The sequence below is a fragment of the Sturnus vulgaris genome, chromosome 10 (assembly GCF_052056855.1).
Source record: "Sturnus vulgaris isolate bStuVul1 chromosome 10, bStuVul1.hap1, whole genome shotgun sequence".
Taxonomy (NCBI): domain Eukaryota; kingdom Metazoa; phylum Chordata; class Aves; order Passeriformes; family Sturnidae; genus Sturnus; species Sturnus vulgaris.
In genome coordinates, this window is record NC_142252.1 from 18,356,996 (window position 1) to 18,429,084 (window position 72,089).

The 72,089-nt window shown below is 39.8% G+C and overlaps 2 protein-coding genes across 5 annotated transcripts; one reads left to right on the forward strand and one right to left on the reverse strand.

The window, feature by feature from the left end:
• The first annotated feature begins 2,202 nt into the window (after nt 1–2,202).
• Nucleotides 2,203–6,394, forward strand: DNAJC19 (DnaJ heat shock protein family (Hsp40) member C19). Its single transcript, XM_014871546.2, has 6 exons — nt 2,203–2,281; nt 2,598–2,649; nt 2,942–3,015; nt 3,361–3,437; nt 4,333–4,403; nt 5,687–6,394. Exons 1-6 carry the CDS (start codon nt 2,279–2,281, stop codon nt 5,755–5,757), a joined length of 348 nt encoding a protein of 115 aa, XP_014727032.1. The 5' UTR covers nt 2,203–2,278; the 3' UTR covers nt 5,758–6,394.
• Nucleotides 6,395–7,575: 1,181 nt separating this feature from the next.
• FXR1 (FMR1 autosomal homolog 1) lies at nt 7,576–41,054 on the reverse strand. 4 transcript variants are annotated; one of them, XM_014871544.2, is made up of 17 exons: nt 40,914–41,054; nt 31,358–31,410; nt 27,211–27,304; nt 25,951–26,022; nt 24,261–24,409; nt 23,728–23,821; nt 22,768–22,884; nt 22,497–22,667; nt 19,303–19,381; nt 17,043–17,152; nt 16,322–16,408; nt 15,399–15,606; nt 13,625–13,828; nt 12,747–12,947; nt 11,920–12,000; nt 9,496–9,587; nt 7,576–8,594 (listed from the first exon to the last, which is right to left on the reverse strand). In XM_014871544.2, exons 1-17 carry the CDS (start codon nt 40,962–40,964, stop codon nt 8,424–8,426), a joined length of 2,034 nt encoding a protein of 677 aa, XP_014727030.1. In that variant the 5' UTR covers nt 40,965–41,054; the 3' UTR covers nt 7,576–8,423. The 4 variants fall into 4 exon arrangements, with proteins under 4 accessions (XP_014727030.1, XP_088027094.1, XP_014727031.1 ...); XM_088170968.1 differs by having other exon boundaries at nt 13,625–13,792; nt 40,914–41,051; XM_014871545.2 differs by lacking the exon at nt 11,920–12,000.
• Nucleotides 41,055–72,089: the final 31,035 nt, after the last annotated feature.

The following is a 72,089-nucleotide window of genomic DNA, read 5'->3' on the forward strand; positions in this document are numbered from 1 at the left end:
TGTGTTTGTCCTTTCTCTCTAAAAATGAGAATTTTCACTATGGAAAGAACATGTAAGTATAAATTTGCAAAATCCCCTTTGCCAGTAGAGCTACCAGATCCTTTAAACAGGGACTGGGGAGAGAGAGGAAGGAAATAAAATAAAATTCCCTTTTAGATAGTTTTCTCCTGAAGGTCACCAAGATCTGGATCCAGCAAAGGGTTCTTTTAAGATGGAAGAATGAAAACTCATGCAAAAAACCTTATTTGTTCAGATGATATGAAAAATTAAATCCTAGTCATACCGTAATAAAGTCATTACCCTCTTTTTTTCGTTCTGGTGGTTTTCAGGTTTTTGAGCGGCCTTTTATGACAGAAAAGGACAAAGAAGAAACCTTCTTAAAACCAAACCCTCTTCTATATACTAGACCTGTACACCTTTACTTTTACTGAAGGGACTTTTTAATTTTTTCCTAGTAAATCATCTAGTTGTTTTCTACTTGCTGGCTCCCCTTTCCATATTTGAACATGTCTTACAGGCTATCAGGGGCCTTGTGCTCTGCCATGAATGGATTCAATTCATTCATCAAATATAAAAGTTTCTTTTTAATACAGGAATCACCTGTACAACAGTACAAGTACCTTAACCAAAACCTTTTTTCCATCCCTTTTAAGCAGGTTATTTCCTTGTAGTGTTACTAGAATGATAGGGAAGGAAAGAGGCAGGAGATGCCTGAAAACATTACCTTACCTTAGAAGATATAAAATCAGGCACGTGAAGTTTTAGTGAGGAAAAACAATTCAAGCTCAAAGTGAAATTAGGACACATGCAAAGTGAACTCATTACTCACAGAAAAATATACACCAAGGAAGGAAAATTCTGTCTTCCAGTGCAAGAGCCAGCAAAATTACAAGTTTTTTAGCCAATGGTCAGATCTGACACTAAATTGCTTGTGTGAAGGTTTGTGAATCCTGGACCTTAAGCAGCCAAAAGGCAGCTGGCTTTGGCCACTGGGTCCTCGGGGAGTCCCCGAGGTCAGCGACAAACGCTACAAGCCCTGGGGACGGCAGAAAAGCTTTCACAAAGTGTCAGTCAGGCAGCAGGACTCTGAGCCTTGAGCTCTGACATTTGCAGCAGGGCTAAAGGCTGGCCTGGTCTCCCTGCTGAGTTACTCAGCTTCCAAAACTGCACCTTCAAACCAGAGCCACGGACAGACAGACGGACACTCGACTGCTGCGCTGCGTGCTACACCGTGCTATTAACAGATGACACCATGGCATTAATAATATTCAAACCCGAGTGCGATGGCGGTAATTGTCCCTCGTTCCGCAGCAATCTGCAGCAATCAAGCGGCCGTGCCGGGCCGTGCGGAGCCGAGCCGGTGCGGGCCAGCGCTGACAGCGCAGCGGGGAGGCTCCATTAGCGCCGGGGGAGGCGGACAGGGCTCAGCCGCGGGCAGCGGGGAAAGGCGGGGAAAGTGCGAGAATCACAGAACTGTCAAGGTTGGAAGGGACCAGTCCAACCCCCCTAACAAGGCAGCGTCACCTGGAGCAGGTGATGCAGGAACGCGTCCAGGTGAGAGGGAGACCCATGAGCTCCCAGGGTTGCCTGTCCCAGTGCTCTGCCACCCTCAGTGTGTCTGAGCTTTTCCTCCCGTTGAGGTGAAACTCCTCGTGTTTTAGTTTATGGCCACTGCTCCTCCTGTTGCTGGGAAACACCGAGAAGAGTCTGGCACCATCCTCTTGGCCGCCACCTTGGAGATATTTACATGAATTAATGAGAACCCCTGTCAGTCTTTTCCAGGCCCAGCTCCCGCAGTTTGCCCTCACCAGAGGTGCTCCAGACCCCAAACCACATTTGTGCCTCCGCTGTACCCTCTCCAGCAGCTCCTTTGTCTTTCTTGTACCGAGGAACACAGAACTGGACACATTCACCTCAGGAGGGAACGAAAAACTACTTTTATTTTTAAAAAAGCGAATCTGGCGTGCGAGAAGCCTCTAGATCAGGGTCGAAATCGTTTGATTACATTAAGGTCTGTACTAGTATAGACTATCGCTTTTACAGCGCCGTTAACTCCGAGCGCGCCGTGGCCCCTGTCCCCATCCCGCCTCCACCCTCTGTCCCCGCCCCGGCCCCTCGGGCCCTGGCCCCGCCCCTCGGGCCCTGGCCCCGCCCCTCGGGCCCCGCCCATTCCCGGGGCGGTTCCCGGCACCGTCCCCGTCCCGCGCTTTACGGCAGCGGCCGCGCTTTGCGGCGAGCAGGGTCGGGTCGGGCCGGGCAGTGCCGCGCTCGGGCAGACATGGTGAGTGGAGGGGCTGCTGTGCCCGGCCCGGCGCTCCCAGGGCCCGCAGGCTCGGCTCGGCCTCTGTCGCGGAGCGAGGGCTCCGCTCTCGGCCCCGCGGTGAGCGCGGCGCCGCCGGGCCGGCCCGGGTTCCCCTCGTCCCCCACAGCGCACCCACAGGGGGTGGCCGCCCCGCTTTCCTCGCCGTGCCCCCGGTGAGCGTGGCGCTCCCGCTGTGCCGTGTCAGGCTGTCGGCGGCGTGTCCGAGCCGCTGTGCTCGCTGCCGGCGGGGCTCGTTCGGTAAACAAACGCTGTGTGTGTGTTCGTTCCCCTGCAGGCCAGCACGATGGTGGCGGTCGGCCTGGCCATAGCGGCAGCCGGATTCGCAGGTGTGTGGGGGACGGGCGGACACAACACCCAGCTGTACCTGCACACCCCGTTGTACTTACCCGTGCTTCAGGGCTGATCTCAAGGTAGTTTAATAGCTGATACAGGACACTCTTTTGGGAGAGCCTGTATTAATTTAATTAATGTATTAATTAAACAAAAGGTCAAAGTTCTTACTGTTTTATGTCCCAAAGTAGTTTATTCCACACTCTACTTCACAAGTTACCAGTTGCACTGAATTGCTAAATGTTCATGGAACTATATTTAACCTCAGTCGACGCTGGTCTCTTTAAGGTCGCTATGCTGTAAAAACTTTGAAGCATATGGAGCCACAGGTAAAACAAGCCCTTCAAAACCTGCCAAAACCTGTAAGTTTTTATTTATCAGTAGCATCTTTTTATTTAAGACTTTACTTGGTGAAATAACTATGGACTGTTGTCTCTGTATAGCGTTGCTGTGTTTTTTCTGTATTTTGTCAGTAACAACAATTAATTGCAGTAATTCTGGTGGTGATTGGCTAACAGAGAACGTGCTTGGGCAAATTTAAGTAATTATTTAAATAATGATGCTCTAACTGAATTTCCTATTACAAGTGAGAGGAAGTTTTGCTATTTTTACAGACTAAAAGCTCAGCAGCTACTAAAGCAATAATGAGTCATTTTAACTGATACTTTAAATTACTGTGTTTTGAACTAATAATTTTTCTCTTTCAGGCCTTCAGTGGTTATTACAGAGGTGGATTTGAACCCAAAATGACTAAACGAGAAGCAGCTTTAATACTAGGAGTGAGGTAAAGGATATTTATCAGAAATGCAAGGTGAACAGCAGGCAGTGGTGTCTCCTCGCAGCTGGCCTTGTTTGGAAAGGTTATCATCCAATGCCCAGCATCCCCTGGGAGTGTCACTGCCAAGTCAGGAAATGAGAAATGGCTGTTCAGGACTTTCTGTGCTTTTTGGGGTTCTTTGCTGCACTTTTAGCTCGGTTGAAGCTAATTCTGTGTGGGCATCCAGACATCTGCAATTCCCTGGCACATTCCAAAGCCACGTGTGGTCCAAATAAGGCATTTCAGGAAGCCTTGGGGTTCACTTGGTGTGAGGAACACAATTCTGCTGTTATCTTGTGGTTCCTGTCAGTGTTGAGGACTTTCAGTTGGATGCAGTGTGAAGGTGCTGCAAACCCAGCTCTTGTATTTAGAATAAATTCATCACTTCTGGGATACTGTAGATCTGACTATGGCAGCAATCCCTGCCAAAGGACTTAAGGCCAAATACACTAATCTATCAAATAAGAACTTTCAACTGTAAAGTTTTTTGGGGTTCTGTGTTGTTTTTTTTTTCTACTTTACATTTTTTTTAATAAGCAATTTTTTTTGTCTTACAGCCTTTAGGAAGTATTCCCAATAAAAGTGTTACAATATAGTTCTGTTTCTTTTTAACTGTGTGGATGACCCCCACCCCATTAGACTGCTGTAGCATGTGTTTTTCAGCTCACAGTGTTTTGGAAAAGCCCTAGAAAGCCTTTCCAGGATTTAGACACTTTCTATCAGTTGTAGGAAAAGATAAACATACATGTTAGCTAGAGAATCTGTGGGTAAGACAGGGTGCTTACTTGTTCTCAGATAGCTTTTGATGATCTGGGGAATTTCATGAGGATCCCTTAAGTCAGTTTTTCTGTTTCTTTCAAAGCCCTACAGCCAACAGAAATAAAATTAGAGAAGCTCATAGACGGATCATGCTTCTGAATCATCCAGATAAAGGTAAGGAAATGAAGTCGTGTTGATTAGTTAATACATGTTTTTAACACAGATTAATAGAATTGTGTAGGGAGGGAGTGAGTGATATATAAGCACCTCAACTACTAAAAAACCCACAGAAAACTGAAAACAAATCTTAGAGTGCCTTAATCCACGTGGGTCTGGAGCATATTTTTGTGTATGTTTTAAAAGCAAGCAGACAGATTCAGCTGGTCAGTTTGTTAGCTGTTCTGTCTTCTGTGAATACCAGGTTAGATATTTGTTAAAATCAGACTTAAAATTACCTTAATTTTAGATGAAAGCACAGAGTACCCTTATGTGTTTTATATACCACTTGTAAGTCTGCGTTCGTGTGAATGCCTCGGGAGTTCACCATAAATGGCAAATAGTGAGCCTTCTACAGTGCTGGAGACATTAAATTATGAAATATTCCTGTTAGTGGTACCCTGAAGGCTCAGAATCTAGTTATTCCCAAAATTAGTAACTCAAGGAATCTATACCTATTCTAAATTCTGTTCAGTGAGTCAGAATCATGTGTTGGTGTTTGACATTTAACTTCTTAATCATTGCTTAAAAGGTAAAATGGCTTCCTTTCAAGTGACTGTTGATTTCCTTACTTCTATGCACCAAAATCCAAAATGATCCACAGGGATATGCCTTTAATAGATAATATTGAGTGGAGTTTACCTTCAAAATTAACTTTACTGAATATATGCAGGAGCTAAAAATAGCATTTTGTGTTGTACATGACCTAAACATATTAAGTTAATCTTCAGATAAAACATTATAGTGCAATTAATGGTGTATGTGGTACCAACACAGTCGTTGTACCTCATGGCTTTACAGCGTTGGTGCATTTCACTGTGGATTCTGCCTCAGTCTCCCGAAATAATTTTTTTGCCATGTTTAAAAACTGAACTGTTCCCTTGGTACAGCTGCACTTTATGGTGCTGGGCAGACTTATCTGCAAACCTGTTAGTTCTGTTCCTCTGTATTCACCAAAGACTGTGCTAAGTCAGTGGTGACCAATTAATTTATGGCTGATAAAACTGGAGGAAAAAACCACCAATGAAATAAAAGCAGTCTAACACGAATGAGTGCTCTGACACCAAGCTCCTGCAGTGACTGTGAGTGAGCTCAGGTGCCTTCAGTCACAGCCACTGTTCTTCAGCTGGCAGAACCTCAGACCACACTTTTTTTTTTTCCCCCGTGTCCTGTGGCATTATTATCAACACAGACAAATGTTGGATTTTTTTCCATCTGATTGGAGGTTCTCTTCCTTCTAGGTGGATCTCCCTATGTAGCGGCCAAAATCAATGAAGCTAAGGATCTACTAGAAGACCAAGCTAAAAAATGAATGAGAAAGAAAATCACTCATTCAGAGGGTTTGTCCCTGCAAATGATTATTTTTGATAAATGCTTAAGAAAAGTTCTAATGTCAGTCTTTGACTTAATATAAACGAAGTTGAAAATACAAATCCCGGGAGGTATTTCCCTCCCCACTTGGTCACTTTGTTTTGGAAATATGTGAGGGAGTGAAGCTTAAAGACTTTTTTCCGTAGCTGTTCTTTATTAAACAGCAAAATCTGCCACTCAAATATTTTGTGCTTGAGAGCAGTAACTTGGTGTGGCCGGTGTGTGTTACCAGGCACAGGTAGACTCCTGTGCTGTTACCTAATTTCTGTTGAGCTGGCCCTGTTTAAAGTTCACGCTGCTACTCTTCCATCTGCTAAAATTAGCACACTGAACCTGTTTGGAAGGGGGGTGGAAAAAACAAGTGGATTTATTGGACAGGAGGAACTGGGAGAAATGTGTGGTTGTCTCTGCCTGGAGAAATAAAGTACAGGAAACAATGTACTCCCTTGTCCTTGCCATGCAAAAAACAAGGTTGGTTAAGTGTTACTGATGGATCTGGAACATCCCAGATTTTTTTAGTAACATTTAGTTTTGACAGATTTTAATAGCATTTAATAAATTCCATATTTGTAATAGAAGTCCTGTAGTTCTATACATTATTGTACACCACAAAGCCAGAGCTCACACAGTGCTCTTCAGTCACTGATACCCGAGCTGGATTTGTGCTCTGTGGTGCCTCACACCCAGCAGCTCGTGAGGATCTCAGCTGGGGCCAGGGAGCTCTGTCATACTCCCAAGAATCTTCCCAGTGTTTCTGCCAGCTGGTCGTAAACACTGGGGTTGAAAGCTTCCACTCCCAGAACCTGGACAGGGGAGTGCTGCCTGCTGTGCCACAGCATTGCTGTGGATGAGTTCTGGGCTGCTTAGGAAGGATTACAACAGTGAGGTTGAGTTAGGAAGAAAAGATAAGTAGGTAACATTACAACCTCCTCAGATCGGCGGTAATTTTGCTCTGCTGCAGAAGTTAAAGCAGGGTGAAGGACAGCTGGAACACCACCACACACATTTCTGGAGTCAGCACATGTTGAGCCATATGCAGAATGTTTCTGTACTTAAGTATTTCCCAGCCAAACACTACTGAATTATTAAATATAGTTCTGTTGTTTTAATTTTCTCCACTCCTGTGCGTGCCCCATCAGCTGAGATACTTGTACCCAGTTCAGTTACAAGGTTTAACTGGGTGTGTTCTCCCACAAGGGCACTATTGTTGCTGAGTGTCCAACACTGAAGTCCTATGACAAACTGCACACACAGGTCCCTGCTTGGACAGCTTGGCTGTAGCTGTCAGGCAGAGCAGCTGGTTTAGAACTCTTGGTTTTGTCTTTCTGACAAAATCAGGCGAGACAATTTTCTTCATTCAAGGCAGTACAACATCAACACTGCTCTTTGCTCTAACTTCTTACACCTTCTTGCTACCCAGATGTTTCTCTGCACCTGTTTTGTGCTTCCTTGCTCTGGCTCATGTACCTGGAAAGGTGGGGGGGGTGCCATGCTTAACTTACCAAAACTACATCTGCATTAATTCCTGTATATGTCAGTCAGGTTGTGCAGTTCTCCAAGGTAAGGAGTCTGGCTTTAGACTCGTTAACTGGTGTCTACATCATCACCTTAATGCAAGGAAAATCAGCATGTTAGAAACTCCTATGAAAAAGAGTTTGAGGTTCAAGCTGCCTCACAAGTAGGTTTCCATTGTCAGTTAACAGCTTGAAAACCTTAAAGTCAATAGTAATTTAAATTTCTGATAGAAACAGTCAACAGATGGAAGATCAAAGTTTATTTTCTTTTACTACCAGCATACAAAAAAAACATATTGCACATCAAACAACCAAAACAAAAATAAAAATACTCTACTAAGGACTAACATATGTAGTTTATACAGAATAAACTTTCTGGAAATTGATCTTTTCAGTAGTTCAGGTTATGTCTTAATGGACATGACTAATTCAGCTTAGTGTTAACTAAAGCTATGTTTGATTTTTAAATACTGTACAGTTTAATAAATAAACCAAACAAAGCCTCAATGTAGAACAGTCACTGCCAATGTCACCCAGTATCCCTGCAGATTATGAGAATTTAACAAATGCATTCCAGTGGTCTGCAGATTTTTCCTCTACATACAGCATTTAAAAAACATGTATTAAAACAGACCAGTTTCCAGACTAAACTAATGGAGAAATTACATTTCAGTGCAAAATATTTTAGACTGCATTTCTTTCTAGTATTCCTCAGGTGAAGAAGTGGTTGCATATTATTAAAAATGTAACAAAAGCAGCTAATGCTTTCATAAAGAGTATTATGTTAGGGATCCCCCTCACATCTTTGCCGTATTTTGAAAACAAAATAACATTTCCTATAGCCAGCAATTTTGTTTATTTAAATGTTACATATACTATCTCAAGGCACATCTGATGATATATTTATAACACAGTAGGTGTCAAAGTATGTTTAACATATGATTTCTCCAGGATCCCTCCCCTTTCTGTATTCCAAAATGGAGGAACTGAAAGTGCGGTGTCAAGACTGGCGATCCATATTCTATCTTTGGCAAGCTTATACAAGCACTATTTTAAATGTAATGTAAAAGAACTGTAAACTAGGAACTTCAGTTTATGAAACACCATTCAGCACTGCTTCTTCCTGATTATTTCCATCCTCCTGAACAGTGACTTTCTTTTCATCAGGGCTGTGCTGTAGTTTAGAAGGCTCATCCCCAGAGGTGGTGGCAGGACCATTCACTGCCTTTTCAGAAGGGCTGTTTTCATCAATAGCATCTTTTGCCTTGCAAAAACAAGAACAGGGGAGTATTAAAAATTCCGTAACAATACACAGTGTAATCTCAGTTTCCCTTTGACTCACACAGCAGCTTTGCAAGAGGGAACACCTCTTGTCTGTGCCTGTATCCTGTCACTTAGAGCATCTGATCACTTACGCTCTTGTTTATGGGATATTTCTGCATAAACCACTTTTGAGGAAATCATGCCAACTTAACCCCAGGACTGCACACACCCAGCCCACCCAAAATGCTTATTTATTTCTATTTGTCTAAGCCCATGAAGGAGTTTACTGAAAAACTGAGCTTTAGACCCCCTTTGAAGTCTATAGCAAGATGACATTTTGTTTATGGATCTTTGTTACATAACCTGTGGCAACACATTGGCACTTTAGAAGTAAAGAAATTCTGCTTTATTCAGTCCTGATTATTTTTCAGGCTAATGTAATGCCACTCTGATCCTTTAAGGAAAAAGGATCAAAACCATATAATCTTAGTAAAATAATTTCTTCTAAAATAGTTTATACAAGCCACTAAAAATGCCACGTAGTATCCTCTATCCCTAGTGTTTTAAGGATTAGTTCTCAAGACTTACCATGGACAATTTTCACATTTTATTACATAATGCAACATTACCAAGTGTAATATTTTAAAGCGTGTACAGGCTTAATTTGTTTCCTAAAATCTGCAACAACAGTCTACAAATCATAATCTGATTTGTCATAAATCATAGACAAATCATCATAGAACTTATCAGTTCTATTTATTCTGGGACCTTTTTGCTTTTAATGATTTATTCTTGAACTCAAATGCAGTTGTAGTCAAATGAGGACGAGCTAACTGAAGCCTTTACTGCTGTTCTGCTGCAAGGGAGGAGAAAAAAGGAAATGCACATTAAAAAAATCTTACCGTTTCCTTCTTGGTTTTGGCTACTGTCTCCTTTGGAGGGTTTCTCTGTCTACTTTGAGATTCAGCTCGTGATATATAATCAGCTACTGTTACTGTTCAAGGAAAAAAATCACAGTGATGCTCACATCAGCAGTCAATTCAGCATGAACCTTCATGTCTTTTCTGCACAAGTTATGCTCTAACTGGGAGACATCTCACAAAAGGCCTTCACACTTACAGGTTATCAACCATACAGCAAGGATCAATTTGTTTCTGTTGTTAAAAACAATTTTCACTAAAATCGGTGGTAATAATGATCTGAAGGTGGATTCTTAATAAAACCAATTTTGGTCCAATTGCAGAATTTATTGGAGAAGGGCTTTCTGGACTAAATTTGAAGAGATTTGGCTGCAGGCTCTTAGAACTAGAGACTGTGTGTGTCACTGGGGTTTTATTAGCTGACTGGTGAAGAATTTCACACTAATGAAATGAAATAAAGACAGTTAATTGGTGCCCAGAACTGGGATCACTTTGATGCCAACTTGGGAGTTGTGGCATCAAATCTTTGGTCAGAAGCGACTGAGGAGGGAACGTGCCCTCCTCGAGGTACCGAGATGCCACCAGCACTGTGCCATCAGCAGTGTCCCCTGGCTCGGGTGTGGTTCCTGTGGGGTGTGTGGACACAGGTGGTGCTGCAGGTGCCAGCCCAGTGTCCGTGCTGATACAGCTGCACTCACTGGTGACAGCCAGGGCTTCTCTGACCTCTCCTTACCACCTCAGCCCGTGGTCTGTAGCCTGGCTTTGTCTGATCCTGCCCTCTTGTAACCAGACCGAGTTCTATCCTGAGAGTTGAGTACTGCAACTGTAAATATACCCTTGTATCTCTGAGCAGGTTAGGTTTGACAAGCATTACTGTACAGAACCGTACAGTCATTTAGATTTAGTGTATCAGGTATTTAGGTGAGTTGTTTTTCTGGATTTAGCAATGACTGTGCATGAAATCCAAATCAGACTGGGAACTACAACAGATGAATTTTCTGTTACAGTAACTGGACTTCTTACAACTGGATCCTTCCAGAAATGTGAAAGCCAAAGTAGTTTGTGCACAAGTACATTTTCTTTAAAATGAGGGTTTGTACCCAACTCCTCTAATATTAGTAAATAGGAAGCATGTTTCATGCACACAGTGCATTCTTAATATTCCTCTATGAATAAGGACCATAACATACAGCAATGTAAATCAAAGGATACAGCTAAATTACTGAAATACAGTGGTTGGCATTGGAGAAGAAGGGAAGAGTTCCTTCTGTCTTAATTTCATTCACACTTACTAGGTATTTATGAAGACTTTAAATTATTACAGCATTTTAACAAAGATATCAGAGAAATTTTGTTTGGGAAATTTTGTTATGTTCTTAGAATACTTAAGATTTAAAAATTCCCATAGTTTTCTAGAAATTACTAACATTCCTTTACACTGCTGGCTGATTAGTACCTAAGAAGTTAAGGCTGAAATCCTTTTCACTTTTTCTGCCCCTTTACAAATACGTATCACTGCTACAAAACTGGAATGTTGAAAAGAAATGTGTGGGTTTGAGGTTTTTTTAGGAGGGTGGGGTGTTCGATTTTTTCTTCCCCCAAGTTTTAGTGCAATAGAACAACTTTTTTCTTCTTAATTAAATGTTGTATGAGCACCACAGATACAAGGAAGACAAATATGGGTGAAATTTTGAACCTGTCAATCTAGAAGACCTTCTGTTACTACCCTCACTGTGTATGTACAAGCAATTTCTACACAGGGCATTGTATTGATAATTAGCCAGTTCACCTTTAACATTTCAAGTGTTAGTACACACAAAAGAAATGCAACAAGCCACAACAACAAAAAATTGGAAACATGCAATTTCACTTAAATTCCTCCTCCTTCCCACCCTCAATTTGCAGATGACTTAAACTATTCCCAACAGCCAAGGACTGAGAGCAGCAGTGTGATGCAGGTGTGGGGCTGGCAAACCCCTCGTGAGTTCCCTCACTGAGCTCTGCCAGGACCCACATCCTGCCCCTCCAACACTGCTGCTCAGCCAGTGCTGAAAAGGTTGTGTCCCAGTCAGTGCAAGCGCACAGATGCAGTGAGTGCAGACCATGAACCTCAATGTTTGTTGTGATCCTGGACCACAGAACTCAACAGCACTTTGGCCATTGACTTCAGTGAGAACTGGATCAGAAGCATAACTCATATGTCCAAGCAAAAAGTTAGACATCAATTAGTTTCATTAGACAGATTTTAGAAGTTTTCCTAGTAGAAGAAATGTCTTTCATCTTTATCTAGTAGTCTTATTAGTTATTGAGTAACCTTTTGGTATTATGCAGCTCTATGTAAAACAGCAGACACAACATTCTCTCATGCTTTTGACCTGAGATTACCCACAGCTCCACTCGAATTACCTGGCTGTCTATCTTCTGCCTGACCCCTGAAGCGACGCCTGCGGCTACGATTGCGTCGCTGGGGTTTTTTGTCACTATCATCTGCAATTGCAAAGTTTATAATGAACTATTTCTGATCATAAAATAAATAAATTCTTCAGCAGTTTCAGCATGGGGCATTTAAAATGGCTTCTGTTAAAGACAGAGACTAAGTAAGACAGAAAAGCTAAAAGAAAATTTCATACTGAAAGCATACACAGTAACACAAAAGCTAGATTTTACTTTTTGTTCTTGGTTCATTAAAACATTTAGGCACGTGCTTAATGACCTCAGATTTCATTTATTAAGTAACCATATGTCAAATTTTAGCAACATAACCCAGATTTTTTTTTCTACATTAAGCAACAGATTGTATTCTCGTCCCAGTGAGTATCAGAGAATTTACTGAAGGAAAGTTCTTAAGTAGAAGCTGGGTAGAGACAAATTAACAGCTACTTAAGGAGCTTCCCCACACCAAGACTGAGGTTACCAAGGACAAAAGAGAACGTTGATCTGACAGTACTGTTTCTATCAAAGCAGCAGTACCAATGGGAAACAACAAGTCAAGTCTTTGGTGTCTCCATCAGACAGTTTTTACAAAAAAGGCACATGAAAAGGCTAGTGGAGCTCAGTAAACAGAAGATTCCATGGCTCTGCCACCGAGGGAGTCTTTCTTTAATCAGACAGCAATCTTGAACAGAACAACGATTTGTCACTTACAAAAACAAACAAGGGCTTCACTACACTTACAGGGACAACACATTTATTTCTTAGCTTGCTCTGGGACTACCATCCAACCATTTACATACCTAAACCATTCTCATTAACAGAAGCTGTATCAGACTCTGTCATCCCATCCATAAGAACAGCATCTTCATCAGTCCTTCGCCGGCGTGACCTCCTGCGGCGGTTGCTGCTGTGGTGGGACTCACTGGCGTCCGTGTCCACGGTCTGGTCTGACTCCGTGTTATCCAGCAAGCTGTAAGGGTTGCTGTCCGGGTCTTTCAGCACTAAACAAACAGAAAGTGTCCATCTAAGGTACTGCAGAGATGTGTAACCATTTCCAGGCTGACTTACATCTGAGTCTGAAAGTTTCGAACTACAAAGCAACCTTAAGCCAAGGTGTAACACACAGCTGCAGTATTTGATCTCAAACTGGATCCTCGGACTCTAACCCAACAGGAACAATTGTGGGGCACCACAACAGCCCAATCTGCACTTGCACGATTTCACCACAAAGATTTCCAAGATGACATTTAGAGACCTTTTACTCAAAACTGCTAAGTATATAAAACACACCTTACACCCTGTGGTTGTGTGGTACTTCCAACACAGTGTTATAATAGCACGGATTCTGATAAAAACCTAACTTCCAGTTAATGATTTCTTCTTTTATTCTGTATCTAAGCATAAGCTGACCTCAGAAGGCAGCCATAGGCAGCATGCCAAAGATTTACCAACTTCTAAAATTATTATGTGTTAGCAGTAGAGCAAGGAAATTAGGAGCACTGTGCACAGAAAATAAACAAAAAACTAAAACATGCTGTATGACACAGCTACCACACAACTGCACTGAAATTCCAAAGTATTAAGATCATAATGTAAGAATAGAGTATTTAAACAAGAGATGACACAGAAAATTGCCAGGAAAGAAATCTCAATTCAAAGCCCATTTGGAACACAGTACCAGAGCTAATGGATGACTTTCCACCACGAGGTCCCCCACGCCCACGACCTCCAGACACACTGCGGCCTCGTCCCCCCGGACGGCGTCTGTTGTCACGTTGGTGCCTGCTCTCCCTGTCATCTTCTCCTGCCAAGGACCAGTCACTAAGTTCATCTTTTCTCTCAGATTCTGTTTCAGAGGGATTAGAGAGCTCAGAGTTTGTACCTTGTATGAGAAGGAAAAGAAAATTGCAAATTAATATGAATTTGGGGATTATGTTCTGGTTTCATATGCTCCCAGAAGTATTCCAGCCAGCATGGCTGGTTATATATGTATGTTATTTTCAGAAACAATCTAATGCATAAATATATATATACACTAATACACACACAAGTATACAATCATAGATATATTTTAATATTTATATATACTCATATATAAAAATATATGCACACATAAAATATAGATCAGAAGTTACTTAAGTAAGATTCTCAATTTAAGTTTTTAAGTATTAATATTTGAAATAAGGGCTGAAAGATCACCAAATCTGTCATTTCTGTACACAGACAAACCAAGGATTTAGCAGTATTTCCTCTCTTTGTCTACACACTGCAGGCATTTGGTGCAGTTTCTAGGCAACTTCTCTGAAATTCCCAAGGACAACTTTGCCACCTTATAGCCGATGGCTGTTGCTAAGCAACCCCTTCTGGATGCTCTAATGCTGCTTGAACATTTCACTGTTTATATCAAACAGCATCCCTAACACCCGGCCATCTCCGAGTAGCCAAACCCACACGGCTTCTTACTGCCTGAACACCCAACACCTATTATTCATTTCAGGTATCCAGGAACTTGCCCTACCAGCCAGGCTGGAATATAAAGTTTTAGACCCATATGGCTTAAATGTGATTCTTGCCATTTTGGGAGGAAAAAAAATACTTTTAAGTTTTCCAAATCACAGTGTGTATACATAAGCAAAGTGAACAAGTTTTCTTTCAGTTCACTCAGTTCATTGGGAAATAATAAAAAAATGAAGTTACAATCATCATCATCATCAGAATCAACATTACTAACACTTGGCATGATCCAGAAAGAACAGCCAGGCACATACTGTAAAACACAAAAGATGTCTGATTTTTTAACAGAAATGAGCTATATGTAGATATCCAGAGTAATTTACTGTATTGAGTAAGTAACATTGTCCTTCTTTGTGAAACATGTCTATATAGAAATGCAGTGTCTCCACTTGGACAAGCTGGGGATGTGCACACCTGTCAGGAACTGAACAGTGATTTTTAATTGAGAAATGCATCAGAACACCTCACTGTACATTAGAACAAATCCAGTTAGTTCCTGACCAAATGAAAAAACACACAGGATTTTGTTGTGTCTCCATTTTAAATAATTTTGGTTCACTTGTCAGAAATATGCTGCTAAGATGGCCATGATCACAGACAACCAGTTTTTCTCCTTCTCAATCAAAACAGATAATGCTCATTTCAGATTTTTTTTTAAATCTGTGTCTCCTGAAAATCTCTAGCTCTCTTCCCAGCTTTTGTGATATCACTTACTAAGTAACTAGCACAGAAGGACAAGATGTTTCCAGAGCTCAGTTTGTTAACTTTTCAGTTTTAAACTTCAGGACTGCAAATCTAATGAAGTGTTCTGAGCCATGAACAAAATGCAACGGCAATTCTGAATTTCCAACCCTATCTTCACTCCAGTGTGCTGAACACAAATCCAGAGACAGTTCTGGGCTCAAAGGCACCCTGAGGCGTGGCTGAAGGGCACTCACCGTAACCAGAGGTGTAATTGGGGCCCCTGCGGCCTCTGCCCCGGCCGCTGTAGGACCTGGAGCCCTGCACTGAGGAGAGGGTGCTCTCGTCAGTGGTGTAACCCTTCTCCTTCTCAGGAACTCGAGCCGAGGAAGGCCTGAAGCCCATCCCAATCTGGCGCAGCTGTTCATCGATTTGGAGCCTTTCCAGTCTTAGTTGTTCTACCTCCTACAAACAATGAAACAAAAACCATGGAGAAGATTGCTGACAAGTGTCCCTCACAAAACACCATCCCCCACCCATTCACTGAAAATAATCATTCCTGTAGGAGAACTAACACCACCTGGAAGGTGACTACAAATAATGAAGTTCAAGATGAGCTATGTATGAGTTTTGGAAGAGATCTAAAAACTTTCACCACTATACAGAAAATTTGGCTTTAAGACTACTACTACCTTTCTTAATTACATTCCAGCAAATTTTTCCAGTAAAATTTAGGGAAAAAAACCAGACTGACAAGGGAACACAATTCAAACTCATCATCTAACATCACAAAGCAACCCAATCTAAACAGATAATTGTTCTAATGCCACACTGTATTACTATGTTCTATTAGAAATTCCATCCTATCCCAACAGAGCATTAACCTGAGAACAGCAGAAAACGCAGACAAAAAATTTTGTGTTAGCTCCCAAATGTCCCTTAAAGCCCTGTTCTTTAAAGTCTGATTCTTTCTAGCCCAACAGAACCAAGTAACCACGACAAGGTATTTACAGGCACATCATACCCATGGGCAAGGGGGGGCTCAAGGCACCAAGCTTTAAATCCTGATATACAGAGGAACAATTTAACAACTGCAAATCCCACCAAGGCTGTTGCTCAAAAATTCTGATACTTCAACCCAGGTTTCCTCTACAGATTCTCCCTCCTGAAACACACTCACCTTTAGATATGCGATGTGATATTCCAACAGAACTTGGACATTGCCAATGCTTTCTTTAGTACCAACAAACACAAACGGTACCATTCCCTACAGGAACAAAACATCAAAGCTTTTCATCAGGGAGAACATTACCATTGAAATAATGCTTTCTGTTTAAATTATATAAAGAGATCTGCTTTAAATTACCAAAGTGAGCTAAACAAAGGTAGCAACTGAGCCTTCAGTTGCAAACACCTGGAAATAGTTCAGGCTGGGGTGACAGCAGCAGCTTCAGACTGTCCAGCTTTCCCAACAACCTATTCTGGAGCTGAGGTAAGCTGACATCTCGTGTTCATATTCCCTCATGCAACATGTGCTGGGTCTATTTAGCACAACAGGTGTATAGAAGCACCCACAGCTTATCAAGAAGGTGGTTCATCAAACCAACTTTACAAGACCAAGCACCTTTACAAGCTTTTACCTTTTGTTTTTATCTATTTACAATTCGTGGACACTTAACGCTACCAATCCCAAATTACTTATAAAGGTCAAGTACATATAAGAGAAAGAGGGTTTTTTTCACTCTTACTTCAGCAGCAAAAACCTTCCTTGAATTACTTCATATAAAATCTACTGCAAGACACCAGTTTAGAACTAATGCTCTCTATATCCACAGGTTTTGAAATAAAACTGGGTTTGAAAATAAAAACCTAGTCACAGCAGGAAAGAATAAAGTACTTACATCTTCTCGGGGCAGCTTATTTTCATTGTCTCCTTCAATTCTCACCCTGACGACTCCAGACTTGTCTACAATCTCTTGAATAACTTTTCCATTTTTTCCAATAACTTTTCCTTCAAAAGGCAAGAATGGTTAATTTTGCACCCATGTGCAAGTATTTTCAAGTGTTCATTGATATTTTATACATAAAACCCCCAAAGAATACCCCACACTGTGTCAGAGAAAATGGGTAAAAACATTTAAAATTGAACTCTCTCTATATGCAGAATAATAAGCAGTGATAAAAATCACCACTGCACACAGGCTTCTAACAGAACCAAAGAACAAAACAGTAAAAGAGTTTTGCAAATTCTTATTTTAAATTTATATATCAAAATTATTTGGACCCCTCAACTCTACATGTGCCCTCACTGAACCTTTCCTGAGATTTTAATAGGCTAATACATTTGTTGAAGCCTCTTAAATTCTGCCTTTACAACAGTCTTGTGTAGTGCTTTCCATATTACCTTTAAAATACCTATTTTGAGATTATGCATGGGACCCAAACTAAAAGGTTCTTCAGAACATACATGTTTAAATCTCAAAAAAAAAGTGACTCCTAGGCTCTCTCACTAAAATACTTTAGCTCTTAGACTAAAGTTATATGGGAAGACTACTTCATCACAGCTAGATATACAGCACTTAAGAATATTTATGTTTAAATTGGGAGCAAAGGAGGCAGAACAACATAAAAAAAGAGCAAAAGCCAGAATTGTGTGACAGAGCACTCCATAAGGAATGTTCTTTACAGAAAGTATCAACATGATACAAAGTAACATGCAAAAAATACTAAAAGTTTGTTTTTCTTCCTCAACAGCACAAACAGCTCAGCAGGTCTGGGTTTTTATCTTTCTATACTGGAGTCACTGATGAGCATTACACTGAGCTGTGTCTTCATTAAGTGTAGCTAAATATCTGCCTGCCTACCTGTGTGCCCACAGGTGATGTGGGCAGGACATTTGCCTCCATCAGAAACTGGCACTGTAATTGTTTAACAGCAGCATTTTCAGTTAAACACACTGCTGTGATGTCTGCCCCGATTCTTGTATGGGATTCACATTAATTAATGCTCTCTAAATGCTCCCCAAAACTCAACTTCTAGAACATCAGTTTTAGCAAAATTCCCTGGATTAATTAGATTTGTTCATACACAAACTAGTGAATAATTTGTTGAATGTTAAAATGAGTTTTAACATTAGGTAGATGAGAAAACCACCAAGTTGCATCAGATACACAATTTGCAGAAGTCATATTAAAAAAACCACCCAAATGAACAAATATAACTCCATTACACCTTAATCTGGTCAAGTTCTAAAACTCTGAAAGTCTAAATTATAGGAGTTTGCACAAAAATTATTTAATTAAATAATTACGTTATTTGTAATATGCAGGCTCCAAGCCTCAAACCACAGCAGGTTAAAGCCTGGGTTTTAACTTCTCCTCTGAATAATCCAAACTGTTCAACCAGGTACAACACCTGCAACTTTAACACTGCCTGCATGCCCACACTGCCCACAGGCTGGGTGTGGGCAACAGGGAGTTGCCAGACTTGAGTAAAAGGCAGGATAAAGGAAGGAGAATGAGGGAAGAGAAAAAAGTTCCCTGTGGAGACTGGACTAGGGGAAGACCTTTGTGTCTTCAAGTGGAGCATAATTAACCTCACACCTTTAGGTGGTTTTCAATACAGAACCTGCCAGACTGTGCTACAGCTTCATAAAGCTGCAACAGGAAAGGCGTCCATTTCGAGACTGAGGCCAAGACTTACGAGCACTGCTGACTCTACAGGAGCCCAGCAGCATCCAACCACCACCCGTGACAAACCTCAGCCCAGGAGGGAGCAGTACAGGACAACTGCCTCGTGTCATTCTTGCAACTCAGCTGGAGTATTCCCAGATTAAACTCGGGAACTCAGTTTCAGCACTTTTAAAAAGTCAATTTAGTAAAGCATATTTTTTCACTAGAACCTGAACTTCAAATATTACCATTAAATTAGGTGGTACAAGTCTGTAATCAAGTCAGTTTAAGTGCTAAAATCCTCACAAAGTATTATGCAGCAACAATCTATCCAATTTCATAATAATTCTGATACATATAGTTTTAAAAGATTAATCACTTTCTACTTAAATTAAGGAATCAAATATTGTACTGGCACCTAAATCCTCTTCACAAAGTTATGATTAGACTCCCTTTTCCCAGCTTTTCAAGTTTTAGCAGTTTTACATACCAACAAGATTTCTGGGAACTTGAATAAAATCCTCCACAAATTCCAAGTAACTTCTGGCCTTTTTTACTGCATCAGCAGTCTGGAAATAAATTTAAAAACAAATTAAAAATTTAAAATTTAAATTTGTGAATACAGCATGTTAAAAACAAAACCTTGTATCAACAGCTGCCAGTCTTCCAAGTAAACTTATTTTAAAAAAGAGAAGAATAAAGACAAGACTAATCTAGTTTTGAACTAAATCATAAAGGAATAATTGAGTGAAATGCCCAGAGACAAAATTCATTAGAAAAACAAAGCATCAGTAACAAATAAAACATTTTTTTCATGTTATTTCAAGATCTTCTGAGATATCAAAATGGATGCCCCATCCCTGGAATTGTTCAAAGGCCAGGTTGGATGGGGCTCTGTGCAAACACTGCAAGTGATTTTACAACCAGGGCACTCTCTTTCCAGAATGCTGGTTTCTGGCCACAGTTCACCTACAATGCTTTCCAAGACAGGACAGTGGCTCTGGTTACTGGGGAGAACTCCTATAAATGCTCTCTTGCAGCTTATTTTTAAATGACAGAAATTAACTGAGTTAATCGAGATGCTGAAACAAGAAACAAGGCTTCAAATTAGCAACAGAAATGTAGAACTAAGGAAAGAATATCAGCATCAGGTCAGTAACAACAGCTTAAGAGCACAATTTCCATTTTAGGCTAACACCTCAGCCCTTTCATGTGTAATTTTTAGGCAATATATGAAATCAAAGTACCACCAGCTCCTGCACCTTCTAATCAAATCAGACAAATCCCAGAAGAAAATTTATAAACCTCTACTTCTGGCAGAGGTCAAAATGATGGCAAAAGAAACATGGACAAATTGGATTTCAAGATAATGAAAGCAGTGATCAAGCACAAGAAACAGATGAACGGAAACCACTGTGAGGAGCAGAGGTTATGCTGCATTCATAGGGAAAGGGCTCAAATGATAGAAACAACACACACTAGCAATTCTTCATCCTCAATCAATTCTACAGAGACACAATTAAGCAAAGAGTTCCCACCTCAGGTATGTTTATCAATTCTTTCCCAAATAAGGAAGAAGGAACAGTGAATGCACTTACAGAAGCAGAGTCAGGATAAGAAAATACACAACTACCAGAGCTGCAGCTCTCCAGTGCACCCATAAACCTCTCTTCAATTTGTCAGGAGCACTCAGGAGTTTCACGTGAGCACAACCCGTGTAACTCACACCCCAACATGAATGAGCACATAAAGCCAACTCAGACAAGGCATTTTCAGTTCCTCGTAGTAGAACATGGATTAAAGACCTCAAAGGACTCCAGTCCCTAGAAACTATCTTTGTTAACTCTGAATTATAGCCTACATGTCCACTGATGCTCTCATTACTTCACACAGTAGCCCAAACAATCAAGACACGCCCATACTACCAAAGAGTATCATAGAAAAATTAAATGGAGGGTATTTTTTTAAACTCAGCATTATATCTACAAGTGTTATGAACTGCACAAGAATTGATTGCAATTCCATTTTGACAGTAATGAAGGTTTAAGGGGAACTTTTCTGACACAGCTTTCCCTCTCTGGAAAGCACAAGTTTCTCTAAGTAGTCCAAGCCACACTGTCCAAGCTCTGAAGCTCACAAGCCTGTGATCTGTACAGACATCACAATCAGAAGTTCAGACAACAGGAAAGGATCTTGAAACCAAAATGGCCTTGAGATACAGGGATAAATGCATAAACATACATACAGTTTAGATTCCTTCTACCAGCAGAGCTTTCCAATATTCTTTAAAACTTATCTTCATGTTTCTCCCCTCAAAGAATCTGGCCCTGAGCAGTGAACTTTTATTTGTATGCAAAACACCAGTTGGGAAACCTTCAGACCGCGACTGCTATGTCAACAACACTGGTTCACTACTCCCACACATCTCAGCCTGAAATTGTCTGCCTGTGCATTCAGCCATTAGGGCCTGGCCGGTTGCCCACTGCAGCTGAAGAGAGGCAAAAAGAATAGGCAAGTGTAGCCAGATGCTGAAACCCTTATCATGTGGAATAGTTAAGCTGCCTGGCATTTTTAGAAGCACTTATCACTTCTATGAAGGACACGGCTGGATGTGCCTGAAGGCATTTTTATTTAGGGGGCATCTGGTATTTATAATCATTGCTGTGCACCTCTGTAAGAGGCTGGTGACAGTCATAACCTTTCCACAAGTTCCAGCATCACATCATTCACATGAAGGAGATCAAAACTGCAATATACTGGACATTCCACTGCATTTAAACTCGTCTGAGTCTTCCTCAGGAACTGAGACGCAATTTACTGGCAGTAGGAGATCAAAGAAGGATCTGTTGCCAATTTGATACTCTGGAAATATTTAAGGGTTCCAAAAAAAGGAGACAATTTCAGAGATACTGCAAAGTACGAAAGTTTGACCTCCTCTCCACAGGATCAACTTCATCTGAACCTTTGATCACAACTGGGTTCTACTCCTGACACAGATGGAGCAGAATTCAAGACCTCAGATTTTCAAAAGTATTAGCATCAGAGACTCAGTGGCACCTGTAGAGTTAGGTACAGGGGATAAACACCCTCAAAATTTTCTGGCAGGGCCCTGGTGACAGTTGCATTTTTGTGACTAGCCTTCTGCTTCTTGAATGGATCTTTGTTTCGGCCAAAGGACCAACTACATTTCAAGGCAGTTGTGAGATTCAGAAATCAACTTGGAACAAATCGTTATTTTGCCAAAGCCAGCATTAAATTGCCAAAATATAAGAGTTAGAAGCAGTAGATACATGCTTTAAGACACTGGCTAGGTCAGAGGAGCAGACACCACACAGCAAAACACACACAAAAAGGGGGAGGAAGAGGAGGTTCTAAGGGAGAAAAGAAGGCCAAACAAACCCATGATCAAGTAAAATAGCAGGAAATGATACTTCTCTCAGGTTGACCCAGGATATGCAGCAAAAAGGAGTGATTAGGACAGAACACATCTTATGGAGGACTCCACTGCAACAAAGGCTTGTATTTCAAATACATGCAGTAGAAGCTGCCACAGTGTCAACACACACGAAGACACACAAAAACTCAGGAGGTGTTTTCTGTTCTTAATTCTGGGTACAGCTCTCACCACTCTAAAAGCAGATACAGTGAAATGCTCCAAGGATTCATATAAAAGTTCCCCCTTACCTCTCCATAGATTCTGAAAGTACCAGTGTCCTCCTCAAGTTCAATGGTTGTAACTCCTGGAACCTTTCTGGCTTGTTGTATGTTACTGCCATGCGTTCCTATAGCAAGTCCCATTAAATCTTCTCTGACTACAAACTCCTCATGAAATGCTGCAGCAAGCTGCTTTGTACACTGAAGGAAAAACAAAAACAGACTCATCCACATGCACTCACTGTAATGCACTGCTCCGAGATCAGTTTCAAGCAACAAGAGCAACAAGCTGTGGCTTTACCTCCAAGTGTTTTGTAGCTTCCTCATTTCTGGACATCAGCATGAGTTTGGTGCGAATGCTGCGCAGGTGCATGTCACTGAGGATGTTCACTCTCTTCACTGTTGCTTCACTGGCAGACTACAGGAGAAGAGAGAGGGAACCTAAGTTCTGGCTTTGTAAGCAAATCCACATTTAAAGGATCAATCAGGAGCCTATTGAAACTAAGTCATAAACATGATCTCAGTTTCCAGAAGTTACACGAACATTGTACTTCCTCAAAACAAAGCATGAGAAATTCAGCACCAACACCAACTATTTGTTCTCACTCACAGCATGTTTTTACATTAAAGATTTTGCTGCTGAATTACATAGTAACCCTCTCCCCTTGATGTTGCCCAAACAGATCTTTCTACCAGATACATACTTGTTACTGTGTGTGTGAATAAGATAGTTAAGGAAATAATCAAGGACAACACAATCTTGAAGAGTGAGGTTCAAGTGGATAATATTGAGTAAACGGAGTCCTGAAGAAAAACTAAAGCTGGGACAACCCTATGTAGTAAGAAAACCACCACAGACATCTGTGAACATCTTCCTTCACAGAAGGAAGTGAACAATTCCTTAATGGCTTCACTGAACTGCTGCAGTGGAAACCCAGCTGTGGGTCAAACTGCACAGTGCAATACAGACTCGAGTGGAGTGAGATGATTTACCTCTGAACCACCTGCTAAAAATCAGTGAAATGCAACTCACCTGAGAATGACAGAAGTCAGAGACTCAAAGCTGCTTCTAAATTTAGGCTGTATGCATTGGAGCCCTTACCCCCAAAGATTAAACATATGTACTTACATTAAATTTCTCACAATTTACATAGCTTGACAAGTTAAACCGTTTTCCATACACACACACAGCTGGCCATGTATTTCCTATAAATAATATAGTGGGAATCCATGCAACATTTACAGAGAAGCAATTGCTTACCAGTATTATTAGTTGAGCAGTTTCAGCATGATAAAAAATTCTACATGCTCCCACTGCTTTCTTGAAATCTTTATGGGCATTTTCATTAGCACACCTAAGGAGACAAAATTATTGTTACTGTAACAAGTTGCATCAAAACTGAACATGTAATAACATGATCAGGCCCAAGAACATTCAGTAGTTTATGGCAAGGACTGCTCAGAAACAAGGAAGTTCTCATTCTCAGCAAGGCTCCTGTTTCTCTGTGGCTTCATGATACCACAGTTATCTGGAAAGCCTCAGTAACAGGCTCACTGTGAAGTGAATTACCTGTACAGGCACAAAGTTCCCACCTAAGAACTTGCCTTCTGTCCCCACCCTGAAAGCTCAGCAGGACTCCCAGTCATCCCAGTTTCTAAATGAACTACTGCATCTGCAACCACCCTTAAGGTTCTTCACAGACCTGTAAATCAGCCTCTAAAACGGGAGCCAAGTGGGTTTTTCTCCCCCTTCCATAAAGTAAAAGCCTTCCTGAAGTGTGCAGAGCTACTCACGCATCTCTCAGGTCTTCAGGAACATCCACAGTGCACTTGAAGAACGTGTTCTTTTTGACAGTTTTGTTCTGATTCACAGGTCGGAGTCGTTCGTAAGTGACAATTTCATTGTAAGTGGCATCACAAGCAGCGTATTCAATGACGTAAAACTGGGAAAGAGTTTTTTTTAAAAAATAAGAACTTCAGTAAGGAACAACAAAGACATAGTAACATTACCAGCATCAGCAAGGAAGCACAAAATCTGAATATATAAACAAAACCCTAAAACAATGACACATTTCTAAACAAATGAGCCTGGACATATTTCAGCACCCCTGTGCTCCCTCACTGAAATCAGGGCACTGTTATCAGCATAGTCTCAGTTCCCCACAACAGCATCTTGGATTGATTTTTCTCATGCCCATCTCTCTTTCAAATATTTTCATTAGTTCAGTTTAAGTTCCAAAACCCAAAATGTTTACTGGAGCCCCAATTCTAAAAAATACCAAAGAGAATAATTCTTCACAGAAATATCTACTCTGCAACACTAAAACAAACAAGGCAAATCCACTGATTCAATAACTACCTGATTTGACCAAAATCAATGCAAAAATTCAATCTTTTTGATACACACTGCCAGATTTAGGAAGGCAAGAGAACTAAGAAGATTTAAGTTAGCAATAATCTACTCCTACACTTCCACCCAACACATGTAAGTTTAAAGAAGCTGGTGTGCACAGTGTCCCTGCAGCCTGGCTCTGTGTAAGGGATGCAGCCTTCTCCTCCCCTGATACCAAAATTTCAAACTTCTGTGACATTTAAGAAAACGCTATTAGTTACAAATGACAAATTATCATTTAAATCAGTTTGTCTCCTTTTATCTTGATTTCTTAATGAGCTATTCATTCACAAGGGTCAACAAACACAATCTTCCTCTGGTAGGTGTTTACTACCACCTTGCCCTTACAGAGCTCAACAAAAGTTGATATTTGTTGGCAGTTTTTAAACAATATTAGAGATTGGATAATTATTTTTTCTCAACACCATTTCAATTGGTTTTAGGAATCTGATACAGTAGAAGCATCAAAACACAGGACTCTTCCCACTATGAATTTCAATTTTCTTGCTGTCATTTCACAAAATAAAGCTTTAATGAGATTGGGTCAAACACTGTCACAGCTCTATACACACAAGTGTCTGAATCTGCAAGTTACTTGGCAGCTGCAAACAACCATTTATTTATGGTAAAATAAAAACTTGACATATGTAAAAGCAAAACAAGCAGTGTCCTTCCTCTACACTCAGTAAACACATACACAGAAACCAACCCACAGCCACCCACAGCAACAGCTACAACAGCAGGCTTAATTTACAAACCATGAACAGGTTTTAACCACAGGTGCTTCACTTCATTTTCAGCACCAAGTTCAATCCACAAAACAGGTTTGTCAGAAATCCTGTCCTGCATGCCTTCAGTCCTTCAAGCAATTAAACTGCAGATAATGGAAGTCACTTGCTCAGCTCTGAGGGCATGACCCTCTGCTGTGCAATGCAGCAAAGGTCATTTCCAAAGTGGTTACAATTTGTAATTTTCTTTTGTCATGTTTTTGAATTTGTAGTACTTTATTCAGAGTTTTTTTCATGACAAAGAACTTCTATTTACTGTATTTAACATGAAAGCATGAAATCAGTAAGTTTTAAAATCAATTACCTCTCCTTTCATCATTCGAACTTTTGCCAGCCACCAGCCACAAGGTTCTTGGTCATTTGCCCTAGAATAAACCTGGAAATGAAAGCAGTAAGAACCAACAAAAGTACATACAAACGTAATTCACTTATCTGCATGTATAATGAAGAAAGAACCACACAACTTTTCTAATTTTCATTACAATGGAACAGTATTCTACTCCCATCCTTCTTGCACTACAAGGACTGTAAACAGACTTCCTCTGCATAAATTACTAACAATTCAATGGACATTTGAAAAAAAAGATAAAACTTTGGCTAAACACTTCTTTGGGGGCAATTCCTCAGTAAATTCAAACATTGTCTTCAAACTGGAAGGCCACACATAGAACTAACTCCATGATTCAGATTTCTGTTTTGTCCTCGGCTTGATAAACTAAGGACTACTGAAATGAACCAAGTCATCAGATGACTACCTATTCCACATTAAAAAACACCACCAAGTTAATGCATGATCTGATATAGAACAGAGGACTACTGAAACCCAGTTTTCTCATCCTTAAGTCTCATTTGCTCCTCATACACTTCCGACAGGCCAAAATAATTTGCAGGCAGACTGAATGAGTTTTACAGCAGCAGGAAGTAGAAAATAACCCTTTACATATAACCTCTAACAAAGGTAACCTATTTCAAATAAAGGAATAGAAAAACCCAGTACCCATGCTACATTTTTCTCTTAGATCAGTCACCCAAAAGTATCCTCAGGAAAGGAAATTCACTATTTCAGTTTTAAAGACAAGTACAGAAAAACCCCCAGAAGTTAAACTGAATGACTTATGACCTATTTTGGCTTCTAGATTTAAGACACCACTCCTAGTAACACTCTCTCTCTCTCTCTGTAGAACATCATAATTCATACAATTTCCTACCAGACTGTACCAGACTTTTCATCTGGGTTAAAACTCTTATTGGAGGAGCTTTATTACGTCTTCATATCAAAAATTTCCAACACTTTACATTCCAGGTCAAAAAAGAAGACTGCCTACATTTTGTGTCAGAATTAAAACCTTCCCAGCTATTTTAAGTTTTAGATTTCGAAAAAACTTCCACTGGCAGTTTTGTGGGAAAACTGAAATGCCACAGCTTCACTGAAATTCTAATAAACCTATGTCCAGAGACATGCTCCATTTTAAACCTTCACCTTGGTAATGCCCTTACACCCCTCACCACTGCCTGGAATAGACCATCAGTTCCAGACCAGCACAGCTCACGAGCATTCACTCACCTCCACCTCATCTCCTTCACCGATTTCTTTCTTGATATCAGGGGGTGGTGGTAACCTGACTTCATTGAAGGGCACCTGGCGCTCTGGTTGCCAACTGGAATTTGAAGAAGCATTACACATTAATTCTCAAATCTTCCTACTGTTTTTGTAGTTCTAATTTTGGAATTCTGAGTTTCATTAAAATTCATTCTCTGCATATAATGAGGTGTGTTTCCTCACTGCTAGAAAGCAAACCTTGTAAGCAGAGGAACAACAATCACGGCAAAACAAAAGTAGTATCTGGGAAGATATTTAACTATAACATTTTTAAATTAACTGAAAAAATTAATTAATGGCTTTCATAAAACCCAGTGAAAGATACTATATGATGCAGTTAATATTCCTACTGCTCAAGTCATAAAGCCCTTATACAGATTTAAGCTCAGCTTTGCAGTCCACTATGGAATTCATCCATTTCTCCACCCCATATTTAACATTTCAGCTGCTTACCACCAAAGTTTTATGTATTTCTGGAAAATATGACTCCAGTCTTTAACAAAACTTTCCTGCAAACTTGCTGATGTTCCCCAGTAACAGATTCAGACCAAAACATATCTTTTTATCTGCTTATCAATACCAATTATTTCTAGGCATACAAAACAAAGGTTTACTTTCTTGTACAACAAGCCTACTTGTTTTACTATAGTTGGCTGTACAAAAGTGTTTTATTTGCAGAAGTATACGTTTCCAGTGCATTTTATGAATACTACTGGAGCAATTAAACCCACTGTGTTCTCCTGAAATTCCTTCTCCTTCTATCCTATGAGTGTCATAGAATGCCATCAGCTGTTCCTCACTCTTAGTCAGAAATCCGACTAAAGACTCTACAAAGATTGAAATAAAACCAAGAGAAAGACCATCCAAAAAATGTATTAATTTAGAATATCTGAGGGACTTTTAATGGCATCTGTCAAAGCACTGCAATGTCCATAATTTCTGCCCATCTGATTTACATCAGATACCAACAGAATCAGAACCAACCAACTTGGAACAGTAAGCATTACTGCAAGTCATTTACTTTGCTGACTTTTAATCACCTGCAGACCTGTCCTACGTTAGTAGAACAAGCCTGAGCAAAAGGAGCAAAGGGCATTTCTGTAACTTATTATATGAGAAGATGGATACATTTACATGTTTGCTCTGAAACAACAGCTTACACTCAAGTACTTGACTTAAGAAAGATGTTATGTATCATATAGTTTTAATCTAGACATTATAATAAACTTTTTCTTTTAATTATAGTTTGAAAAGCAATTAAAAATGCATGAAGATTATTACTGAGGTTCTGGAACACATCCAGAGAAGGACAAGGAAGCTGGTGAAGAGTCTGGGCCATAGATCTGATGAGGAACAGCTGACAGATATGGGAGGTGGGGTTGGCCTTGGGAAAAGGAAGCTCAGAGGGACCTGAGAAGAAACGGTGCCAAGCTGTGCCAGGGAGGTTTAGACTGCTGGTAGGAAAAACTTCTTCACTAAAAGGATGGTCAGACATTGGAATGGCCTGCCCAGAGAGGTGGTGGAATCTCTATTCCCAGAGGTGTTCCAAGGGCACGAGGATGTGGCACTTCCATAGTGGTGAACACCGTGGTGCAGGGCTAACAGCTGGACTTGATCTCAGAGGACCCAGTGTCAGCCTTTCCAGCCTTGAGGAGTCTATGACATGGACAGCTTTTGTTTAGGTTGGAAGGTATTTCAGCCACAAAACGTTAATTAAATCACATTCTATTTCTGAGAAATGGTGAAGGGGGCTGGGAAAAAAATTCAGTTGCAATTAAATTGTCCTTGTTGCAAATACAGCAGTTACTAATCTCATGGTTTGGGTTTTTCCTTCCCCTCCCTGCCACTGGAGGAAGTGCACAGTGGAAAAGTGACCTTTTACAGAAGGCTCAACTCTCAGAATATGAGTCCAAGTTTTGATGGCAAAACATTTTAAGTCCAGAACTGGAGCATCTCACTGGTGAAATGCAAACCAAGATGTTTCAAGAAATTACTTGTGATGGGATACAAACTACCTACTAAGACAATCTGACAGAACTGATGCCTAAGCTACAGGGCACAAATGACAAAAAAGGGAGGTTCTTGCTTCTTACAACACAGAAGCCTCTCCTTCAACACAGCTGCTTCAAACTCCAGTGAGCCTCTATGAAACTGTACCTCAAGACCCAATTTTCCATCTAACAGTAATAAAAGTTTTCAGGTCTTGAAGTTTCTGCATTCATTCCTTGCCTCCTTACCCTCAGAAAATGTTTTCTAAAAGAATTAAGGCTACCTGCCCAGAGACTGAGTGTTGCTATGGCCACAGAATCATCACTAGCAGTCTGTGCTGGTACACTTAACTTTGGGAACCTCACAATAGCTGTAGATAAAGATTGGCTAACAATAGCAGAAAATGCAAAGTGACAGTTTAGATTGCCTATTGTGGGGTAGATGTGTGTATTTGTTAGCGATAATCACTATCACAACACTGATGCTCTCAGCACAGGACACTCCTGCCAATTTTGGTTCCACTAAAGCCCTTATGAATTTAACTCTGTAAAAAGCATACGAATTGATCAGATTTACGTCACAGAATAATTTGACTGTGTACACACTTCCTGATCAGATGTATTTTTAGTCAACAGAACACTCTACATATGCTGCAGCCCATCCTTTTTGAAACATGGCTGCTGCTGCCAGACTTTCTTTAGAACACATGGATGATATGGATATTAAACTCTAGAAATGCATTTGCCAACAATTCAATTCCTGCTGTGAACCCCTGGCAGTTCCTTTAGCTTACTTGGTTTCTGACATCAAAGTATATATTTTAAATGTAAAGTGAAGTAATTACTTCTCTTCAGAAAGTAATATGAATGTTGAAGATGAAATCCATTATTTGTCACATCTTCTTAAGACCAGAGATAGAATGAAGGGTTTAATTTTTTGTTTGTTGGGTTTTGGGGTGGAGGTATGAAAATCTAGGAGACAGTAACAGGTTCCATAACCACCTCTGTGTTAATATACATTATGGTTGCCATCTCATCTTCTGTCTTCATAAAAGAAGGACTAGAAAACATAGGTCAGAAAGAAACAAACACTGGGTTTTGCAGGGTAAACCCCAGGATTACTTATGTCCCCCTCAAGGGTTTCTTTTTACACAGTATATATATATGTACACACACATACACACCTGGGATTATGTCAGCAGGATTACAGATACTGTTTATAAAGACACAGTTGCACATTCCCTAGTATTACCTTTATTACCCAGCAATCTTTCTTCAAGAAAAGCTCAAAGACTAATCTACAGGTGAGAGCTGGCAGAGGTTGTAACAATTTTCACATCAAAGGGTGAAACATTTTATAGGATCTCCACCTAGTAACTGGAAGGGAAACAGGAAAGAGGATGCAGCTCACAGAGTATTTAGAATTAGCACTGGAATCTCCCAGGTAATCCACAGTGTTATCAGTCAGAATGCTGAACAACAGGTACTCATTTGTACTTTACCAACCCATGGATTATCCCTGCCTAGCCACTACAAGCTCCCAGCAGCACTGCTATGTTTATATATTAAATGAAACGGGCCTCATGGATAATTATTTTTCAAGACTTGCTAACAGATTTGCATCTTTTTCCATTCAAAAACAATAGGTCTTTTGACTGGATATATATGTATATTTATATTTCTAATAGTTAAGAGAAAAATAAATGCCATCAGGATATTTTTACTTGTCTCTGGTTGAGAATACTGATCACCATTCCAGAGAGCAGACAGAGAATTGATCATCTGACTACCTTGGTATTTTTCATCTTTTCCTGCTTTTCTGTAAGAGTATCAAGCCTCTGCCACTGATTCCTATGTTAATTACATTTGGCTGTCACATCTATGGGCATCACTAAAGATACCAAAGAATGTACAGGACTGTGTAACTGAATTCTGATACAGATTCAAGAAGGCAGTTCATAGAAGCTGAAGAGAATAGTAAGCCTGTATTTCTAAACTATATCTAAAAAAATCTGCTTTCTCTTAAAGGCAAAAGAATTAAACAAAAAAAGAAAAAAACAGCAAAACCACAAAACTGAAATAACCTAATATTCAAATAATTGTTTTAAAAATAAAATACTTACTTGTTTTCAAATACAACTGTGAGGGAGTCCTCATGAACATCTTTGATAAATCCCTAAAACAAAAACATTTCTGTTACAAGAATGCATGTGAAATAAAAAGGCAGCAAATTCAATACAGCCTGAACCTGAGCCAAGACCACCACTAACACTGAGGTTCCAATCTCAGAAAGCTCCAAGACACACTCCCAACTCTTAGCACGAGGTTGCTGATATTCTTAGCTGGCTATTCCAAGAGGTGCAGAGCACAGCTCTCAATGTTCCGAATGACTGCTAAAACTCACCAGCTTTCACAACTGAACTCACTATCAAGAGTTTCTATCTCTGCTCACAAGTGTGTACAGGTGTTTTACAGGAACAAAATGAGAGAGATCCAGGAAAGGGCACTTATTCCAATAGCTATTCAAATCGTGCATTGCACTATTTGCTTCACTGGTGTTCCTCCCAACACAAACTGAATCCTAAACAACTGTCCCCCTGGACAGTCTGGCAGCCAGTTTCAATCACATTTGGCAGTAGAGGCTGCCACACAGCCAGTTATGGTATCATCTTTCAGGTACTAAATTGGGGACTAGATGAGGCCAAATGCCTGTAGGACCTCCCAGGAAAACAAAAAGAATACAGTATTTCATGGATTTTTTTGTGCTTACATTTAGGGAGCATTGGGGCATTCATTACCAAAAACTTGAAGACAAAGACCAACCTCACAGAACAGAGTTATACCCAAGTACCCATGCAGAAATTAAACTGCTACACTTCTTGGTTAAGAAGGATAAGCATGCTAACAAAAAAATAAGAGCACTACTCCTGCCTTTGCTCCAGCCTGGTATTTGCCCATTGCCCAAGCAGAGATGGTCAAGGACCCTGCAATTTTAAAGGAGTAAGAAAGCTGCACAGCTATGCTAAGAGAGAGAAGTTCCAGGAAATCTGCTGAATGGATTATACCCATTTAAGAAACTGCCAACTGAGGAGGATGAAGAACATACCAGCTGTGCAAGGAGCAACCAGCCCACTGAGGTATTATGTGTCAGCTCAGGGAAAGATAAATTTTGACACAGTCGATCTCTCCATGTAATGACAGACAGTAAAGGAGCCCACACTGACAGCTGGCTGCAAAGGGCCCATAAAAACCAATCTCCTTTTACCTGAGCTCATACTCGGCCAATGCTCTGAAAGCGTTTGCTCAAAACCTGCTTTTCTGCTCCCTGAGCTTCCCTCAAACCCATCTATCAGCAATACAAAAGACTGGTTCTAGCAGAAAGCACACTGGCAACCTTCAACAAAGGAGGTCACCAGAAATCATCTTGTTGAACCACCTAGTGTGCTCCTAATAAAATAAACCCTCTCAAGGGCCATCCTGCCACTGCTAGAGAAGGCAGGCAAATCTCCTTCTTTGAAAGTAAGCAAGTGAAACAGTTCAGAGTAAAATATACCCAGAACCAGGGACTTTCAGTTTCAAGGAAACTGGATGGGAGTATAAAGTTATGCCTGTTTAAAGATGCATATAAAATATATATATATATATATATTTATATATATATATAAAGAGCATATAAAATTTTAGTGCCTAAAGCATGGGTATGCCAGCAACTAGGAAGAGCTAAAGCAGAACTTCTACCTAATTTATGCTAGCAACAGTTGCCTTAAACATACCCCAGCACAGGGACAAATTAACATGGCATATGGTGCAGGAAATAGGAGTTTCTCTACTACAATTCATCCAAACTCTATACAGGGACAAAACACTGAAGTCACAGCACTGAGAGCCAACTTCATGCAGTCCAGCATTCTGCTACATGACAACTTATCACAAGACAGCAGTATTTACAGGGAGAGATTAACTCCCTACTAGAGACAGCCATTTATTTGCATTCCACGAGTCTGTGATTCAATACTAGTCTCTGCCTCATTATGATACTTTATTTCATAGCTGAACCTAGTTTTTTATTCCTGTTGTGTTCTCACAGTACTCAGTGTGTTTCTAAGGACAGCCTATAAAAGCTAAAGATTATTCTGCAGAATTGAATTCAGTTCTTTCCTTTGCTGAAAAGCACAACTTCAGAATTGAGAGATTCTAATTCAGGTACCATAAACATCTGATTAACATTCAGAACTCAGTGCTCTGTAGAGTTAAGAAAGTCAGGAATCCACTGACTACACATTTCATTAATAAGACAAAAGAAGTGCAAAAAGGAATCCAACTGCACTGACTTTTGGGGATTTAAGACAATTAGCCCATTAGCATTACCAGGTGAAGTGTGGGTTTCTGTGTAAGGTACAGCCAGCTTTAATAGTCATAACCATAAGGTCCCACTGAAGAATGCCAAAGCTGAAGTGGAACAGTAATGCAGAGATATGGCTCCCAGCAGACCAACAGCTGACACTGCATAAACATCAGCTGCATAAACAGAAACACGGGACAATTTTCAATAAAATCTAAAGTACAAATTCCAAAAAAGAGTATGTACATTTTATAACACCATGTGGGTTTCAGGAACTCCTTCACGGAAGGAAGTCTTTCAGTTCAAAGTGCGCACACTGCTCTTCCCTCCCACAGGAGAATGTTATGCAGACTCACTGCTGGCAGACACGTAGGCAGCAACTGCCTTGGAATTACCTGCACAGCCTTTTCACTTGGTATTCCAAACTCTTTCACTCCCTAATATAATCAAGCATAACATCTACCAAGTATGCACTTCAGGTCACAAATGCACGTATGTAAAGTATCAAATAAAATTACCTAACTATTAAATAATTTTATTGTTGTGAGGCCTGAAAAGAGTCTGATTAGAGTCTAACTGTATACAATTACTTCTGACTATTATAAATTTCTCTACAGGATGTGAGAATGAGATCACATTTACAGCCACTGAAGCACAGCAGTCTATGAGGTATTATGGGCTGTATGGTCCATTTGTAATAAAACTAGAAATAATGAGAATTCAATTGGACTTTTCTAAGAAATTATTTCATTACTGTCAAGAAGGATGTCAAAAGTATCATTAGAACATTTTCTGAAAGCAAAACTTCCTGTGTAGGACTTTCCTATCTTCAACTCCGCCTAGACACATTATCAGCTGTCACTTACAACTTCCAGATAAAACCAGAAAGAGATTTCATGCATGTCAGGATGAGATTTAGTGTAGTTTTTAAAGAAGTCTTCATAGAGCCTATGATACTTAAATTTTTTAAAAAAAAAGTTTTACAAAAAACCCTGTGACATTAGGATATTTTGGTATTTCACAACACAAAACAGACTCTATAGTAAATCCAATTAAGTCACTAGGATTTCTCCATAAGAGGTGTGATGAGCATGAAACAGAAAACTAAATAACCTGGTTTTCAATTAGGGAGTTTTAAAGGAGTTCTTTATTTGTGAGATAACCTATATAAATAGATTTGCACCAGTGATGCCTGACACTGTATCAAAAACATTCTCTACTAAATTAAGTAATGATTCGTCACCTTAACTTTTGCTCTAATGAAGAATGTACTCCATTACTGAAATTTAATTTAGCAGTGTTGCCTAAGACGGATAATGCCAGTTTCTAAGTTTGAAGAGTTCTATGTTCCTAACATACCATTCCACGTATGAGGAAGATGAGGTGCTGAGGCAGAGCTAACAGACCACCAAACACATCATCAATAAATACAGCGGCATCAAAAAGAGTGAGGCATTGCAGTATGAGCAAGCGAGCTTACACATAACTTTGTGTGTTTTATACCACACACAAATCTGCAGAGGGCAAGGGGAAAGAAAAACTGACATGACTTCATGTCAGAGCTCTGATCTGGCCTATCCAGATATGAGTGTCAGTCACTGCGTTTGTGCTGTGAGCTGGATCCCTGGCAGTCCATGTATGCCCTGCCTGCAGCAGCTCTGCTCAGCAGCAGCAGGAGACTGTACTGTACTATGGGCTATTAATGTCCTGCTGGCTCCACGGGCTCCTGGGCTCAGACCTGTCTCTGCCACTCACTTGGCAGGAGCCGAGCTCCCAACACCAGCACATGCAGAGGGACAGCACGGGACATCCAGGGAATCTAACCTGGGGCTGGACAGAGTGTGCAGGAAACTCTCAACCAATCATTTGCACCAAAACCACTGCAGCTGAGACTCCCTCATTTCATAACAGACACCCACACACACTCTTTCCCTTTTACCTGGGTTTTGCTCATGGATTTAGGATTAGCATCTGCTGATAACATAAACGGATCAAGACTTACTGAAGTGCCCTCACAGTGAACTGTATATCTGTGTATGTTTATATGCACAAACACAACTTTTTTTTTTTTTAAATTCAATTCCAGGCAAAGTCACAAAATTTGCAAAATAGATGCAATCCAAGTTCCCTCCATATCCTACTTTCTCTAAGTTTATCTGACCCCCAAGTAGGATTATCCAATCTAAAAACAAGGTGCTGTCAGTTTAGCTGCAAACTTTCTTTCCAGGGACAGCCACTGTGCTAGCCTTTGAGTCACACATACCTGCACACTAAAACTGTATTAATATCACCTTACCCACTGCTGAGCCAGTTTCAAACAGCAAACACTTCGGCATCTGGTACCATGGACTCTTTCTGAACCAGTGACATAAAGGTCAAGCAGCCTATATCCAATTACCAAACCTTTCACTCCTTTTCAGATGCAAGAACCCTTGGTGTTTCTAACTAACAGTGAAACACAACTGTTTGTGTAACAAACACAAGAAATAATTATTGCTAAAGGATGTATCTCATGCTGAGCCCCGAAACGAAAAAGAAAGAAAATAAAGCAAACAAAGGAAACTTGTAACTAATCAAACCACTCGATAAGAAAGACTGAACTTGGTATTATTTTCATTATAAGTGATTAGCTGCACCTGTTTCTACAAGGAACTGATAAAAGCAAGCAGCTGTGGCTTACTGCAAACCACAAACACTGCAAGCTGCTATCAGGAAAGAAAAATATCCTGAACTATCACACCAGTTTTAGCAAGCACAGTTTAATTGATGACATTACTGCTTACTTCCATCCACAATCACAAATACGTGTAAATTCAAGGGTTGTTCTGACAGTCGTGCAAGAGCCTCAGCACTGAATTTGGGCTTACTCACCGATGTCTCAATGACTCATTTCTTACGCTGGTTTCTTTATATGCATCCTCCAAAAGAGCAAAACTTCTGGAAAATACCCTCCCTGATCATGTACCTCAGTAATCAATAACCATTCCCTCTGGCATCTCCCTTCTATCAGCCTAAAAGGCTCAAGCAAACAGCTCACCAACAGCAACAGTAACTACAGCTACTTCTTGCAAGACAGTACACAACTTTCAACTTATCAGGAACAACTTTAAAATGTCTAAAATTTCCCACTCATACAGATGTAGGGCTGGATATAATAAAAAATGGTGACAACTACAACACAGTTAAGATCTTCAAAGAAACAGTTACAATTTCCTGGTGTAGTAACGGGGTATGAATAGTGTGTGAGCTACATTCCTAATGACAAATATTTTAATAACCATCAAGCTAAAAACCACTCAGAGCAACTCAAGTTGTTTGCAAAGCCACTAATTAAAAATGGTAAGAAAAATTTAAAAAATAATTGTATTTTTATTGATACATAAATCTTCACTCCCACAGAGTTGCTCATCAAGCTTTGGCTCTACATGTGGAGAAATGGTGTGTTACTTGTCATTCATCATGTTTTCCCCTTAGTAATATTTTGGCTTATGTCTGCCTTGAGGCCAATGCCAACTCCTGCTACCAGCATTTTGCTTAGTCCTGTTACCAGAAAACTGCACCTCTCGAGAGAGGAACAGGCCAACAAGGAAACACTTCAGAACCTGTAAATTACGGGTTGAGTTCCATTTTAATTCATGGGGATATTTTTCCCTTGCATAATCTAAACAGCTCTACTGTAGAACTTAAAGAACACAAGGGCCTGCAGCACAGCAGAGACCATTTTCCAGCACAGCTAAATCCCTACAAGGAAGAACACACTGGATCTTTCAGAGTTGTTCAAATGTCACTGACAGACTCAGTCAGAGGAACTGATCTGATGTTCAATTTATGTACTTTGGTCTTACTGTAAGGCTCAACCTATTTCAGGGAAGCTCACGTGGGAAATCATGAATAATGGGCATCGCCAGGGCTCTTAATCTGCATACAAGTGAGCACATAAAGGCTGATGGACATACTGAGTAAAACTGAAGTTTTTGTCTGTTCTTCCAGGACCCTCCACAACTGGCAGGTCCAGAGGCAATGGCACAAATGGGAACATAGGAATTTCTGTATCAATGTCAGGAAACCATTTTTTTTTTTTTTTTTTTTTTACTGTGAGAGTGACTGAGCAGAAACACAGGCTGTTTGGGAGGTTGTAGAGTTTCCATCCTCAGAGATACCCAAAAGCCATCTGGACATGGGCAACTGGCTCTATGCAGCCTCACATGAGCAGAGATAGGAACCAGGTGAACTGCCACAGTCTCTGCCAGGCTCAGCCAAGTGTGAATCTGTGAATTAATTCATCATCCTAATGACACAGTGAACCATCACCCTGAAAACACTGCAGGCAGGCCAAGACAAGGTTGGGAATATTCTGCTTTCACTCTCTTCAACACATTCAGAAACCAAAGAAATCCAGGTGGTTTTGACCATTCTATACATAAAAAAGGTCTATTCTAATGTCTCAAAGACAAAAACCTTCCTGGCATCTAGTCTTCACCTAGAAAGCATCAACTTTTCTACTCTTAGGATGCCCTCAGTGCACCTTTAATACATGCAAACCCATAACCAGTAGTTTTCAGCAACCCTGTCTGTTCTCCCCTGTTCCACAGCACAAATCCCCCACTTTTTTCAGAAGCCCACAACTATTTCAAGCCCCATCAGTGCCATCTGTTCTCCAAAGACAAATGGGTGCTCAAAATTATGATATATGCAAAGTCTTCTAAGCTGCAGGAAGTGGCTAAACACTGACTCTGCTGTGTAATGGTTGAGAACCTGGCATAAAATATACACTAAATGCTGTCATGCTCTCCAGACTGTATTAGTTCTTTAAAGCAAATGGAAAAAACAGAAACCACAAATCAGTTTGGTGATTTAGATATACAAGTCGAAAATTAGATCATAATATGCTTTCTCTTATGTATTTTTTTTAATTACCTTGGGATTTACCATAATAGCCCACTGACACATGAAAACTCAAAATGCTTTTCATGATGCATAAATTTTAATAAAGAATATTAATCTTCCCATGCTAATTTATTGCAACCATAGGGTATACATATCATGCATGTTCTTCCTGCACTTAGGAAACTGAAGAGCAATTATTACAGGAACTAAAGAAACTTTGTAATAAAAAGTACCATTTACCATAGTCATACCTCCAGTAAGTACTGAAAACCCACTATAATGCTCCAACAGATTTAACCACTACATTTGTTCTACTGCAGCTAAGTTGCAGATCATAGTAACAATTCATTAAAAGAAAATCTCTCATGTTATTGTTTACGTAATTATTTTGGTTTTTATCTCTGTTGGCATAGCAGGATCTTCCTGATCTCATTTATCTGGGGTTATGCTGTGCTTATCAACCCAGATTCAGACTCTTCTAAAGGCAAACCTCAAATCTCATCCCATCTTACAAATTCTGCTTTTTCTCTTCAGAAAACTTTTGCCACCTTCCATGAAGTTTCATACAGCTTAGAAAAGATGAGCCTCTTGTCGTTATCTTGCAATGATCAATGCTACTGGTGCCCAAAATAGGACACTTCCAAGAAGAGACTGACACACCTCTTTGCTTTAGGTCACTTTAAACAGCAGGTGACCTAGGAGCGTTACCTAGTTCCAAAATAAATGCAAAATCTCTGCCTTTCTCAAGAGTAAGACTCACAAAATGGAGTCACTGACACACACACTTGACTGCATTTAGCTCACAAGAATAATCTTTTAGAATTGTGTTTGTTTGATTTGGCTTGGGTCTTTTTTTACAGGGGTTGTGTGTTTTTTCCTCCTCCCCATTAACAGTGGATTACTCTGAGTTGGGGCTTTGATCACTGTGCATCCAATCATTCTAACCTGCCTTCATCCACTATGGAGATGCCATCACTGAACTTAATCCCCACTTCATTGATCTCAAAGCCATTACGCCATTTTTAATTAAAACTTCTGCTTTTTTAAGTCACTGTTCACAGGGCTAAAACACATGATGGTGCTAATCCAAGGCTAATAATTCTCACTGATTTAGGAGATATCATACATGCAGATTTTAAATCAGGCTTATTGTAGCAAATTCTGTGCACACAGATCCCTTCAGTCCAAAAATTCAGCACACCTCATATTCCCATGTGTCTGACGTTCCTCTTATGCAGAAGAGCAACTGATCCATCATTGGGAAAGTTGTCAAAGATCACAAGGTATAAAATGGAAAGCTACGAAAAGTGTTTCTAAATTCTGGGCCTCTTAATGCTTAGGAGAAGAAAAAATCAATTCTATTTAGGAGCATCCTGTTCTAGACGGAAATGATTCTGACGTGGGTTTCTGTGTGATACTTCAGGTTCAACAAAAAAATTATCCACTGTATAAAATTTATTATCTACTTATTTTGGTAAAGAATTCAGAGGATTTCCTACTAGGAATGCAGTTTATCTCACTGCATTCTTTCCTCATAAGGGTATCTCCCATTTGTCTTGGCCAGTTGAAAGAACTAACTCCTGAAGTCAGCTGGTTACAATCCCTTACACCCAACTGCCTCCACATACTGTACAGTCACCACATGATTCCCAAGCCAAATCCACAGCTGCACACAGGAAACTCTGAAGGGGGGAGGGGGAATCAAAAGGGCCAGCCCCACACCAAGTGCAGTACTGCCTGTGCAATGCCACACTGTGCATGTGGTTAGGCACAATAGCTAAAGAGAGTCCCGAGATTAAATCCTCCCAGAACACAGCCACGCTGCATGCTCACAATACTGGCTGGAATCAGCCCTTCTCGAGAGGAAGACAGGAGCCTACTGCCATAAAAAGAGCTGGGATTCTTAAACATCTGAAGCCAGGCTTAGGGGAAAATGACTGACAGGCAACAGCTGAGAGTATTCTGCATTGATCCTGTACCATCCTGACATTCCAGGGAGGGTGATGGTGAAGGAAGATTTCTGAAGGCATAAATAAACTCGAAATCTTTTAAAAAATTATTTAAAATATTTAAAAATCATTATTACCGTCCCGGTTCATCCCATCCCACCCAAAAGCCTCTGCATCTTCCAACACCAATCCCCCCGCACGCCCACCCACCCTTCCCAAAATGAAGGCTCAGGGAATCCCCGAGCCGCGCATCTGCTCCCCATGGCCCCGCCAGCGCTCTGCCTTCCCCACACACGAACCTCCCCAGCGCGCAGCCCTCAGCAGCCTCGTCACCGCCGCCCCCCCGCCGCCGCCGCCGCCGCCCCGCTCCATCCCCGCCGTCCCCGGCCCCGCACCTCCCGCACCCCGGCACCTTCCCCGCTCACCGTCCCCTCCCCCGCGGCCCTTCGGCCCCGGCCCCGCCGGGCGCGGAGCCGCCCGCGCCGCCCCCGCCGCCGGTACCTTGTAGAAGGCCCCGTTGGAGCCGCGCACTTCCACCGTCAGCTCCTCCATGTTGGGGCCGCAAAGGACGCCGGGACGAGCTTCTAGAAACTGTCACCGCGGGGGGAGAGCGCGGCACCCGCCCCCTCCGCCCGCCGGGCCGCGCCTCCGGCCCCTCCTGCTGCTCCGGGCGGGCCGGCAGCGCTGGAGCGGAGCGGGGCGGGGCGGAGCGGGGCGGGGCGGGGTCGGCGCTGCGGGGAGGGTCCCCCGCCGCCGGCGGAGCGGGGCGGTCCCTGCGGGACAGGCTCCCGGGAAGGGCTCCCCGCCGTTATCTCCCCGCCCGCCGGCGCGGGGCTGAGGGGGGAGCGCGGGGCGCGGCCGCGTGAGGGGCGCTGCGTGCGGGGACAATGCGGTGCGGGCACGGTGCGGGGCAGGCCGCGCTTTGCAATGAACGCCGCTCAGAAGGCCGCGCCCGAGGGGACTCCTTCGGCTCCAGAGCCGCCGCCCCGGGCTGTTAAGATGGTGCCCGGCATCCAGCGCCCGGCTCGGCTTTGTCCCTCACGGAGCGCCCTGCCCCGCCCTGCTCACCCTGCCGGGACTGCCCTGCCTGCCTGCCTTCCCCGTGCGATGCTGCCGACAGAAACAATAAAAAATAAAAAATGTCTGTGGTGTGCTGGCCCTCACAACACACTGGGACGCGAATTGTGCTGTGAGCTGGATGCTCACATAAGCTTAGTCATGCACAGCCTGATGAACGGCCTGTATCTGTGCCAAAGCCATGTGTTTTTGCAATAGTTTTAAATACAGAACCACACAATCATCCGGGTTGGGAGACACCTTTAAGATAATGAAGTTCAACCATCAACGCAGCACTACCACTGTAACCCCTAAACCACATCACCCAGCGCCTCATCCAAATACCTCTTAAACGCCTCCAGCGATGATGAACAGCAGCTCCTTGGATCACTGTTCCAGTGCCTGACTATCCTAACCGTGACATTTTTTTTTCTGATATCTAATCTGAATCTCTCGTCTCAGCCTAGGGCCATTTCAATAGCAATGCTTTCAAATGCTCTTTCTGCTGATCTTTCCCATTGGGCATCAGACCTAAATGACCAGGAGACCATTATGACATTTGACCCATCAGATGTTTTTATTTTTAGTCTCTTCATGTTAATCTTGCTTTTATGCCAGTTGTAACCTTATCTGTTAGATGGGTGAGGGTTTTGGACATAAAGGCCAAAAAGTGTTGAGAAATCTGTCTACTGGATAAGGAGGTGCAAATGCTCAAAATTGTCAAAGCATGTGTAGCAGTGGCACTTGGGGACATGGTTTAGGGGTGAACAAGGCAGTGCTGGGTTGATGGTTTGACCTGATGATCTTGGAGGTCTTTTTCAATCTCAGCATTTCTATGGTTCTGTGATCCTGATGTGCAGTAAGTGAAGCAAATATATGGGTTCAACAGCATGAACGTTTTTTCCCATGCTGTGTGCATGAATATTCCTAATCTTGCATAATATTTATTCCACATAAATTTTGGAGGGTGCCTTTTATTCTAAATTTCGTTTTAATCTTTATAAATTACCCACTATTTATTCTGTCTATGGTGCCAAGGCCACACATGGGCAAGAGAGCCCTTCTTGTAAAAAGGTGCCTTCTTTCCTGTTGGCAGAAGCCACTCAGGATTTTCCAGGATAAAGGAACAGGTCATATGAAACAAACAGTTGTGCTACAAAAATTCTATGCCAAAAGTTTTCATTGCCCCAAGACTGAATAGACTGAGGTTTGTTTATTTGGCTACCAAGACACAGAGTCTCAATGTCAAGTGCTAAAAAATGGTCTCTGGGGGTAAAAAAAAAAACAAACCAGTATTAAACTATGCATGAGCTGCTGTCCTTAGGAATAAAAACAGGACATGGATAAAAAAAATACTCCAGAACTGTATGAGGTGGCTGGGTGTCCACATTTGCAGAACTGGGGGACAGTTCTGGCCTTCAATGATAAGGAGGACTAGCTTGAGCAAATGCAATCTGCATCTGAATTTGCCTGATAAAGTTTGTTTTTCTGGAAGTGTGAGGATGATAGTGGTTAAAGAGATAGGGTTGTTTATATGTTAATTTTGAGGCCTGCTGTGTCTTGGTTAAATGGGGGTAGAAAAGGGATTTAGCAGGTTGTGGGCCATAATAATTTGCAGCACATCAGCCAGAACGTAGATGATGAATCTGTTCTAAGTTTAGTTTTCACTGAATGTAAATTATGAGTTATTACTAAATTAAATTGCTTTAAACATCTAATGAAATAGGAAAAGGGAGGATCCAGATTCAAGAACTCAAGAATTTCTCTGATAGTAGCTACTTAATTTCTTTTTTCATGAGACTTTGCAAGGTTTCATTTTCATTTCATTTTTATGTTTCATTTTGCAACACCCACAGTGAAACTTCCACTTTCATTTCCTAGAGCTGTTGTGGTGAAGGTGATACTTTGGGTAAATTTGTTGAACCATTCTCTGTCCTCTCTGAAAACTCCACAGCTCAGGAGGCAGAGCAAGCGGCATCATGCCAGAAGGACACTAAGTCAGAAGTTGCAGGATTCTGAATCCTTGGGACCATTGGTTGGAAAGAGCAGAAAAAGGGTTCCCTTATTTGAGTGAGTAAAATGAAGGGTGAAGCATTAAACACTGAAGGATTAGAATATTGTCTTCAAATACATCAAGGCACACAGAGGGGATAATGATCCATGAGAGACTGAGGCTGTAAAAGACAGAAAACATGACCGGCAAAAAGAGTCCTCAAAAGGTATAGACTGACCGTTAATCAACTTAATTTGGAAAGAAGTTTACAATGGGAGGTTGAAAAAGTTTCTGGAACAGCCTTTCAAAATGAATTAATGAAAGTTTGTAACATCTATCCACTTTATTTAGGATGGAAAAAGCATTTATGATGGTGATACAGCATGAGCAATATAAACCACATTTTCAAGAGAGAAAACTTTGCAAGTATTGATTTCAACAAATAAATAACCAACTTACACTCCTATCCTTCAAAATGGCTTTTCGAAAATTCAGGAAGTATATGGACATACTAGAGAGAGGCTAGAAAAAAGCCATAAAACCACTGAAAATGCAACTCACAGTGAAACAGTATCATAGCAGAGTTGTCATATTTTGAAAAAGTGATTTTTGTCCAAAACTGCAAGTAGGAAATCCAGGTGGGAAAAATATACAGGCCTTTTTAGATTCCTATCACTATTGATTTTTCAATCAATATTGAGTATGCTCTAGCTCATACATGAATTAATGGAGTCATCTGTGTAACTGAAGGTCACAATGGAATTGTCATTCAGGGACCTTCTGACATCAGACTCTGTTAATGTTTACCTCAGCCAAAAGCAGAAAAAATTTAGCTATTTTCAAAGACTTGGGCAAGAGTGAGACAACTGAAATCAACAACATAACTGTCTAGAATAGGGATCTCTTAAAGTAATATTAATTGTGAAAAGAGGCATAAACAGTGAGATTCCTATTATGCTACTAGTAGGCTGAAAATTTGTTTGAAAAAAATGATATAATTTTAAACTATCAGTTATTTTGCTGCCAAATAACTTGAGTGCCTTTTCTGATACAGAACAAGAGTAATTTCTCCGTTTTTCTGAGCACATTTCCTACCTTTCACTAAAATAAAAACCCAGAAGCATTTTCTTAGGATATTTTGTTTAAAAAACCAGGCAAAACCCAAGGTCAACCCAACTAAATTCAGACTTACACTCTTACAATGTAACAACCTGGGTCTTACATTCCATTCAGTGAAGTGCTGACACTTAGCAACTCATGCCATAAAAATCAAAATAATGATAAAAAATTAATCTAGCTTTGCCTTTAAGTGGGTAGAAACCTTTCGGGTTCCATTGCTCATTCTGAAATTTTGGCAGAAGGCTGATGACTGTGAGAGACATCCAACCTTAGCAGAAGTTTAGGAAACAGGGACACTGAGATGCTCTGTAAATTACTATGCATCATTAATTCTTAGTGGAGACAAATGACACAGGTAGATATTTGAAAGATATGAGATAAAATCATATTGGCCTCATGTCTTACCAAATGACAAAACCACATTAGAACCCAGCAAAAGTCTTGGAGAAGTCCTTTTGAAAAATTACCTGCTTCCAAGTTTGCTCATTTATGTGTATCTTTTCTTTGTTCTACGAATTATTCTTGGGTGGCAAAAATAAGTCTGTGAAACTTGTAAAATTACTTCCAGTAAACCTGTGCAAGTAGAGCAGAGGATGTGATATCTTGTGGTAGAACACTGGTATAAAGACATATGGCCTCAATACAGGTCATCCTGTTGGGCTTGTAGTCAAAGAAAACTGCTTTAGAAAAGCTTGTGGTTTGATTTGATTTGTTTTGTTTTATACTTCACTGTGATTTTTATCCTATTTGAATATTGAGCTGAAGAAGAATCTCTACCATTTTTCATCAGCCTTTCACAACTACATTCCTGACCTTTTCCAATGAATGAATTTTTGAGGTTTGAATGAGATTTGCTGAACCCCACATCCATGTCCAGCCACATCTGCAAGTACTGTAAGCAGACACTGCTTCTGAAAATAGGACCCACAGAAGGTGTTGCTAAGTGAGAGTATGTAAAAACATTTTTGTCCAGTTCAGTTTTAAGCCCTCTGGCTGGTGTGAAAATCAGAGAAAGAATAAATCATAAGTTTTCCTACTATTGTAAATGAATTTTTGCAGTCATTTACACCTGCCTTTAATGGGAAGAACCTCTGGAGCCAATTTATTTTTTGTGTAATATAGCTGATAGCACTCACATTTATCTCTCTTGACAAAATGAACTTAAAATGATTTGCAGATTGAAGATCTGCATGCATAAATGAATGATTTGCATTTAAACATCTCCTATGTTTAGAAGGATAAAAAGTGTTAAGAATCCACAGAATGCAGTAGGTATTTGCTATTGTATTCTACTTCCTATTATTGCAGTCTAAAAAAGAAAAAGTCCCTTAGCTAATTAAATTATATAAGGAAGGCATCAAGAACCAATAATAAAAATGGTTTTGCTTACAGTCTGTTTTTATGTTGAAGTAACGATGAGCAATATCATTCAGGTTTCATTTGTTCAAAGTCCACAAGATAATGTACATATTCAGAAAAAGAAAAAAAATATACATCCAGGCAACAGACTACTACATGAAAGTAATTTCATGTTGAATGATAACATATGAACATTGTTTTTTCACACTGCTGAACTTCTGCCTTACCATTGCTTAACTGGTATTCCCATTTTTGTCAGTGGCAGCACAGGAAAGTAAGGAAAATAAAATGAGAAGTTTGATGTAATTCTAAAAGCAACAAGAAGCACTCAACAATGCCTGCTGTAAACTCAATATTCATTCTGGCACCATGCAAATAAACTGCAAAATCATTTCACTGAAATTTTAATGAACTCCAATGAGAACACTGCTGTTTAATGGACTTTGTGCAATGGGTGGAAGCTCATCCACTCACAATCCAACTTTTCATGGGGTTGGCTTGGTTTGCTAATTTTCATTATCACTTTGCATCTGCCTCTTTTGAATGCTGCTGTGGATGCAGCTGGTCCAAACTAACCTTGTGCCTGACTTTGTTCCAAGCCAGGAAGTAAATGCAGTGACCCCAGAGGAACCTAGGTACTCCTCTGCAGTTGTGGTGATGTAATGGTGTGGGAAAATCCACCACAGAATTAACTTCAGGTGTTCAAGCACAGAAGTTCCTATCTACAAGTGTTAGGAGTTATATCCTTCCTATCACTCTTGCCATCCACATAAACCCAAATAATTTCTGTCTTCTGAATACTTTCAATGGAAAGCAGGAGAGGAAAGTAATGTTTTTCTTTATAACTGATCCACTTTTGGTCCTTGTTTGGTTCTCAAACAAGTCCTGAATACCTTTGTTTTGACTTGACACTTGGGCCAACTTTTAGTGCCAGTGTCATGTAAAGAGGTATCTGCATTTCTGGTGTGGGACTGGAGCCAGAGCAGGGTTTCAGGTAATGCGGGTTTATGTGATATGAGCTACTCACAAACTCCTGCAATCATCAAAATGTGCATGTTTAATCCCTGGTTCTGAGTATTTATATTTCATTTCCTAAAGTCAGGGCCTGGTCTAAAAAAGAGGCAATGAAGCCCTGAGCAAAATTTGTGAGAGAGGGTGGACAGTGAATATGTTGCTACCATAAATACATCATCTGAGGTGTAGAAATTTAGTGCCACAGGACATGAAAACACAAAACATTAGCACTTAAACAAACGTGTACCTTTGCAAAGGGATGCACATCAATCCAAACAAAGAAATGCAGTTTGGAAGAGAGAGAAGGGAACTTAGAGGTAGGAAGAAGTTTGCAATGCATCTGTGTGAAATTCAGCAAACAGACTGAAAAGCTTATATATTTTCCTAGAGGATTACCTGATATAATCTAAAGCACAAAATAATTCATTTCAAAAGGAGACCAGTTGATAGCTCAAGGCACTCTGCTGTCAAGAGTTCTGAAAGCAGGTTTCTGTCTTGACACACTCTATTTTTTGAAGGCTCCGATACAGCAAAGTACTTAGACAGGTATTTTATTCAGCATCTAAATGGAAAGGATATAAGAACGACTTAATAGCTGGCTTAATCTGTTTTCTTCTGGAGAGGAAGGAGTTGAGAAGAAAGTTTTCTTCAAATGTGTTGGCACAGCAATAATGTAAAGCATTCTGTGTACATGTATTTTCTGGTTTCTCTGAAAAGTCCCACCTGTAGAGCAACAGATATATATTATACGTATAAACTACATATATGTACATATATGTAACTTATACATATATGTAATATGTATATGTTTTATGTAATATACATATATGATGTGTGTTTGTTATTATGTGCATATGTAAAGAAACTGTTGATAAATACAGAGCCTGAGTTCCCCAGGAGCAAAGATAAGCATTTTACAAAGTACTAGAATGTTGCTGTGTCAGTGTCGGGATCTCAGCATCAGTTGTTCTCCCAATATGGATTGCATTCAGCTCCCTCAAAAAATCAAGGGAACCTTTTCTGTTACTTTAGTCATAGGCACTGATTTAAGAAATTAAATACTCAGAGTAAGGGATTAAACATACACATTTTGATGATTGCAAGTAGCTGGTAACTCATCATACAAATCTGCATTCCCTCAAACCCATCTGTGCTGGTAGATAGATAGGGTGAAGCAGTATGGAACAGAGAGTATCTCAGTGAAGGGAGTTATCAAGAAGTTCAAATGTTTCCTGTGGCTTCTGTAAATGCTCTTTCAACTGAGGTGACCTTCCTCTGGTACGTGTGTTCCAGTTGTATCACAGATGCCATTGAAGAGGGTGGGATAAAATCTGGACTCTTGCCTTTTTCTTTTTTCCATCTTTCTAAAAATATCATTCTATTAATAGCATAGTGTTTTCCCAGACTGCCTGTCTGTTGAGATGAAAAAGGGAACTCGTTAAGCTACTTTGGTGATAAAATAGACAGTTCTGATAATACAACAAAACTGACCACTCTTATGATCTAATCAGTAAAATTATTGCATGAGTGCTCAGGACGTCATGCTTTGGCATGCTTCCACATCCTTTTTTTCAGTTGTTTGATCCCCTGATGCCAAATGCTGTTGGCTTTCTGGCATGTTAGACACAGCAGCACATGATTTCACCAGTGATTTACTTCCATAAGGCTCATCAGCTGAGCCTGAAGAGCTGAGGTTGCTTTCACCTGCTCTTACCACAGCTGTATGTGCCTGCTTGTTCTGTTCTCTTGCAGTGGAGTGATATGTCCAGCCCTGGACTTTTCCTGCTGGATTTTGGAAGGGAGTTCCTCTGTTCAACATTTAAAATGCTGCTTTAGACAATGGAAAAGAAGTTACTTATTGCAACTCATTAGGTCTATCAAATGGAAGGGCTGAGGAGGATTAGTGCAGATGGATGAAGTATTCAGGAAAAGAAACAAGGAGAAAAATGATTAAAAAGTCAAGAATAAAGGGAAAAGAGCAACAGAAGAAAGAAAAGTTCAAACAACAGTGGAAGAAAAGCTCAAAATTCAGGCTTTCATGAAAAAGGGTTTGATGAATGAAAAAGATGAGGTAAGAGGAGGCTAGATAAAATGAGTGATAGATGAGGGAAACCAAGAGAGAAAGAAGAGTTCTGGGGAATACATGAAGATACATGATGGTCACTTGTGATACTCACATGCTTTTTCTCAATAAAAAAGGAGAGTAGAAAAGATGATTGCAAACATCAACAATAGAGACCCATAAGATTAATTCATATCCAACATAATGGTAAGTGGTATTTTGAACATCCAAATTAAAATCTACTTTTTGCTGTCCTGGGGCAGGAATTCACTTGCAGGTCTTTTATTCTCTGAACTGTGTGCCCATGTGTGTAGCACACAGTCAATGCCACATCCACCAAGACACTGGAGTAAGCTGGAATAAAGTCTTATTTGCATGGGAAGAAGGACAGCCCCATAATGTGGTGTTGCACCCAAGGCACCCAAGGTAAAGTTCTCCACCTCTCAGTTGGGTCTTTCACCTCTCAGGGACTCCAAAGCACAGACACAGTGTTTGTAGGAATCTTCTTCTGACATCCTTGTGTGTTAGTGTGAAGTGTAATTCCAGCTTATGCTGTTGAAGCTGTTTCACTTCCCAGAAATACTTTAGTGCTCACAAAGGTACAGAGCATGTAACAACTGTTTAGAAGTTGTTACATACCCATAACAATCACAAATACAACAGCTTGTCCAGTATAAAATAAAAGTATGCTTATCCAAATCAGTTTACCCGAATGAGAGCTTAAAAAAAATTACCAATTTCCACTTTTTGGAGCCATTTTGAGCAACTTTAGTTCACGTGAAAAGGGTTTTAAGAATCTAACATTTTCATCATTAAACACTTTATTTTAAATTAAAAGAACATATGTTTCCAAAATGTGTGCCAGTAAAACCTGATGTCTTAGCTACCCATACTTGTTCCTCTGAGAAAATAAAGTCTCAAATACCATAAATTCCACACTCTGGAGCAATTTAGATCTCCTTAGAGATCACAGTTTGAACTACAAATGCAATAAGGGCTGCATCCTGCTGTAACTGAAATCTTTCCTAAGTCTACTTCTGCTTTTCAATCTCTCTAATTTTTCATTAGATCAAGAGTCACACATTTTTGTTGGCAGTAAAGCAATTCCAATTTGAACTGCCTTCTGTCTTCAATAGGAATTTTCCCAAAGTACAGAAATAAAAATGTAAAACTTTGCTGTGTTTCATTACTTTCATTCTTTTGAACATTGCTGCTCTGAAAGCTCTGTGTGAAATTATTAGAAGACGGGTTTTGAAATGCTTGTGAAAGTAGATGCATATATGGGACTCAAAGGGCCTTATTTAAAAAAGAAATTTGCCAGTTACCCAGATCTCTGGTTGGTTATGCCCATTCAAGGATACAGAATCCATCATTCCTATGATTATTTTTACATCTGAACTTTTTTTTTTTATACTAGATAGACTTGAAACTTTCAGGGTCATTTGCCCAGCATGTAGTTGAATGTCCTGTGCTATAGATTCCAATTAGCAAGACCATGTTCAATGGTCCTACACCACCAATGCTGTCTAACTGCTTTCCACTTGGCTTTATATGTTTCTTTTTTGTTGCAGCTGCAACCAGGTCTATCTACCCTTTGATAGAAAAATTTCAATTACCCCAGGGAGAAGCTTTTAGCTTTATTAAGCATTGAAGTCTACACATTTGTTCTTCTGTTGAAGAGCAGTTCAAAAGGAGACTTTCTGAGGAAGTAATCTGATAAATTAGGATAAATCTTGTGGACTTTCACTGCTAATGTTTTTTCCTGTAGTCTGAGCCTAAGATTCTGCCAACTCAATGTACAGTTAAGCATTTCTTTAGCACTTTTAGCCCCTGACAGATGTTTCTTACACTTCACAAGTAAATGGCTCTTCAGTGTTTTTTGAGACTGCTGTGCTCTCAGCATAAAATTGATGTTACAGAAGGCTGGAGAGCTGTGCTCCAGCCTTGATAGACAGTGACAGAAAACTGTTCCCATCTGGTAGCTTTGTGTTGGCCTCTGAGTAAACGAATGGTTTTCCTTTCTGAGATGATGGGTGTCAACTGTCACCTGCTCGTTGCCAGGAGTAACCTCAGTTATCTCAGGAGGAGAGAGGCCTGCACACACCAGGGCTCTCATCTGCCCTTGCTTTGTTGTCGGTGGCCTCTCAGGGGACTGGGGTAGCCAAGTGACGTGGAGGAAATCTGGCAATAACACTGATGTAAGTCACATCTCTTTGGAGATGAAAAAAGGAGCTGCTCTCCCTAATGCTGTCGATCTTGTGTTTTACCTCCTTGGTGGGTTCATTTACACAAGTAAATAATGTTGTCATTTATGCTTTTTAATGTTTTAAAATTCCACAGAAGTTTCACATCTCTGGTTTGAAATCGAATCTCTCATTATTGTCTCTATCTCGCAAATTAATTTATCATTGCATTTGAAGTCCTAAATGGCTCTTGAGAGAGTGGAACATACAGTCTAACAATCTGCCCATAAAGAGCAAACATGAGTTATACATTTAAAGAAGATAATCTTTCAGTTGTATGGAAATCCTGTCACTCTTGCTCTTCTGTTTAAGATTTATATAATAAAGCTGTTCTTTCTGTTTTCAGAAAAGATTTGGTTCTTGCTCACTCATCCCTTCTGTGAGCAGAAGAAAATGACACATTAAATCAAGACTTCATAAAGGGGCACACAACTAAATGAAATTAATATTACCTAATTAGAAGGGAAGAAACAAATAAACATTGAGAGAGTTCTCCAAACACACAATCCCACCTAAGTCTGAAGTTACAATGTGCTTTTTGGAGCACCATTAAGTAACAGCCACTATCAGTTTCAAACACAGGTAGTAGAATTTACATAAATCTCATCTGGCTAAATTCTACCCCATAAATAGACATATTATAATCTGTTATTAATACACCAGATTATATTTTCATAATACATCAAAATATTACAAGTGAGGATTTTGGGTGAATTATCACTCCTCAATTCTGTGCATCCACCATAAGGCCAATATGCCACCTACATCTACATTCCAAGACACACACATCCTCTCCTGTCCCTCAAGACTTCTTTATCAGCAACTCAACCAACAACAAATACTCCCACTGCAACCAAACCAAAATTGAATAAGAAAGAAAAGAAAATCCCCAAACTGTTTGCTCTCTCTTAGGAAAATACCATTTCATGGTGCAATAAAGATATTAAGACAGGGGCAAAATAATTAAGATTACTGAAATTAATTCTATATCAAAGTCCACAGAAGGACTCCTGTTGACATCAAAGCTTTGTCTTCTCTTTGATAATGAGATTACACTTCATACTTGATTTTCTACATATTCTTCTGTACAGAGTAGATGTATTGCCACTGTCTGTCAATGTTTCTGCATAACGTTCAATCTGTTTAAAAGCAAAGGACATATTTTTTGTGCCACTGGGCTTGGAAAACCTGCAACCCAAGACCTGATGCCAAAACCTTGGAGCTGAAACTGTAGTTAGAGCTTGTGTTTCCAATGTTCCAGCACGTGCATACATATTTTATGCATTTACTTCCAGTTAATCAAGATTTCTCTGTTTCAAACTTCAGCTTCTATCATCTAACCAGCTTCATTCAATACATTTGTATACATGTAATTACATGAAATGTAGTATATAATTCTGTTGACAAGAAAAAAATGTGAAAAAAATGGTCTCTCACTCACCTATTTAAATCTGGAAAAATTAGCTGATGTAAAATCCAATTTGAAGGCAGCAGATAAGACTGAACATAAAGGGTTAACTTTTTAATGAAAAAAACATACCTGCCTATCCCCTTATCAGAGTAGAAATGTCATAAACCAAAAAATTAATCTTACTTTGGTACTCTCCATTTTCTGAAGGCTCTGGTAATACAGTCTGGTGACATTTTGACATGTAACATTTGACAGAAGACTTGGTGAGCTCCAGGGGAGTACTGTCCTTTTGAAGCTGTGTTGGGCTCCAGTGCCAAGTCACTCTTCCAAAGTTCAAGGTATTTGCTGCTGAATCAGTCATTGGTATTACTGATTTTTGCAGAATTAAGAAAGACAAAGTACTGGAGGAAAGTCTTGCATGTGGCAGACAGACACATGCCTATATTAAGACTTATGTTGAATTGTTAATTTTTAGTTCTCAGCAAAACCAAACTAAGAATCTGCGTGTTCAGCTGAGAGTGTTATTGGTGCAGCTTGTTCTTGTTTCAAAGAAAACAGTTGATTTCAGTGTGAAATGCTGAGAGATTTTTTCTTCTCCTAAGTTTGAGCTCTTCAGTTCAAAGTATGAAGTTTTTGATGTTGACATGGACTGAAGAAGATCATCATCTCAGCCAGGCTACATCTGACCTGTAGCTGGAGAAGGCTAACTTCATTCTCCATATGTGAAAACACTCAGTCCTTTGCAGTCTAGCACACAGCTCTTATAATATCAGTCCATAAGGTATTCCCACCATAGCTCCTGCCATTCACCTTCTCTGCCCACACCCTTTGCCTGCTTCTGCCTCTTTTCTGCAGCAGCTGCCTATGGATACAGAAATGATGTTAGCAGGGCCTTTCAGGGGAAATGGAGCTGCCTGGTCAGCCAGGGGAGTCTGGCTGCTCACACATTGAGGTGATGGGGAAACTGTTCAGGAGATGAGCAAGGAGCTGCTGCAGGCAGAATGTGAAGAGGTTGGAGGTTGCCTGGGCAGGGTAGACAGGGCAGGAGAGCTGTGCCAGGAGAGGTTTGAGCACTGTGTGGAAGAGAATGAAGCTGCTTGCTGGGAGAGGGGACAGCCTGCAGCTGGACAGGAGAAAGGGGGAAGTGTTACAGGGCTTTGTAAATCAGCTCACAGCTCCTGAGGCTGCACAGCTCAGCTCTGCATTATCCCACAACAGCAAAAAGCAGGTGAAGATGATTTCAAATGAGCAGAACAGTTCTGTCAGTAACATTATGCTGATCAATACAATAAATTATTTGTTTCAGCACAGTGCTTTCACCCAAATGGTACTTTATCTTCCTGATACAATTTTATCAGTTATTTTTATTTCATGGACTTCTAATGAAAGATCTCACCAAGATCATTTATACTAAGGATCAGTTTATATTACCTGCAGAAAAGTGCTTCTTACTGCATAACCTTCACATGCTATTAAGCAAAGATCTCTTTTTTATTCAAATATTAGCTGGAGAATTTCCCTGCTCACAGTGATATTTCCAAGGCACTAATTTTAGAGAAAGTCTGCCAGAGGCAGTCCAAGGAGCTGGTGAATCACTTTCTTTAGGATTTATGGTGTAGCCTACAGTGTGAGACTATACATTGGGGAAGGGACTGTGTGCCAGACACCACAGGAATGATCTACAAAGAATAGGGAAAAAAATAGGAAAAATTAAGTGATGGAGAATATTTCAGAGAAACCAAGTTCTGCTGTAAGGGTTCTGAGACAATCTCGGCCAGTGCTTTCCAGCATCTTCAGCTGTTGTCTCATTCCAGTAAATTAAGACACCTCTACACTTGATCATTGCAGTTCACAAAGCAAGAAGTAGTTTAGGTCTGTGGCTGACGCTGGTACCTCCCAGGCTGAGAGAGCACTTCAGTGAAGTGGCTTTGTGTCAGTGAGCAGGGACTCGTGCACATGCAGCAAATGTTTGTGTCTTAATGCATTTTCCTCTCCAGAGAAAACATACATTCTATAGCCTTCTTGTGTCATTCCTCCTCCTGCATTGCTCCACTCCAAGGTATTGTTTCTAGAACATGTCTTCAGTCCTTTCTCTGTGCAACTGAGCAGTGGGTCAGACAGCAGGTGTGTACTTTATGGCCTCAGGAACTTCCTTCTAAAGAAATATTCAAAGTCATTGCAATAATGAGGAAATAAAACAATGAACCCTGCACATTGGTCTCCTACAGTAAATAGCTGCTATTCACCTGACAAATTAACAGAGAGAAGAAAATAACACCACTATTACTACATGTATTCATATTCTAAGGAGTAGGCAGCAGCTCTTTGCCCTCATCCAACCAACAAATTAGCTGGCAACATCTAATGGGATCTCTGCTATCAAGAGTTGTCCAAGCCTTGAAGGAATCTATTCAAAGCAGAGGAGGAACAGAGAGCTTTTGCCCAGGTGAAAGATACAACCCTTACTTTCACTGTGCCTTCCGATCCCACCAGTGGAACAGCTTTGTCTGGGAATCAAATACACATCTGGCCAAATTAATGCCACAGTGTTAAGCTCAACAGGACTCTCACTTTAACAGGAAAAAGCTACTGTATCCATGGAATCACTGTCTCCTGCAACAGCCTCCCAGCAGATACTTGTCCCTACAGGACAGGGGCTAAGCTGTGCCTAATCCTCAGAAAACTCTGACCTCAAACACATCACAGGCTTGCAATCATGAGGTTATGCAGGGCTGCCAAGGACAGGAAGCTTGTCACACACCTCACAGTGCAGGTGGCGCCTGGTATTCACCAGAAAATACAAACCTCAGCACATCCACTGGCAGAGCTCCAGAGCAGCCCGAGCACCCCAGGGCATGGGCTCCTTTCTGGGCTGTGGAGAAAGCCTCGAGTGAGGGGCACAGCACCAGCACCATCACTTCAGTTGCTTCACCTCTTCTTCCAAGAGACTATAAGAACAGAGAATAGAGTTGAAATTTTTTTACAGTCTTCAGTATGATTTTTCCTGTATTTGCTTTTATCCTTGATTTCCTTGGTGAGAGACATCCAAAATATTTTAATTTTAGGATTTGAAAATGCAGTCAGGACTACTTATTAAAAGCTACTGGAGTTCGGGGGGGGGGGGGGGGGGAAGTGCCAGAAAACTTTGCAATAGTCTTAAGTAGCCTGAAAAAATAGTTGAACAGGCTTACTTTTGAGAAAAGGAAGTTATTAGCCATTGCAGAGGAACTGAAAAGAGAACTCCATCTCTTTCTCAGAGTTTTTTTCAGGTACTAAAGGTTTTTTTCCTTTCTCTATCGAAATGTTAATGTAACTTCTGAGTTGCAGATTCACACGATAAAATTCTTTAGGATTTATAATCAAAGAGTTCATAATAAATTATTTACAGTTTATAGTCAGTCTTTAGAACTGAAGATCTGATAATTTAATTCAGACCTGATTTACCAATAGCTTACAAATATATTTATGTAAAAAAATTCTTCAGTTTGTATTCACTCAGTAAGTAGACTGCCTTAGCTTTTGCTTAATACTGGTGATCCCAACCCAGTTTTTGTTTCCCACTTTCATTTTTTTTCTAGACAGATATAAAAATTTTTGAAACAAAATAGTAATTTAATTTAAAATCCATTCTTAAATTAAGCATCACAGAACAAGAACCTTTCCATATTGAGTGAATGTGATCATAAAACAAAGGAAAAACCCAATGGGCCCTCAATTAGTGTTTGTGTTTCTCTCATACTCCTACTCCTGGATCACACTAACAGATCCCAGTGAGACATCTCAGCACAGATTTTTACCTTTGAACAAGGCACATTCCCCAAATGTGGCAAAGGAACCACCCAAAAGCGTGACCTTGCCATGGCACTGGGCAACAATCTGTTCCTGACAAAATGTGCTCCTAACACAAGAAAACTGGGCCAAGAGAGAACCTTCTCCACCCTCCAGAGTCCCAGGATAGAACAGCAGCCAGCTGGACAAAGTGAGTTCCCCAAAAGAATCTCTTCATACACTGGATTTCCCTTAACATCCCATGTTTAGACTTGGTGTTGCATTGCATTGCTGGTCACAGTCTCTGCTGGATACCTGCTCTTTTGGCCACAGCTCAGCATGATTATACAGGGGAAGTACCCACAACAACCTGAAAAACAGACTCAGATACTTAAATGCTCTGCAGAATTCTGTGTAACCTCCCTTGGCAGGTAATGGTTTGAATATGAAGGTATTACTGGACTGCTGGAGCTTTTCATCCAGCTGGGACCTTCTTTCCATCAGGAGGGAAAAAAGCAGGAGAGATGAGGTTATGTGCTCCATCTGCAGCCCCTCTGGCTGCTGGCCCCAGATCAGCCTCCTGCAGAGCTGGCACCTATGATGCTTTCTAGTCAAACAATATTCAGAATGGGTTTTACCAAAAGTTTGTATCTTCTAAAGCAAATGCCTGATTTTCACTTCAGAGTCTTTTGACCCAGCCTTATGCACAGGAAGTCCTTGTCAACTGATGTGTGCAAAAACTTCCACTTGTAAGACTGAATACATGGTATGGTTGCTGTTGCTGCCTTCCCTAGAAAAAGCTGTAATTCTCCTTGTACACAAAAGCATGACAGGTATGCACATGCACAGATTTTTTTAGGATCACTATACTACACTCACCTGCAGCTGTGCTGTCGTTTATGTTTTCTGCACATCCTTTCTCCATTAAGAACACCCAGAATGACAAAACTTCTCATTGCTTCAGAAGTGATTTACCTATAATTGCACATGATATTTAACAATCACTGTTAAGGCTTTTTAATTCTTTTGTGGTGGGTAATGCCTACCAGGAAATCTGCATTTCAACCTCTCCAACTTTACCCCCCAAAACTTGAAGGGGCTGCATTCTCAGACACAACATGAATACAATTAGTTCTTATTTGTCTGTATTTTGTGATGCTGCTGCCATCTAGAGTGTAAAAGTAACACTGTGTAATGCAACAACATCAGCAGTATTCAATTAATGGATTTTGTATTAACAGGGAGCGAGTATAATCATACATTTTTCTCTATTTTGTTCCACTGCTGCCACCTAGAGTTATAAATCAGGTAGATTATTTTTCTAACTGCATATGTTTAATTAGTGACTGTTCATATCTGTGGGTGATACCTTACTTTTCCACAATTTTATCATTGCTTTGCCTTGTCTGTTTGTCGTGGATGCCAACATAACCCGACTATGACATGTCATCATGTTTTATTTAAAAAAAAAATAACAAAGTGGTTAAGCCAACTAATTAATTTGTTGCAACATTACATTTTTAAAGGTCATCTTTAAATAAGAAATTATCTTAGGTTAGCCTATCTTTTTTTTTTCCAGTTACAGAACATCATCCATTATAAAAATTTGGCTTGACATTCATGTGAGACCCCCTAATTAGAATTAATAGGGAAAAATATGCTGCTATTGTCATTAACAAGGAGAGACAGCTGCTGTTACTACTGTAAAAAACCTGAAGATTTTACAGATTTTTTTTTTTTTTGGTGGCACAGAAAGCAACACACAAGCCTTGGGGACTGTAAAACAATCAATAAAAGAAAATAATGAATAATAGGTTACCAAATCTGCAGTGACTAAAGCATGTGACCTCCTTGTATATTTGAAGGTTCAAAAGAAGTCTCCTTTGATGCCTAGTAGGTAACTACAGAAATTCCTGGAAGAAATCCTAGGCATTCTTGTTCTTTTAGCCTATTTAATTTTTAGACAGCTTTGGATGACTGCACTGGAGGTAACAGCAACCCTCCAAGATCAAACATCCACCAACTCTTTACCTGGATTGTTCCTTCCTCTTTGCTGATGTAATCACTTTCATTATCCCTCTTCAGGTGGCCTTACTTTGTTGGGAATCCTTAGCTTGTCATGTCTCGTGGAAACAGTGGCACTTTCTATATCTTTGTTTGACAGCTCTATTACAGTGCCTCAAAACTCAGGAATTTAATACATAGGCCTCCTCAATGTCTCTAATGGCAAATTTCATGAAAAAAACCAAAACCCTTTTCTTGGACTTTGATCACAGAACTTTCTCTGGCTGGCTGTTCTTGGTTCCTAGTTCCTCTGGCTGTGCCCCTTGCCTTCTTCCACCCACCTGTGAAGCAAAGCCAGTGTCCTGGTTTTGTCTTTTCAAACTATCTTTATGAAAACTCGTCACAGCTCTTGGCATAATGGCTTCACCTTAATAGCAACATGAAAGTCACACATGCTTCTGTACAGCCTCCAAATAGCTCACCCCAGGAAAGCTACTGCAGATAACAGGGAGCCAAATGGAGCAAGGTTTTATTCTCAGGTTGGTGTCAGGTTTGTCTTTTAGGCTGTAACATGGAAACTTTTGAATAATACATCCAATCAGCTCCACCATTTCTCAAAGAACATCCTAGGAATAAATTCATAGGTATTTACAGATTTAAGCAGAATCAAATGATAAAAAAGCTAAACAGGGAATATATGAAGCTCAGATTGAGTTGGCAGACCCAGAAGGTTACAATAAGATCTGTAATTGTCGAGAGATCAAAGCTATTAGCAGCATGCAGTGTGACAACAAACTATCTCATCTCTGCTTGTCTTCCCTTTGTAAAAATAGGAGGATTAATAATGGTGTGAAAGGAGTGTGGAGGGAAGAAGCCATAAGGGTCCAACGTGTATAAAGTATGGAGAGTGAGTGGTGTGGGCATGGAAAGAGTCCCTGTGAGGCTGGAAGGAAGGACTCAGATCTGGGCATGTCCAGGCATTGGGAGGACACCCATAGTGTCTGACACAATGAAGGAAAGGGGAGCCTCAGGGCATTCCCAAAAAATTTAACAGAATGGGAAAGTGGTGGATAGGAACTTTGCAAGCTGGACAAAGAAATATAAAAAGGCCTAAGTAGCAGTGTCCTGAAGTGGCCATCACCCTGAATAGTGATTGCTATGGGAGATTATGCAAGAAAAATATTCCCATGCAAGCTTAGAAATGGCCTTGGTATTAAAGATATAATAAAAGCACGGCAACAGGTTGTTATCTTCCAACTCTACCTATATCTGAATAACCATATTAAAAAAAGGTGTGTAAACTACATAATCAGTGCTTGCAATAGTTGTAATAACCTCTTGCTCATCCTGTCTATGCCCTTGTAGACTGTCATGAGCTTTGTCTGTCACAATCTTTCCCACAAAACTGACCCAGGAGTGAATGATAATACCTGACTTTTATGAGAACAGACTGTTACCTGCTTTGGGTTAGCAAACACTGTCTGAAATTAATCTTGTTTTTTTTTTTTTTTTTATCTGGTTAGAAATATGGGTCATTTTTATCACACTTTTTTGGTCTGTGGTGATAACATTTTGGGACCTCTTGTTTTTGTTAGGCATTGGCAATTTCTTTTCCTTCATCCACAGATCTCAGGTCTGGTAATTCTAATAAGAAAAAGCTGTTACATGGTTGATGCTTTTTTTGTTTTTAACCAATTTCTCTGGAATTTATGCCACATTTTCTCCTAGTACTTGTGTCCATAAAAGCTGGGGTGTGTTATACTTCCATTGATATAATAGAGATATTTGACATTAATTGATACAATATAACATTTACATAATACAAAACTGAGACTGTTGCAACTTGTAATCCATTATCTATCAACTTGTGTGGAATCCCATCTTGGCCAAATTATGATGAGCCTTTGTTATTCAGCACATTCCATTCTAACTCAGTATTTAAGATGAGAACTGATCAGAAGATTGCACCACTGGCAGAAAGATTCGTCCTATACAAGCTTCTTGAGGGGTTTTTGTTCTTTTTCAGATTTTAAAAATAATCAATAATTTGTTTCTGTAACTTCCAGGAGGATTTTTCCCATGCCAATTGCACTGTCCCTAAACTTCAGTCTGACAGGAATGTGAAACCAGCAGCTGCCCAGGTACCTCAGCATGGAATGGTTCTTTTCAAAGACTTACCTCTGTGCAACTTCCTTTTGGCACTCTGCTAGATTTTCCAGTGAATACAACTTCTACGTAGTTTGTTAATCCTTTCCTGACATTTGGTCCCTGAGATGTGTAGCACAGGCTGTCTCCCAAACTATGAGACTAATAAGTTTTACTTCACAGAAGCAGTTCAGAGATAATCAGTTCTTCTAAATATTCATTTTTGATGGCTTTTAACAGCTGGGCTGGTTAAGGCCAAAGAGAAAAATGAGAGAAAGTATCTACTAAGAATGGATGTAACACTTCTGAATCTCCTTTACTAAGTTGGTTCTACTCAGAGTAATGCCTTTTTTTATTAGTTAAATAACAACACTTCTGCATTTCAAAATGCACTCAGGATATCTGCCACTATATTTGTGTCTTCATCTTGTTTTTTCAACAGTGAGATATTTTTACCTTAGGAGAAGTCTGAATTTATTCAGTAAGTATGATTTTGACAACTTAGCTTTCTCTTGGTGTTAACAGTAGAGCACAATGGAATTTATGTCAATGTGTTATCTTTTGCTGAAAACACACAAAGAGCTTTAGACAGTGCTTATGAGATTTAAGAAAAGCTTTCAAATCCTGATCAGCAGAGAAGGTCTACCCAATGCACAGAGTTGATAGTTTGATTTTGCACCAGAGATTCCACCCAGATTCACACTGGATCCCTGTTACATCATTTCAAGTGAAATTTTCATCTTCTTGTGATGTGATTCAAAGCGTTTCAGACGTAAGGGTTCCCATTCTGTTTACTTTATTAAACAAGCATAACCTTTGCTTTTGACACTGTGTTCAGATTCATAATGCCTCTAGTAATTATCTTTCACTGAATACCAATATTTATTTGGAAATTTAAATACGGCAACTAACCAGGTACAAAATCCTGCTATGAAAATGTATTCAGAGCCTCAGTGAGAACTGCTCCCATGTGATCACAGCTTTGACCTCAAGCTGTTTGTTCACATGTGGCTTTGCTCTTATACCTCAACAGTTTTTCCTGTGTGGTGCATCTTTGCATTATATAATAAATCATATAAAGTGAAGAAAAGTGGTACAATTTATTAGAAAAAATGTTATAAATGGGAAAGACCAGCTTTAGAGTGGTTTTGGGTTTGAAATAAACAGCAAAATTGAAGCTGAGTTTTGATAAAATTATGCCAGCTTAGCTAGACACACTATTACACCCCTTTTCATGGAGCAGTTTTGAGATATTTTAGAGTCATTCCATATTTTTGAACACCTATTTATCATTCTTTTTACCTTTTTGTTTTCTGCAGTTGTGCCAAGGTGTACATTTCTAAGGACTGCAGTTCAAGTCTGTACCTGTTTGCTAACACCATCTTTTGGACAGAAGAATTTTTCAGTAACTCTCAAAATATTTAGTCAATTACTGCAGTAATTGCTTCGGCCTCTTTATTCTGTCTACCATAAATATTTGGTCTGATCAACCTCACATTACACAAATCCATTAGTCAGGTTCAAGCCATAAGAACCAGTGCTCTTATTCAACAGATTATTATAGAGAAAAAATATTTTTGCCAAGTAATAATGCTGATCAAAGGTACCTTGAAATACATTTCCCTTTAAAACCACTGTACAGCAAACAAAAAAGGTGCCAACTCCCACCCCTGGGATTATTTCAGTATTTTATCCTATGGCTGATGGTTGAAGAAGACATTGCTGCCTGCAATGGGTTGAAATGAACAAAAAAAATCACAATCCTGTTCTTTGACCCTGTAAAGGTCTGAACTGCAGCAGCCTCCAGAGAAGGAATAAGCCTGTGTGCTCTCCTGGGGCTTTACCTGGGGCAGCACAATGCCCAGGATGATTTTCACACAGGACTTCAGGAACGTGGAGAACTTGAAAGTGTGCACAGCTATGGCACATCCACATCTCCAAAATCACACTGCAACTGCATGGAATATCTGAGGACATCTAAGGAAATTTGGGTAAATCCCACTCTAAAAACAAGCCCTTTTGTCATCAAATTCTGTAAGAAATAGATTATAAAGTCCATGTCATATTTTTTCATCAAAGTAACAAGAGCTTATACCCCAGAGTTTACCAAAGTTGCCCATCTTCAGTTTAACATGTGGAGAGGGGGACATAGGAGAAGGCATTCGGCATTCACAATACTTCTGTCTCCCAGAGAAGGCCTTTTATGGCTTATTACAGAATTCAAAACTTTGGATTTTCAAATAAATATCTCAATTTTACTATAAAGGATCTCACTGTGTGTGTAGGAAATAGGCCTAGAGTTCCAGTAGTTTGTAAAAATTATTTTGAAAGCAAGACTGTAAGTCTCAGGGAATTTAGTTTTGTCTATCCAGAAAAAAAAAAAATAAAAAAATCAGTCAAATCCATCTCCAGAGAGAGGTAAGCTCTTTAACTGACGCACAAGTGCAGTAAAAAACATTAAGGTGCAAGACTATATCATTATTTTGACCTTCCTAAATGGTTCTGCAAAGATGAAACAGAAATTTATACAACACTCCCAGAAAGCCCCTAATTTACCCTGATATTTCAGAACTGCACTATGGAGACCATGAATTGTCTGTATTTCTCAAATATCATCCATGCCAATTTTTATTGATTGGCAATTGTGTTACTTCTAAAGCAGGCCATTAGCAGAGTCATGGTTTTCCAAGCAGGACTATGTATTCCAGGAATAGCTAGGAATTCAAAATTACACTTTGGAAACAATGATTGGTAGATGTAGTGTAACCCTCACATTTCTTGCTTTGTTAAATTAGATAAAGCAACAATGCTAATGCAAAAGCAAAAAAAAAAAAGCTTGACACGCTTCTTTAAAAAGTCCACATTCTGAAGTTTTGTGTAAACAGGGCATCTACCAGATACTTGTTATTTAGGTATTCCAATATATTTTCTGTCATAGGGAATTTTAGTCTAAAATAGAAATAATTTTATTTTAGAAACCAGAGAAATTATTTCAGAATAAAGTAATTTGTAATTGGAAAGATGGGAGAATTACTCCAGACTAGGAAAAGTGAAGTGCTACTACCTGTGTTTACAATATCATTATCATCATTTTATCTTTGATTACTTGTACTATGAGTCCAGAGACTCAAATCAGACCACTCTGCCAGGCAGTGCTCAAGCAGATTGGATGTGGAATTCCCTTCCCAAAGCAACCAGGGAAACCTTGTAAGTAACAATAAGAAATGAGCAATTTCAAAAGGTGCTTAATGGGGAGTTACCCCAATAAAGACAAAAGTTTTAGGCCTGAATTTAGAATCAAATTTCTCTTGCTCTTAAACAACGCCTTTTCCCCTATTGCCCATTTCTTTTGTTCTGCCTGATTTCATGAAGACACAAAGCTGAATTTGCAAGATCACAGCATTCCCATGGCAACAGATGTGATGTTATGATGTCCTCTCTTGGAGCAAACAAAACAAGCAACCAAGCTGGATTAAGGAAGGAGTAGGAGCATTTTATAACCCTAAAGATGCACGTCTAAAATAATTTTTAGCTGATATCATACCCATTCCATAGACATCAACTTCCACTTTCCCACAGGCCGTGATTCTTTACAGCAGATGAGGAGTTAAAGGGCTGATCTAATAAAGTCATGGACAGGAGGCCATGTCCTATGAATGTCATGTAGATAAATAATGTTATTCTTGTTTAAATGGGATAAAAAATAACTCAGAGTCATGTGGTTTATCTAGAATCATGTATTAGAACTCAGAAAGATCTATCATGGAATTGATAAATGACAGGATAAAATAAAATATATTAGGATTTATTTTTTAATAAATTATAATCTAACATTAACATGCTACTGACCCTTCAGGTTTGCATCAGAAAATAGAGTTAACTCTACTTAGAAACAATGAATTTCTATTTTCTTTAGGAGAGACATCCTCTTTTCTTTAGAGAGAATCCCTTTCTGTATTGTGGGGTTAAATATAAAATTTTATTTAAAGTCCAAGGTTAAACACACAATGAAGTTCCAAAAAATTATTATGGGGGGGGGGGAAGAATAAAAAGAGGGGAAAATTAATTGTGTTTCATTATATTAGGAACTTGCTTGACTATAACATTATTTGTAGAATTATAAAAATTATATTTAAAGCTATGGAACTCAGTTCTGCTGCCATTGAAGCCAATGGAGATTTTGTTTTAATCATCCCCACTGTCAGGTTTATATTTTAAAAAATATTTTATTATAAAGAACTATATATTTTAAAAGTGTCCCTTTGATAAATGGCAGGAGCAGAATGGAATCTTTGAATGAGCTCTTTGAAGCCTGCAGTTTTATGAGTTCAGTGCCTTCAGAAGCTTCTAAAGTAGTTATAGACAAATGGAGGCAGCCAAGGCTTTGCATACCTACTTCAAACATGAGTGAGTGACTAACATAAAATTGTAGTGGCCATTAAAACTTCAAAGGAGAAGTGTGACCTGAATATTACTTGTCATCATAAAGGATTTCTTACTGGAAGATCTGATCAAGTTTTTATAATTATAGTATCTCCACCAAATGCCAAGATCATGACTTAGATAAATTATCCTGCCTCAAATAAAATTTTATTCCTGAGATTTCTTTTGCAATACCAGTGGCAGCAAACACTGGCTGGAGAGTCACATGGTGCTGGCTCCCCCTCCTTGCTTCCAGCTCAATCTTGTCTCTGTCTTGCTAAAGCTGCAGTCCTCATGATCTATTCCACCTCTTCCTACCACTCCTGCTCTCTTTGCCCAGAGATCCTTTCCTTCTGCTGCAGGCCATAAAACCTCTGTTCTTACAACTTCTCTTCACAACTCACAATATTTCTTGGGCTATCACCAACTTCTCACCATCCTATACACACGATCATACAAAGACTTATGTTAATGAAGAAGATTAAGAAGTCACTGCTACCAATTCCTCTGTTGGCTATGTCCCAACTCAGTATTCGATTATATTATTATTACCATCAGAAATGTGGTAACTTTGTGTGATTTGATAATCTTTTGAATAAATCAAGTAATCTACTAATCTTGCATATATTTATCTTCCCTTAGACTGTAAAGTCTTCATATACAATGGTTTCTATAATTATATGTGTATACATACAGTGATACATAGTGGTGTTAACATCTCAGTTATTCTTCTTTCTCTGGAAAACAGTGAGAAACAACTGGAGACTTGGAATGATTGACCTTTATATATATGGAGAAGGAAGCTAATCTGGCCTTTTACTATTATTTGCTTTAAGTGTAACTTTTTATAGATCCTCTGTTTATGGATAAAAAAGTTATTACTTGTATTTTATCCTCTCTTTAGCTTTTCAGCCTCTGTAGTGAAGTTGGACAATTATTTGCATGCATAGAGTTGGATAATTGATAAGCAAAACTTATAGTTGGTCTGGGGCTGTGTTTGGGGTTTGTGCTGGAAACAGTGCAGGTAATACAGGGATATTTTAGCTCTGGCTGGGCAGGGCTTGCACAGAGCCAAGGCCCTTCCTGCTGATCCCAACTGACCTGAGGGATATCCCAGCCCATGTGACATCAAAGCTGGTAGAAACGAAGGAACAGAGGATGTTCAGAGTGATGGCATTTGTCTCCCTGGGTCACAGTTGTTGGAGCCCTGCTCTCCTGCCCATGGGAAGTGGGGAATTAATTCTTGTTTTGCTTTGCTTTAGAATGCAGCTTTTGCTTTACCTTTTCAATTGTCTTTATCTCAACCCATGGGTTTATGTCACCTTTACCCTCTGATTCTCTCCCCCACCACACTGTGGGGGAGTGAATGAGCATCTGTGTGGGGCTGAGTTGGGGTTAACCCACCACAGCTGCAAACACTGTTTTAAAGGAGTGTGTTAGGAAGCCAGAAATACAGAATATGTAAGTGATTTTGAAGCAATATGTAAGGCTTGTTATTGCAGACCTTGGTTCCATTATTGCAGGAAGTGTTCAAAATCAGCAGAGGGCTTAGAAAAGTTTTGAAGTCTGCAATCCCCAATTTAGAAGCTATAAGTTGTCTTTAGAGCAAATAGAACCCTTCTGTCTTCAAATGAATCTTAGCCCGTCCTATTAGCTGTAAGAAACCTTTTAGCTTGCCAGAATACCTGCAGGAATGTCAGTCATAGTTCTTCTGGGTACAAGTAGTGATAAATGAACACATTTCTCTCATTGTTTTAGCAAGCAAGGCTCCCTATAATCAGGATAATTCAAATGCAGGTGCAATGGCATGGGTCCTAAAACTTATAAAGAATAGAGAAAAGTATTTTAGATTAAACACTCAAAATACAAAGCTTTTCATGTATGTTACTGATCTATGTGGACTGCAGCAGGAAGATGTAATGTGGATATTATGTTATGCATGTAATAAAATAGCACTATAACTTTAAAATGTTGTTCAAAATTCTGCCAAGTGCAACTCCTGATTATTACATTGATATTAAATAATCTTTAAGACTAAGTCATGAGTCTCATGTTCATTAGGCAAGAACACGAAACCAATCTCTAGGGAAACAGAAATAGATAATGGAGACCTGAGCCACTAATATCTCATTTTAATCAGACTCAAAATCAAACAAACCAGTGAAAAAAACCCAAGAAAATAACCCAAATTCATGTTGGAATTCTCAGGAGACAAAAGCAACAACTAGCAGACTGGGGACACAGCCACAAGTAATCTCTGAAAAGAACTGCCATGGGGCAGAACACAATGAAGCCAGTCCCTTTGGCTAAGTTGTTGGAAAGTTCCTAAGTGAGAAGGAAAGGACTTCACATAACTCTGTAACTGTATTTTCAATTTGCGGTCAAGAAGCTCACTGTCTGCTTCACTGCAACTTCTGCATTATTTCCACAATTTGTTTTGTATCATGTCCATAGTAAATTCAGATGAAACTGGCAATCCTGGAATACATCATTGCTCCTCTAGAAGAAACCCCAAATCTCTAAAAATTAATCAGAAGTGAGCTTAATGGCCTCTGTGGTATTGTGCCAAGAGGCAGTTTCATGGCTCTTATTTAGAAGTATCATCTTTAATAGAAATCTGATATTGTGAATATTAATCAATGATCCAGTGAAAATAATGCAGACAACAAATGGGCCACAATTGACTCTTCTAAGTTTCATAGGAGACAGTAGGCATGGAAAGGAAAATAAGGAAAAAACACCCTAATATATTAGTGAGGATGAAAAGAATTTTGAAGGTAGTGGGAACTCTTTGATATTGCTCGAGAGAGTACTTTATCAAAGTACAGCTCCACATTATAAATTAGTTTATAGCCTTTTCACCAGTCTGCCATGATGGTATATTTGAGGCATCCTGCAGTGACTAATCCACCAGAGAGTGCCAAGAACATAAGAATTGCCAGCCTGGACTAAATGAAAGGTCTCTTCTGTAGTTCTGTCTCCTGACTGAAGGTTCAGGGAATAGTAAAGATAGACAAAGGCAAATACCCTTTAGAATGGCATTGGTGATCTCTAAAAAAAAACCAGTTTGGGAACTGGAAGAAAAAGGAAATACACACTCCACTTATTCATCAAATATGCTCAGAAGAGGGTACTTAAGTCCCTGCAATTGACTGATTACACACTTACACTAAAGGTATTAACATACCCATAATTAGCTCACAAAAATAAACCAACAGCAGAAGATTTTGTAGAACAGGCCTATTATCAATTAGTCTCTGAACTTTTCCTCCCCCTCTGCCCTGCTCCAGCTACCTCTCAACACCCATCAGCAGTGTGTTTACCTGATGTCTATGAGCGGACACTTGGACATGTAGGAGTCTCTCTCAGGAAGCAACTGCAATGAAATTTTATGGAACAGGTAAATATTGTTAAAAAAAACCTGTTGTTAAAAACCTATTGTTTTCTAGGAAATCCCATAGGAGAAGAATCAAGGGATGATATCTGTACTCTGGGCCTCATATTCATCCAATTTCTGGCCCTTTACACATCCTTCCTTCTCAATACAGGAACCCAAAAAGAGAAAAAATAGCACCACATTTCATTGGCAGCATCTCTTTATTAGAAAAAAGAAATGCTGATCTTAGGAACATAATATATCCTTAAGTCAATTAATTACTTGGCCATTAAGAATTAGCTACCAGTTCCAATGATCTACTGAGAGTCATTGCTGTAATAACAAGCAAAATCTCATTTTGTTTTAAAATTAGGAAGTAACTGTGTTGTTTCAATCACTTACCACTTGATGCCCCTATTTGCCTCCTTCTTCTCACGTCTAAAGAAAAACTACCTCCACAAACCTCCATAATTAAAGGAATTTTATGATTTGTACTTTCTCGATATGAAAAAAACTCCCTTCCTTTCTTCCATACTCTTTCAAACATTTCTGTAATAATCTAACAAGAATACGTGCACATACAGTGGGCATTATATTTATATGTGTGTGCATATACAGACACACAAACTCATAGCTGTGTAAATGTACACTACATAAATGTACAGATTGCCTGAGATATTGCTTGGGCCATGCACAGTAGCTTGTGTTGCTGTATAATGAAGCACCACTAGACAGAACAGTCACTTGTGGCAGGTAGCTAAGAAATTTCAATAAAGTAAACTCTCAGTATTATCAAAATTATACATTTGGGGCTGTTAGCATGGCCTAGAAAAAGATGAGGACAGGCTCATCTCATTAAATGAGAAGAAATAGTGGAATTAGCTTGAATCTAATTACAAGCCACACTATCTAATGTAAAAACATGACTGTTTTTTCACTCCCATTCATTTTGGCTAGTAATTAGTTTTGGCCTCTAAAATGCCACCCTTTAATCATCCAAACACAGATGTGATTTGCCGTGCAATTTAATCTTGCTTTAATGAAGAACTAATGGACGCATCGCAAATTACTTTCCCTGTTGGAGAAAAATTCTATTTCCTGCTTTTCAAAAGATCAAGAGTATCTTGTGATAATAGCCCAAGCGGCCCTGGCAGCCTCGTCGCACAGAGCAAACAAGCTCTTTTACTCAACTCCCAATTCAATGGAGAAAAAGAGGCTACAATTAGCAACAAAGCAGGGGAAACGCGGCATTACAGCCGAATCACTTTCTGCAGCTCAACCCCCAGCAACCACTGCCTTGTTAGAGCCAGGTCTAAAGTGTCAGGAGCGAACAATGTGCTGTGATAAATTACTCTCTTCAAACAGCTGCACTGCTAATTTTCAATTATACACACAAATGGCTCTCAGATTGGAAGAAAATGGAGTGCATGGGGAGAACAGTAGTAGATTTCTATGTTTGTTTGGTGGTGAGTGTGGAGGCGGGAGAGTGACATCCTGAAAAGAAAGCTGTAGCATGTGGAGTCAGTATTTCAGCACCAGATGATGAGCCCTCCCAAATCTTACAGAACCTGGTGGCTTCCTTCTCACAGCTCTGCTAGGCTGATGGAGAAGAAGAAACAGGACCCATTTGATCTGTTTTTACAGTGAAATCTTTGACCACTGGATGCATTAGTAGCTTTGGCAGGAGGTGCAAAGCAACTGAACAGTTTGGAGACACAAGTTCAGATCCCAGAAGAGCTGATGCCCTTTCTCAGCTGTTCAACAGACAGGCAGTGGATTCCATGTGCCTCTCCAAACGGGAGATGTGCTGAAGCTTGTGAACCCATGATTCTTGTGCACTCTGAACACACAACATGTTTGGTGGCTGCACAGATTTCCTCGTGATGAGGGAAAACCTCATTCCCATACAGTCAGCTACTGTTGGATTCAGATGAAAAAAATCTACAATTTACTTCGAAAAAGGTGATAGTGCAAATTATTAGAAGTTTTGTTTAACTCATGATACCTCTTTTCAAACATTTTGAATGAAAAAGGCGATATGGAGGTACAATTAGGATTACTGGAAACAAGATGTGACTCAGCTTCCATAAATTACAAAGAACTGATAATGGTTTTTCCTTGCCTTCACAAATTTCCCATTGACATCAAGAGCTATGCCTGAATTTGACTCACTATAATAAATTTATCACTGTTATTTCCTAGTAATTTATTTTCTAATAGATAAGAAACAATTAACAGAACTCTACAAAATAAAATAGGTTGCACCAAGGGAGAGCAATCAGTTCAGTACAAGCTTCACAAAAATAAACGGTGAAATGTAGCTGATTTTCTTTGCAATATTTTACTTGATCTTAGTTTTGATGAATGACAGCACTGGGGAATGGGAGAGATGACAGTCTAATATTTTTACCTGCCCAAACTGAGATAACTTAAACCCATCCATCTTTAAGATTTGATACTCAGAAATCATGATTTGATTGTTGCTATCAAATTAGATGTCCACAACGTAAATATTTCAAATCCTTTCAAAAGAAAGCTTGGGCAGTTTTTACATTTTCATATAGGTAGAGAGAGAAAAAGCAATCTAGGCTGATGGGAGTGGGGAATCTGGAATTTGAAAATGGCAGTATATTGTCTAAACCAATGACAAGGTTCCTGAAGTTCTGTATTTGCTGTAGAGCATCACCCTTTGCCAGAAATGGTTCCTGAGCACAGCTCCCACAAAGGCACAGGGGCCCAGGGTGTGCAAAGAACAACCAAAGGTAGATTCCCAACAACTCCAAGTTAATGCAGCTCTTTGACTGGATTTTGGAGCAAAAGCACTGTGATTTACATTCTTTAAAGTTTCAGTTCATAATGTTTTCTCTTTACACACCTTCCTATTAACCCTATGTTCAAAGTGAGTTTTGAAACAGATTTATGGTAATTGCAGTCCATAGTATCCCTGAGACAGTCAAATATGACACGTTATTAAAATGGTTATGGAAAGGGTTGACAAACTCATCAGATTTGTTTTATAAATAGTGATCATTTCAAATGAAAGGGGCAAAAAAAATCTAGTTGATTTTAATACTTTTCAGCTGAGCTTTTTTTCTACTTCTAATAAATGCTAGCATTGTGTCTCCTAATTATAAAGCGCATTACCATACAAAAAGGATTATTTTTAAATTTAAAAATGCCAGTCACAATTTAAAATTACTTTTCTCAAATATGGCTCCTCAGAGAAGCTAAAGAGAGAAGAGAAAGTAAGGGGGGCTGGAATGAGAGGGGGAGAGAGAGAGGATGCAATATTGAATTGTAACAAGACACTTTTATTTTTTTGCTGAAGTGGGATTTCACTCCCTCTAGTTTATAATCGTTACAGAAATTTAAACCTCAAACCATTTCAGTCCAAGCTTATACTAAGCTTGTTAGTGGTTTCTGATGCTGCATATGATAGTGCTACAGCATTACCATAAATCAGCAGAATTAACTATGATCTTCAGAAGCATGCCTGAAAGTGGGTGACAGAAGTCTGCAATTTGGTGCTCTGAATATTATGATAACATTCTATATTAAATGTTTATAATCTACTTAGAGCTGAGCTTCAAGTATATTTTATATTTGTGCTTTACCCAATATTAGAAATCATGGGCTATTATGGCTTTCCATGCCTATGTTGTTTGCGATATCCAAAATTAAAGAAAATATAAAAACACAAGGTGA

What these genes read in the sequence shown, in the direction of transcription:
- DNAJC19 (XM_014871546.2), top strand. An exon ending in AGCGGCAGCCGGATTCGCAG is followed by an intron (nt 2,650 to 2,941) that starts GTGTGTGGGGGA and finishes GGTCTCTTTAAG; the next exon opens with GTCGCTATGCTGTAAAAACT. An exon ending in TCTGAATCATCCAGATAAAG is followed by an intron (nt 4,404 to 5,686) that starts GTAAGGAAATGA and finishes TCTTCCTTCTAG; the next exon opens with GTGGATCTCCCTATGTAGCG.
- FXR1 (XM_014871544.2), bottom strand. Translation starts at nt 40,964, where the DNA reads ATGGAGGAGCTGACGGTGGAAGTGCGCGGCTCCAACGGGGCCTTCTAC. An exon ending in TTCGAATGATGAAAGGAGAG is followed by an intron (nt 24,410 to 25,950) that starts GTAATTGATTTT and finishes ACTCTTTCCCAG; the next exon opens with TTTTACGTCATTGAATACGC. An exon ending in CCTGAAGACCTGAGAGATGC is followed by an intron (nt 23,822 to 24,260) that starts GTGAGTAGCTCT and finishes TTGTCTCCTTAG; the next exon opens with GTGTGCTAATGAAAATGCCC.